At 33.4% G+C, this 72089-nt stretch overlaps 1 protein-coding gene across 3 annotated transcripts; it reads left to right on the top strand.

Annotated features, from left to right (window-relative positions):
• Positions 1-27288: 27288 nt before the first annotated feature.
• On the top strand, positions 27289-63841 carry LOC115722540 (protease Do-like 7). 3 transcript variants are annotated; one of them, XM_030651776.2, is made up of 25 exons: positions 27289-27789; positions 27910-27980; positions 28824-28958; positions 29413-29471; positions 29646-29682; positions 30642-30767; positions 31076-31165; positions 34880-34945; positions 35039-35095; positions 35183-35248; positions 36121-36228; positions 36519-36599; positions 36840-36889; positions 38426-38591; positions 42436-42945; positions 43995-44177; positions 44285-44390; positions 45077-45244; positions 45342-45421; positions 46137-46163; positions 46540-46767; positions 60948-61163; positions 61520-61677; positions 62370-62481; positions 63344-63841. In XM_030651776.2, the coding sequence occupies exons 1-25, from the start codon at positions 27507-27509 to the stop codon at positions 63506-63508; spliced, it is 3348 nt and encodes a 1115-aa protein (XP_030507636.2). In that variant the 5' UTR covers positions 27289-27506; the 3' UTR covers positions 63509-63841. The 3 variants fall into 3 exon arrangements, with proteins under 3 accessions (XP_030507636.2, XP_030507637.2, XP_060959867.1); XM_030651777.2 differs by lacking the exon at positions 46137-46163 and having other exon boundaries at positions 27293-27789; XM_061103884.1 differs by lacking the exons at positions 46137-46163; positions 46540-46767 and having other exon boundaries at positions 27293-27789.
• The last annotated feature ends 8248 nt before the right edge of the window (positions 63842-72089 follow it).

Below are 72089 nucleotides of genomic sequence, written 5' to 3'. Positions count from 1 at the left end.
AATCAGCATTCCAGTAAGTTTTATTATATATATTTGTTGGGTATTGTGCCCTAAATAAAACTCATTTCAATATAATCAGATTTACTTATTAATAAAGATCAGAAATAACATTTTATGTTGCATGGTTCACATGATTTATTTTCATTGTTTTAGAATTCATATTAGGATGTTAATCAAATCTACTTGTTAGTAAATCTAGATCCTGGTAAAATATTTTCAACAATATTTTCTAATTTATATAAATATATCATATTATATATGTATATATATATCCACATAACACAATACATATACATATTTTTTTTTTATGAACAATACATATACATATTCATGAGCATCATTCTCTACTTCAATTCGTGTAAAACAAATAGAATATAAATTGAGATTTTGTTAATTCTTTTTTATGTTAAATTTAAAGTTAATTCTTTTTTGTGTTAAATTTAAAGTTAAGTTTCGGCTTGGTTGGATTTTGGTTTTTTAATTCATGTAAATTTTTTTTCTTATTTTACGAAGAAATCTCATTTTATTTGTTTTGTAATCTAAATTTAAATAAATACACTACTATATTAATATCACATTATTTTATGAATTAACGGTTAAAATTAAAGATTATATTGTGTTTTCTTCGGCAAGAGTGATGTTTTCTCATTTTTGCACCATTTAGCTTTTATGCATATTTACTTATAATTAGCATTTTCAGGTTCTGCAATTGCTCAATTACCCAAGCCAACATACTATATTTTGGTAATTTAATGGCACGAAGCAAAATATCAAGTATTATAGATCCAAAATAACCAATGAAACGACAGTTGATTTTGAACGAACCAACTCCTCCCGCATGCACAACAACAACTCAATCAAATAATGAGGTAAATGGGTAGAACTTCACCAAATATGTTTGAGACTTCCAAAGTCTATATGATATATTATATAGCTTGATTAGTGTTAGTAGAGCTCGAACATAAATGGTCGAGATTACAATCTCGACTACTTTTAGTAGAGCTCGATCAATGTAGTCTCAAAAGTCTTGAAATATTAGTGTATAGCTCGACTATACGGAGTAGAGCTCGACCATTCATGGTCGAGATGTAGTCTCCAAATTCTTGTAATGTTAGTATAAAGCTCAAGTATCTTGAGTTGAGCTCAATCGTTTACGGATAAAGCTTGACTATTATGTTTGTACTCTATTGATATAATATTACATCCTTTTATTTAAATTAGTCAATTGGAAGTTTTGAAGAACAATCAGTGACAAATGGAGAAGAAAAATCAAAATCAAGTTGACAAGAAGAAACATAATCAGATGGAGAAGAACAAATAGAATCGCATGGAGAAGAACAAGTAGAATTAGATGGAGAAGAACAAGCAGAATCTAATGGAGATGAACAAGTAGAATCCAATGGAGAAGAGCAAGAAGAATCTAATGGAGAAGAAAAATTAGAGTCTTCATCAGTGTCACGAGACAAAACACATCCAATATTTTTTGAATTTGTTCACTTTATTTTATTATTATTTTTCTTATGTTATTCAGATAGTAGAAAGATTATGTTTAATTTATTGCAGGTGGAAAAGATTTCTCGATTGGTGCCTATATTAAAGGAAAATGAACATTTTGAGTGCAAAATAAGTATAAAAAGTCGGATGGACGAGATCACAAGGCACATTAATGATGTACTAAAGAATGACCCGACTCACATAAAATTATTCAAAGAATCTCCGTTCGGCCACTTTCTCGATATTTCTTACTACTATAAACATTTTAGCCAAGTGATATGGCTATTACTTGCGTGAAATCGAAGAAAAACTTATTTAATCTAAGCTATTACAACTCTAACCTAGTTCCGAAAATGGTGAGGTGTTCGGTAAAAAAAATAACATAAAGTGTTTTAAACGGTAAAAATGACAATAACAGATATTTTTAGTGATATTTGGGGATATTATTAAGGGTTCAGAATCCACTTAGTGTATATAAAAATATTTATGTTTATATTAATTCTCATAGTCTAATCAGTAATCTAACTAATTATTTTCTTGTAAAAATAGATTTTCCTTCACTTTAAAATTATAACTTCTAAGCATTAAATGTGAAACAATTTAATGTAAATAGAAAAAATCAAAAAATATTTTTTTTAGTAAAATGTAGAACCACACATTAATAATTTCTAAATATAATTAAAGATGAAATAAATTATTTTAAGAAGCGAAAATCATAAGCATATATTGTACTGATAATCAAAATAAAAATAAATACTTAATTAAATACACTAGGTTTCAACGTCCGCCTTAATAATAAGGGGACATAGAAACCCATAAAAAAATTAACTAAGAAAAGCAGTAAACTAACACCGAGCGCTTAGAGCGTTTTCTCTGAATTTTTCTGTCTCAAAATTGTATGTAATTCATAAATCTTAAGCTTTCTATTTATAGGCAGCTATAAGGACTAATGTGCAATTAAATTTATTACAAATTGTATGTGGATAAAAATACAATTACCCAAGAGTTGAAACCGGAGTACCACGTGTCACTATCAGATTGGTTGCATGTGGACACGTGGCAAGCTGAGAAAGGAGAGAAAAATTGATTTTCTTCTCTTTACAGGTAGTCTAGGCGGAGATGAAGCCCACTCCCGGGCTGGGTGGTGAGGAGTAACGAGTGGCCCAGGAAAGCTAGTGCGTGCCACGCGCGCGTGGAGGAAGGAGATGGGGCAAGCCCCTGGTTCGTGGGACCCGCTGGCAGGTGGGTTGTGCGAACGAATCCAGAGGTGCCACGTGCACCTGATGTCGGCAGGGAGAGGGAGTTGGGCCAATTGGGCCTGCTCTTAATGGGCGGAGTTTTGTGTTTCAAAAATGCCAATTTTTATGGATTTGGGCCATAGTTTTGCAATTTTTTTATTTCTTTTCTATTCCTTTCCATAAATGCTATTTTCTTCTTCAAAAACAAATAAGATTAAATCAAAACAAAATATTTTCAACATAAAATATATCACAATAATTTTAATGAAAATATTTATTTAAAATCTAATTAATTTGTATTTCTTATAATAAAAACAATGTATTTTCTTTTAACTTTTTATTTCTTTTTTTCCATTATGTCATAAATACTAATATTATTTATAAACAAAGATAAAATTAAATCTAAATAAAATATTTTTAACATAATAATATATTGCATTAATTTCTTGAAAATATTATAAAGAATTAATTTTATTTTGTATTTTTACAATATAAAATATGTAATATTTTGGCATTTAACACACATACGAGCTTTCCTGAGCCACGCGCTGCTCCTACCGCCCAGCTCGAAAGTGGGCTTCATCTCCGCTTGGACCACCTGCAAAGAGAAGAAAAGCAATTTTTCTCTCCTTTCTCAACTTGCCACATGTCCACATACAACCAATCCAATAGTGACACGTGGTATTCCGGTTTCAACTCTTGGGTAATTGCATTTTTACCTACATGTAATTTATAATAAATTTAATTGCACGTTAGTCCTTATAGCTCCCTACAAATAGAAAGCTTAGGATTTATGAATTGAATACAATTTTGGGACAGAAAAATCCAAAGAAAATACTCTAAACTCTCTGTGTTAGTTTACTGCTTTTCTTAATTAATTTTTTTATGGGTTTCTAAGTCCCCTTATTATTAAGGCAGACGACGAAACCTAGTCTATTTAATTAAGTATTTATTTTTATTTTGATTCTAAGAACAATATATGCCTATGATTTTCGCTTCTTAAAATAATTTCTTTCATCTTTAATATCACTTATTTTTTATATTTAGAAATTATTAATGCTTGGTTCTTCATTTTACTAAAAATAATATTCTTTGATTTTTTATATTTACATTAAATTGTTTCACACTTAATGCTTAAAAGTTATAATTTTAAAGCGAATGAAAATTTATTTTGACTAGAAAATAATTGATTTGATTACTGATTAGACTATGAGAATCAATATAAACATAAATATTTTTATATACACAAAGTGAATTTCGAACCCTTAATAATATCCCCAAATATCACTAAAAATAAATGTTATTGTCATTTCACCGTTTAAAACACTTTATTTTATTTTATTACCAAAAACCTCACTATTTTTGGAACTAGGTTAGAGTTGTAATAGCTTAGATTAAATAAGTATTTTCTTCGATCTCACGCAATTTTCATGGGTTCGACCTCGTTCTTTACAATCTCCATACTACAATAAAAATTCGTGCGCTTGCGAGTTGATAAATGTAAAACATACCGCTTTTAGTACACAACAAGTTTTTGGCATTGTTGTCGAGAAACTACAAGAAGAAGAAACTACTTTAATCCAGATTGGCATAATTCTTCTACTAGTTATATCTTTTATATATATCTATTACATATTATTAACTATTATAGTAATTAGTATATATACATTTACATATAAAAAAGTGTTACTTTTAAGAAAATAAAAAAAAAAAAAGAGAAAATTTTTATAAATAATTATTATTATATTATATTATACATATTACATTACCTAATAATAAAGTAACTTTTATATATATATATAAATTAGTATATCATCATTATTATTACTATCACACCAATATAAAATTACTTTTGTAACTTTAATATATTATAATTATAAATAATTATTATTATTATATTATACATATTACATTATCTAGTCATAAAGTAACCTTTATATATATATAAATTAGTATATCATCATCATTATTATTATTATTATCACAAAAGTTTTTTTTGTAACTTTAATTATTTATACATACTATTATAATTATTATACATATATTATTATATTATTATATATATAAATTATATAATTATTATTATATATAATAAAATTTATATATTGTTAATTGTAATTAATATTAATATTTATATTTTTGTTAAATATTTAAATACCAATTTAAAATTTCTACACCTATAATATGGTAGGCACCGCCTCCTTATTTTATTTATTTATTTATACTTCTGTCTTTAAAATTTTGCACTTATATAAGTACTAGAAGGCAACTACGTGCAAAGCACGTTAGATGTTTTTTTTTTGTTAATTTTTTTAATTTAAAAACTTTGATTTAATAATATGATGTTTAAACAAAAGTCTCATTTATAACTTTTACTACATATTTGATAACATAAGAGGTTTAATCAATTAAAACTATTACACCATAAGATAAGTTTGTTATTTTGTTTTTTAAAATATTAGTTATATGTAATTTATAATTTAAGATGAAGATTTAGCAACTTCCTCTTATTTTGCTTCTTTTAATATAGTACGCATTGAAATTTTTGTACTTTTGAGTCTTCATTTTCTTTTAATCAGTGTAAATTTGTAGTGTCTAGTACTTAGCTTACAATAATTTATTGAAAATATTTTCAATACATTTAGTCTTCTCTTAAAAAATAAATTTTAAAAGTTGATATAGCAAAGAAGGTCGAGCTATACATATTCGTATGATTTAGTCAATCTTATTTTGTTTGCACAAATGCCAGAAGGTGTGAGATTCGATTGAAACCTTATATAGATTAAAGTTATTTGTAGGTTATGTAGACTAAACTCTAGTGATATTGTTTTATAAATCCATGGTTTACTTACTCGGATAGATTTTATGTTACATAATGTAAATACTGTAGTATACTGTACACCGAACAATTGTTGTGTTAAACGCTAAATCTATACAAGTGTGAAGCTATTCTCAAGTAAAATTTTAATGCGGTGTCTCACTATTTAATAATTTTAAAAAAATTGATATAGCAAGAGGAGGATGTAATTCTATTAATTGATTATACTTTAATAAAATCCAACGACATAAATGTTTTCTTACTTGGTGTTATGATGCCATCAACTCTATTTTTGTAGCAAAAGTGCTTGTGCTGTGTATTTTTTGTTGCATGTCAAAGGTGAAAAAATGAAAATAAGAATGGGCATATCTTTAATTCTTTACTCTCTTTAATTGGATTGGCCCAAAGAACTTTCAGCCCAACAAGAGTCAAAGACTCTTTTCTCACAAGATCAGCCCAAGTAGACACAAAAACCCTAATTACTTAACCCTAGATATATATAAGGTAATATTCTAACCCTAACACACAAAAGCTACGGCAGCCACACTACTTCCCTCTCTAAAAATTTAAATCTTTTCAAAACACTTCTTCTTCAACCTAACGGCAGCAGCCACAACATTTAGGCTTAGGGTTTTCTAACAATATTCAATATTTTCTCTTCTACTCTAACAGCAGCACACTAATAGGGATTTCAAGGGTTATTTCAAGTTTCTTCTTTTTATCTTCTAATGGCAGCTAGGGTTCTAAAGGGTTCTTCTAATATTTTCTTTTCTTCTTCTTCTATTCTAAATGGCACAACATCTTGATCATTGCCAGGGGCTGATCAATTTTCGAAATCGTATTGTTTAAGAAACGATTCCAACTGTCCTGAATTATGATTATGAAACATTATTTATACTATTAATTAATGTATTTTTTTGCAACTTTTTGAAGAGTCACAATTTGTTTTATTTATGATTTATGAGTTGTGTGAATGAATTGGTGCTTGTGCAAATGACGAAAGGTTGTCTTGGTCTGTATAATTTTTTGTAAATAAAATTGGTTTACTTATGAATTGAATAGGTGTCTGTTAAAGTTAACTGTTTTTTTGGTATATTCTGTTAGAAATTTTGGTATATTCTGTTAAGTGCACAACAAAAACTGTTAGATAGGCATTTTATATATTAGGTAAGATTAGTATTTATACTTCTGTTATATATATAATTATATATTGCTATATTTATAATTCTGTATTTATTCCTGCATATATATTAATATTAGTATTTATATTTCTGTCAAATATATACATATTATTTATTTTTCTCGCTATATTTTAAATTCAGTCTTTATTTATGCACTTATATGGTAGGCATCGCCTCCTAATTTTTCTGTTATTTTAATTTATGTGATACTTGGTATATAATTCATGGGATATGATTTTGTCCCGTTATTGTACTTTCACGGATTGTAATCCGTGATGTACGGTAGCCGTCAGATGAGGGAGTTATTTGATCTGACGGCTGAGATTGTTTTAGGGGTAATTAGGGTTAAAAAGTAGAAACGTACCCTGACACTCATTTAATGTACCCTGAGACCCATCTAATGTACCACGGAATACATTCCGTGAAAGTACGTCACGGGACAAAATCATATCCCTATAATTCATAATGAACGAAGTTCTAAAAATCGTTTGGTAAAAAGAAAATTATTGTGGGTTAAAATTCAAAGTAAAAATTCTGACATCATGGAACCAAATCAAGTAAATGTGGAAGAGAAAACTTTCATTGATAATTTTTCTCCCATTTCTGCTAATCTTCCATCATGCATTATTTTTCCTGAAACAAATGCTACACATTTTGAGCTGAAGCCTTCTATAATTCAACTTCTGTCATCTTTTTATGGGTTAGGTAAAGAGGATCCATACATGCATGTGAAAGATTTTTTAGAAATTTGTTCTACTTTAGATTTCAAAATTTTTCTAATGAAACTGTTAGGCTTAGACTTTTTCCATTCTCACTAAAAGATAAGTCTAAAACTTGGTTAAATTCACTCCCAGCCCGATCCATTTCTACTTGGGATGAATTAGTTAATAAATTTTTGTCCAAATTTTTTCTCATGTCTAAAATAGATAATATTAGGAGATAAATCTTTGAATTTTGTTATAAAGATCAAGAAGAATTTTATGAATTTTGGGAAAGATTTAAAGATTTATTGCTAAAATGTCCACACAATAGTTTTTAAAAATAGAGATTGGGAAAATACTTTTATGGTGGATTATCTCCTAATATGGTACAATCAATGCACACTAAAAAAATTTTGCAATTTAGAGAGGACGAGGCTTGGGAGTCTCTTGAGAATCTTTTTGTAAATTCTTGACAGTGGAATTGCCAAGATCCTAGATCGAAAGCTTCCAACACACCTAATAGAGGTGGAATTTACGATGTCAAAGATGACGTAGATATCAAAACTTCATTAGCAAATCTAACTAGGAGAATTGAAGCTATGTCATTAATTCAATCCATGAATACTCCTATACATAGGAATGAAATTTGTTCCTTATGCTATAGTACAAGTCATAGTGCCCAGTCCTGTCCATCATTGCCTATATACCAAGAGGCATTCTCTGAAGAAGTAAACGCTCTTCAAACTTATAGGAAATCATCTGATAGCCCATTTTCTCAATCCTACAATCCAAATTGGATAAATCATCCAAATTTTTCATGGAGACAGAACTAGCCTCCAATGAACTAAGGGCACTAGTACAACACGCCCAATCAGAGTCATGCCCAACCTAACATGGCATATCTTCAACAACAAAGAAAACTATCTTTAGAGGATACCCTACAACAGTTCATGCAAACCACCCAACAAGCTTTACACACAAATTCTCAATCCCTGTTAAAGCTTGAAACACAAATGGGTCAGCTTGCTACTACTGTAGCTGAAAGGGAAAAGGGAAAACTTCTTAGTCAACCCATTCCAAATCGATAGAGTCAGTATGAGAGGTAAGTACATCTAGACCTACTAAAGAAGCTAAATCAATTGCTATCCTTAGGTCTGAAAAAACTATTAAAAATCCTATTATGTACCTCAACCTGATATTGAAATGAACAAAGACTCACTGAAAGTAAATGAAAAGAGCAAGCCTAAAAGTTCACATTCCAAAGACTCGGTTGAAGAATCTAGTCAAACTTTGTTGTTCATTCCAAAAGCTCCATTCCCACAAAGATTGATCCCGATTAAAAGAGTTAGTCAGTATGGTGACATCTTAGAGGTATTGAAACAAGTATAAATATCCCTTTCTTAGATGCCATTAAGCAAATACTTGCCTACTCTAAATTCTTGAAAGACTTGTGTACTGCAAAAAGAAACACCAATGTTCCGGAAAAGGCATTTTTAATGAAACAAGTTAGCTCAATAATTCAATATAAAATTCTTGTTAAACACAAAGATCTAGGGTGTCCCACAATTCCATATATTATTGGTGATCATGTGATTAACAAAGCTTTACTTGATTTAGGAGCTAGTGTGAATTTGTTGCCTTATTCCGTGTATAAGCAACTTGGTCTAGGGGAACTGAAACCAACAACTATGATACTTCAGTTAGCTAATCGTTCTGTGAAAATTTCTAAACGTGCCATAGAAGATGTTTTGATAAAGGTAGATAAATTTTATGTTGACCAAAAGTCATTCACTCATTTATTTTGATGATAAACAAATATTTGATTATTTTAACGGAAAGAAAAAGTAAATTGAAACATGTTGAGTTTAGCTCCCCGTTAATGTATGCATATGTTGTTTATACCCTTTTACCTTTGCATATTTATTGTTACCCTTTCTTAACATGACAAAGCTCCCCCTTAATCATATACTCAATAAACTTGTTAATACTTGAAAACATAATATGATTAATGCCAAAATAATCACTTCCAATATTTCTCCCCCTTTTGATTCATCAAAAAGGGTGGCAGAGGAAGCAAGGTCAAGCTAAATATATTTCTCTCCCTTAATCATACAAGATATGACTTGTATCAATGAAGCACAATGGGTAAAGAGAAATTTCAAAATGCATAAAAAGATGAAAGTTCATATAGTCAAAACAAGTTTAAACATTCGATCTACCCAAAAAAATATGTCAAAAACCTTGAAAGTAAGAGATGCAGGTAAATAATGGCATGGTTATGATTTCAAACCTTTTCTCATACCTCAAGTATGATAAAACAAATGTGTTCATGCACTTAAATTAATTAGATGACAAGAGTTGAGACTTTTTGGTAAGTTTTTCAAAAATTTAAGCAAAAACAACATATGTACCAAAAATTAGTTTTATGCATCCTTTTTGAAAAATTCTTTTTCTATCAGCTTAAACATGATTAATATGAAGTGTACAAGCTGGAAAAAATAGAAAAAGCTTCAAAAATGAGAGATTTTGGCAAGTTTTACTCGTTTTGGTCATATACGGTCATTTTAAGCAACTTACTTACTAAAAATTGATTTTATGCAAAATTTTCATGCAAAATCTTTTTTGACAGCTGATATATGATAAAACAAACATGCTCAAACAAGAAAATCAGAAAAAAGTCAAAAATCCTAACTTTTCGGTAAGCTTTTCGATTTGCTTAAAAACTAGAAATCTACCAAAAATGAGTTCTATGCAACTAAATTGAAAAATTCTTTTTCCAGTAGGTCAAAAATATCAAATGTGAGGTGTACAAACTTACGGAATTGAAAAATAATGAAAATTGAGCACGTTTGGAGAAAAACACTCTTTTAGGTCTTAAAAAGTCAAAATTATGCAAGATAGTACCAAAATCAAGATTTGAGCATTATTTTTGAAAAATTCTTTTTGAGACAGTTTATATATGAGTATTTAGAGATGTACAAGCTTTCAAAACAACAATTTTCTCAACAATATGAAATTTTGGCTAATTTCACCCATTATGGCCTTAAAAAGTTGAAAATAAGCAAATGACATACCAAAATTTTGTTTGAAGTATATTTCAATCAAGAAAAACCTTTAGGTGTGCTAAATACACTCATTTGGACATGTTCAAACATATAAACACATATACTAGCCAAATATGTAAAAATTCACATATTCACTAGTTCAAAGGTATGTCCAAAGTTCACCAAAAATTTGCATAATGACCTATAATGTGAATTTTTCACCATGTATAGTTCAAGAATGTCAAAACTAAATTAATCCCCACTAAAATCCAAACTGGATGGAGAGTGTGCATTCACTACAGAAAATTGAATAGCCTCACCAAAAAAGACCATTTCCCATTACCCTTCATTGACTAGATGCTTGAAAGATTAAAAACATAAGTATCTCATCTCTAATAAGATACAAACAATCAAATGGTATAAATTTGATCAAAACATTTAGTCGACTACAAACAATCAAATGGTATAAATTTGCTTTAGTTGTTAAAGTGATTTGCATAGTACACTAGGATTTATAAGTTCAAAAGTTTGGCTCACTAACTTGTGCGACAAGTTATTTCACAAAAAATGATATCTAAATTTTCTAAATTGATTTTTAAAATCACATATCATTTAACTAAGAGAACGCAACTGGAATTTTTGAAATCGGATAAACGAGTAAAAAGTTATGCACGTTTTAGTTCGAAAAAATGAACCTTTTGCATACGAAATGGGTTCCCAACTAGAATTCGGTTGTAACCAATCCGAATTCGGATCATGGTCAGTGGCCTCGAAATATGTGCTAACGGCTATAAACGGCTAGTTTTCATTCCTACACTATATAAACTCGTTTTTCACTCGAAATGCGGAGTTGGTTGAGCTTATTCATCATATAACATCATTCTAAGTGTTCTAAACTAAAGAGTTATCATCTTTTCATAAACACACCAACCACACACACTTGAGCCAAACTTGTTCTTATCTTCTCTAGTGTGCTTGCAATTCTCTCTAGGATTTTACTTTGTTTTCCATCTTATTAGAGAGAGTTTGCTTTGTATTTCAAAATTACATATTCATTGTATTGAGAGGTGAGGTTGGCACCGGTAGAAAAACAACTCGGTTGTAGGTGAAGTTGACACCGATTTTGTAAACAACCCAAGAAAAGTGAGATTGGCACTTCAACAATCTGGTGAGGTTGATAGTCCTTGGAAGAAAACTATTGTGAGAGGTTTGGGAAAAACCTTGGTGAAAAATTCCCCGGTTGTAAGGGTTAGTCAAGCCCGTTAACTTGGCTCGATATTGGAACTCAAAGCTAGGTCCATAGCTTTGAAGACCAAGGACGTAGGTGGCATAGTTCTACCGAACCTTGTAAAAATCGAGAGTTTGCATTTTCTAATCCTTAAACTCTTTACTTTACAAGTTTGATTATTTGTCATAATATATTGCTTGCCATATTACTTGCTTTTATTTGATTAAGTGGCTAATTGCTTAATTTTGTGTTAAAAGTTTTGATTTACCGAAATTAGTATAAATTTCCAATTCACCCCCCTCTTGGAAACATATCTTGGGCTAACATTTTATTCTCCTGTTGTTTTCATTGTTCTTGATACTCATTTTGTTGAAGACATAAGTGCTCAAATTCCTATCATTTCGGGTAGACCTTTTTAGCCACATGAAATGAAATCATCATCTGTCGTAATGGTGTTCTTAAATTATCATTGGAAATATGACTATTAAGTTGAATATTTTTAATGTTGCTAATAAATCTTTTGAATGCGATGATGTATATGAGGTAAATTTTATTGATTCTGTCACACATGATTTCATACTGAACAAAGATAATTCTTTTAAAATTATGTAAGTCATTTTGGTATGAATTTTGAAAGTTCTTTTGATAGTGTAAATTCTTTGTTAGAGTCTACACCATTAATAAACATGGAAGAATAGAACACCAAAGTTGAATCAATTGAACCCTTTCGCCAGTTAGAATCACAGTCACTCCCTAAACTACCAAAGTTAGATCTAAAGGTTTCACCTGAAGATCTAAAATATGCATTCCTAGGAGAGTCAAAATCCTTCCATGTTATCATCGCATCTACGTTAGACAAGAAACAACAAGAGAAATTGGTACAAGTTCTTAAGAGTCACAAAGAAGCCATAGGGTGGGCCATGGCTGACATCAAAGGAATTAGTCCTTTGGTGTGCATGCATCGAATCCATTTAGAAGAAAATGCAAAGCCATCCTGTGAGTGTCAAAGAAGATTAAATCCAAACATGAAAGAGGTAGTGAGAGATGAGATACTTAAATCATTAGATGTGGGTATTATCTATACCCAATTTTTGATAGTTCATGGGTCAGTTTGATCCATGTTGTTCCTACGAAGTCTGGAATTACTGTAGTCAAGAATGCAAATGATAAATTAATCCCCACTAAAATCCAAACTGGATGGAGAGTGTGCATTCACTACAGAAAATTGAATAGCCTCACCAAAAAAGACCATTTCCCATTACCCTTCATTGACTAGATGCTTGAAAGATTAGTTGGTCACGAGTAGTACTATTTTCTCGATGGTTACTCGAGATGCAACTAAACTCTGATTGCACCTGAGGATCAAGAAAAGACCACTTTTACATGTACTTATGGAACTTTTGCTTATCGACGAATTTCTTTTGGCTTATGCAATGCACTTGCGACATTTCAAAGGTGTATGGCTGCAATTTTTTCTAATATGGTTGAACAAATTTTTGAAATTTTTATGGATGATTTTTCTATTTATGGATATTATTTTGATGAATGTTTACACTATCTGTCTCTTGTCTTGATTTGTTGTAAAGAAAAGAATTTAGTGTTGAACTGGGAAAAATGTCATTTGATGGTAAAACATGGAATTGTCTTAGAACATGTGATTTCATCTGAGGGAATCGAAATTGACAAAGCTAAAGTTGATCTTATTTTAAAACTTCCACCACCTAAGACTGTGAAAAAAATTAGATCATTCTTAGGTCACACTGGTTTTTACCGAAGATTTATAAAAGACTTTAGCGAAATTTCACGGCCTCTGTGCCATTTACTTGGAAAAGATAATGCATTTGTTTTCAATCATGATTGTCACATTACTTTTGAGAAATTGAAAACTATGCTAACTTCTGCACCCATTATTCAACCTCCTGATTGGAACCTTCCTTTTGAAATAATATATGATGCTTTTGATGATGCTATAGGAGCTGTCTTAGGGAAAATAATTGATAAAATACCACATGTAATTTTGTAACGCCCTAAATAATTAGGCACGCTACCCAAGATACTTATGAAACCCTAATCTCCTAATCGGGATTACTTTTAAAATTAGCGCAGAAATTAAACTTTAATTATAAACGGAATTAAAATAAAACTTAAAATAATTTAAACTTTACAATCTAAAAGTTACAGAAGTTGGGATCCCAAACACATTTACAAAATATTATTACAAGCTCTTTTCTTTCAGCTGGCCTAAGCGGCAAAACAAAGTCTCAAAAACACAACATAGGTAGACCCCAACCTACTTGGTCTGATATGGCTCGGACATGTACATTCTTCGTCGAGCTCCTACACTCATGGTTGATCAGCAATAGTCTTACCCTTTCCTGCACAGTAGAGCACCCGTGAGCCAAGCCCAGCAAGACAGTATAAAATATATCAATAATATGCTCATCATATAATATAAACAACAATGCCATTCAAATCTATCTGTGTGACACAGACTTGCATGTTGCGCTCACATGCCTATTTATGTTTACGTGGCGTAAACCTACGTGTTGCTCTCACACATATATTTACAATAAGGCCTTAGAATGGTTCTTCTCGGTTCTGATTATCGAGTCCAACCTGATTATGCCTTGTTCGCATAATCCTTAAATCTCAATATAATCATACACTTAGCATGGCATAGCATTTATTCAACTTATATCACTAGGGTAATAACCCTAGGCTATTAACCGCTCATACTAGGGTAATAACCCTAATCCCGATTACAATTACTCACATGTATCAACCTCAATATAAGCGCCACCGCGCATACTCTACGTGCTAACTATTGTCTAACCTGTTGTCCCGCAATAGCAGAGAGTCCAAATCCCCGGGTGCTCCTGACCAGGTGCCGGTAATCCTAGTCACAATACCGAGATTTTACAAATAGGGTTAACCCCTGATTTCACATTCATAAAATATTTACATGGCATTTAAAATTCAGAAAATCACATAGAGCTCGGAAAGAGATTTCCAACGATATAAAGAAATCCCAAAACGGAGTCCCGAGTCAAAAGTTATGGCCAAAACAAAATTCAACATTTTCCTTGATACAGTCCAACCGAAATTCTTGTTGGAACAGCCCTGAACCAACCAGAATTCTGGTTGGAACAGCCCTGAACCAACCAGAATTCTGGTTTTCTGGGCAGCAACAAAACGAAAAAATCTCAATCTTTAAGCCCACATAATTGTTGGAATTTATTTTACCAGGATCTTAGATCTACTCACAAGTATGTTGATTAACACCCTAAATATGAACTTTCTAAAACGATGAAATAAAAATATATAAAGTTTAGGAAACCTTACATTGGGTGCAGCGGAATATAATGACTCCTTCCGTTCAGATATCTAGCCCTTGATTCCTTTCTGTAGCAGAGCATTATCAATATCTGAACCTGGATCTCTTTCTCTGAATCTTTGATGCTGAAACCTCCTTCTTGCTGAAAGTCTTTCTTCACGATCTTCCTCACTATGATTGAGGTATCACTTGCCGTGTGTGGGCACTACTCATACACTAAGGATTTCGAAATCTCAATGAGGAAGAGAGAGAGAGAGAGTGGGTTCGGCCAAAGATAGGGAGAGAGAAGGCTCAGTTTTTTCTGAATGAAAAAGTAGAAAATTTAAGTGTAATTTTCCTGAAGCCTTCACTATCTATTTATAGCATTCCACTAGGGTTAGGTTTGAATTATTTGGCATTAAAATAATGAAAATATCAGTTTAAAAATTCAAACCAAGTGGCCGGCCATGTAAGTTAATGGGCCTTACTTGGATTTTGCAGTTTTCTCAATTCTACATCTGATTTTCTCAAAAACGCCAATTTTCAAATTCAACCATTTAAATGTCAATTCTAACTATTTAATAACTATAAATAATTATTAAATAATATTGTCATTTATCATATTTATTAATTGAACCATACAAAGTATCATAATTAACAAATATGCCCCTATAAACTCTTTCTTTACAATTTCGCCCTTACTTAGTGAAAAATTCACAAATAGACATAGTCTAAATTGAGAATTATAATTGATTAATCAAAACCAATTATATGAGTCTTACAAGCAATATTATCTCAACTAGTGCGGGGACCATGGGTCTATATAACCGAGCTTCCAATAAGTAGATCAAGAATTTATTACTAAAATTCACTAACTTATTAATTCTTCGTTGAATCCACGCATAGAACTTAGAATTGCACTCTCAGTTATATAGAATGCTCTATATGTTCCACCATATAGACGCATCATTAGTTATCCATTGTTATAATCCTAATGTGATCACTGATCCTCTATATGAATGATCTACACTGTAAAGGGATTAAATTACCGTTACACCCTACAATGTATTTATTCCTTAAAATACTTGACCCCGTATAAATGATATTTCAGCTTATGTGAAATGAGTACTCCACCATTTATGTTCGTTTGGTCAAGCTCGAAGGAGATCATCCTTTGCTTACTATTCGCCAGATAGAAACTATAGATTCCATGTTTATGATAGCGCTCCCACTCAATTGCACTACCGTGTTCCCAAAATGTACGTATCACCCTGACCTAAAAGTAGGCTTAACTAACAAATCAAAGAACACGAATAGCCTCTCGAGATTGAGCCTAATCATACCAGGATTAAGATCATTTGATCTAGGATCAACTAGGTGATATTGACTTGAATAGATATTACGGTAAGTTTAATAAATCTAAGTCAAAGTTCAATATCGGTCCCTTCCGATGCATACTCCTGAGCTTTACTTTAACCAATGCTCTGGAAAGAACATAGCACTTCTCCAAATGCAAGTAAACTCTGTTGTAGATTATCATATCAGTAAAACCCTATGTTTGATAAATCTAGGAAACTTTATTCACATAGTCATGTTTACTTTCCAATGTGTTGACGGCACAATAAACAGGATCAAGTATGTGAAAAGGGTTTCAGATGAATTTATACATTATGTACATATAATCATGAAATAAATCATGTGAACCATGCAACATTAAATGTTATTTCTGATCTATATTAATAAGTAAATCTGATTATATTGAAATGCGTTTTATTTAGGGCATAAAACCCAACAATTGAGTGGGAGCGCTAACATAAATATGGAATCTATAGCTTCCATCTGGTGAATAGAAAGTAAAGGATGATTTCCTTCGAGCTTAACCAAACGAACATAAATGGTGGAGTACTCATTTCACTTAGCTGAAATATCATTTATAAAGGGTTAAGTGTTTTAAGGATAAAATACATTGTAGGGTGTTACGGTAATTTAATCCCTTTACAGTGTAAATCATCTATATAGAGGATCATTGATCACATTAGGATTATAACAATGGATAACTAATGACGTGTCTATATCGTGGAACATATAGAGTGTTCTATATACTGAGAGTGCAATTCTAAGTTCTATGCGTGGATTCAACGAAGAATTAATAAGTCAGTGAATTTAAGATATAAATTCTTGATCTGCTTATTGGAAGCTCAGATATATAGACCCATGGTCCCCATACTAGTTGAGACCATACTGCTTGTAAGACTCAGTTAATTGATTTTGATTAATCAATTATAATTCTAAAGTTAGACTATATCTACTTTGTGAATTTTCACTAAGCAAGGGCGAAATTGTAAAGAAAAGAGATTCTAGGTTTATTTATTAATTAAGAGACTTTATATGTCTAATTAATAAATATATTAAATGACAATATTATTTAATAATTAATTTTAGTTATTAAATAATTAGAATTGGCATTTAAATGGTTGAATTTGAAAATTAGCGTTTTTAAGAAAATCAGATGCAGGAATGATAAAACAGCAAAATTGCATAAGTGAGGCCCATTATCCAAGCCCATGGCCGGCCACACTTTATGGGTTTTATCATTTATTTTTTCATTATTTTAATGCCAAATAATTCTAACCTAAACCTAGGTGGTTACCTATAAATAGATAGTGATGGCTCTCATTCACACTTGAACTTCTGTCAGATGAAAATTGAGCCTCTATCTTTTCTCTATAGGCCAAACCTCTTCCCTTCTCTTTTCTTCTCTAAATTTTCGAAATCCTTGAGTGAATGAGTGAGTGCCCACACACATCAAGTGGTATCTCAGTCATAGTGTGTAAGACTGTAGAAAATCATCCAACAAGATGGAGAATTAGCATCAAAGGAAGGAGAGAAAGAGATCCAGGTTCAGATATTGATAATGCTCTGCTACAGAAAGGAATCAAGGGCTAGATATCTGAACGGAAGGAGTCATTATATTCCGCTGCACCCAATGTAAGGTTTCCTAAACTTTATATGTGTTTATTTCATTGTTTTAGAATTCATATTAGGATGTTAATGAAACATACTTGTTAGTAAATCTAGATCCTGGTAAAATAATATCCAACAACCTATTCATGCTTCTCTCCTCCATTAGCAGTAAGTAAATTTCCCTAAGTAAAGTACAAGAATATTGAAATATCTTATTAATAATTTCTCTTATTTGTGTGTGTAAATTTTAGTGTATGAATGTATCCCAGCAGTGGCAAACAAGTATGTAGAGCTTAGAGATCACATTAACAATTCAATGCCGAGAATTTGCCGATGGCGGACAACTTGGAAGTGTAAGAAAAGTCCCTCTTATAGTGGTGTAGTAGAGGCTTTAGGTGATTCAAAGGTTAGAATCTTATTTATTACTGATATTTAGTTTTCCTTTTGTTTACTTTATATTTTTTTATATATATATTAATAATTTTGTGTTCAGGATATAAAAAGTATCATTTCACGTACTAAGCGGGAGAAAAAAATGCCACACATGCAAGGCTTCATTCGTATCTCTAAATCAAAGTCAAACAACTTGAGTGATATATTGATAGCTGTGTTGGAGTTTGGAGGCACAATTAATTGGACCAATGATACTGATAGACATGAGAGTTGTGGTAATGTCGATGTTAGAAATGAAGAACAACACACTGTTACAAATGAAAAACAACCCTCTGGTCAAGCTACAAAAGTTGGTAACACAATTCATGTTCAACCTATGAGTGAAGCCACAAGAGATGATCTTCCAGTGGTTGCCCCAGGTTATTCTCCCATCCATATGTCAACTCTGTCCACAATGTATGGACCAGAAGCGAGACAAAGTAAAAAAGTGGATTGGTGCACTGTCAAGGCTTACATAGATCAACAATTTTCATTAATGAGATCATAAATTTTATTGATGAGATCAGAAATTTCATTGTTACCTTCAAAGATAATTATGTTGCTGCAACAACAGAATATTCATGTTGAAGGGCAACAATCTCCCCATTGTGAAAGGCAACATACTCATGTTGAAGAGGAACATTCTTCCCATTCTGAAAGGCAACACACTCATGTTGAAGAGCAATCTACTCCTTACTATGAAGAGCAACCTCTACAGGATGATGTTGAAGGTGAATCTTATCAAGTTGTGCAAGAAAATCCAAAGAGGGTACTAAAATGTTCACACTACTTAGAGCCACCATATACGGACCGTTTTCATTATACTAAAGCTCATCGAGGTGATCATATCCAATTTGATCCTTTGAGAAATATTGATTCTGGAAAACAAAAGAGGTTTGACGATGCTCTGTTTGGGATTAGAAGGCGAAAACATTTGTATCAAGATGTGATCGCACAAAATGCAATCATTTTAGATGAAAATTTTCCTCAATTGGTGACCATCAACTTAAAATCTAACCTTGACATGATTCATAATGAGTTAAGTCGATACATTTCAGGCGAATCGCCTCATTTACGGGGTGAGAATTGGAAAGACGGAAAAAAATTGTATATAACTTTAAACATATAAGACCATCATTGGGTTATAGTTAAAGCAGACATACAAACACTAGAGTTGATTGTATATGATTGCAGTATTGGAGTGACCACATCAAAAGAATTGGATGATTTGATGTTGCCACTTTAGACGATGATTCCAATTATGCTTCGTGAATCTTTATAATTTCAGGATATAACACAATGCCTTCACAATCCATGGACATATAAATGATTACATGATGTTCCTCAAAATTCAACGTAAGTATATTTATAAGTCTATTCATACATGCTTTCTTAGTCGATATTTATTGCAAACATATATGTATTATTGATTTCAAAAATTTCTTATAAAAGTAGAGATTGTGCGGTGTATGCAATTAAGTTTATTGAGTTTGACATGGCTGGTCTTAGCTTGAAAGCCTATCAGATAATAGAATGACATTCTGAAGAAAGAAGATGGCAGTAGATATTTTTTGTCAACAATGGGACCCTTAGTATTTTGTGTTTAGTTATTTACTAATCTTTTGTTCAATATTTACAAATCTCGACCTATACAGTTGAGCTCTACTTTACAGATGAACGATAACTTAAATTTCATTTAGTATTTACAAATCTCAACCACATACAGTTGGGCTAATGATAATTGAACAATTTACTAATCTTTTGTTAAGTGTTTACAAATCTCGACCATAAACAGTCAGACTTTACTAATGACAATTGAACTCTTTAGAAATCTCGACCATATACAGTCGAGCTCTACTCATACAGTTGAGCTATATAATTTATAATGGTCGAGCTCTACTGTAACGCCCTAATGCTAAGGCACGCTACAGTGCTTTTTTTTTCAATTATTGTGCAAACTTTGCTAATCAAAGTAATTTCTCGAAAAACGTGTCAAATTAAAATTTTTGCTTTAACCATTAAACTTTATAAAATAATATAATATTTACAAATCCCGGGATCCCGATTTCAAACTTTTGAAAATTTACTGTTTAAACTTTACATTCAAAATATACAAGTTCTGGGTCGCACAGCGACTTTCAAAATACAACACCCAGATGTCCCGAGACCGAACACTCCAGTCGCGCCGCTCGACATGTACAATCTCACCCAAGCTCGGTTCACTCCGTTCGGCCTTCGCCTTTCCTTTACCTACACATGGAAGCGTAAACCGTGAGTCACCGTACTCAGCAAGAAATGCATATAACATACCATATAATTTCGACCCGTAAATAGGCGCCCATACACCTATTTACGAGCTTACCGTATGAGCATGAACGTTCAATACCAGGGTACAACCACTATACCACATACACAACGTACCTAGCTGTACGAGTGTTGGTAGGGTTTAACCCGATCAGTGAGTAACACTGAGTGATGTACCACACACCTTAGCATTTTCCTATGCTTGTGTTGGTATCACTGTATCGTACTCAAATCAACAACAATCACTGTACCAATACACTCTATAACTTAATTATACAAGTGTTTGCAGAAGTTTAACATAACTCAAGCATGCATATATAAACACATATACACACATTCGTATAATCACATCATACATTATACACAGCTCTTACCGTTTTCCGAATTCAAGTGTGCCGGCCGACCTGAACGGAATTCACGTGCGAGATGGATGCCCTAATCACAATAATGGTAACACGATGAGTTGACTCGCCAAATCACTTTCCTCGGACTTAAAACTCGAAACTAAAGTTCCCTATCAATAAACCTCATGGCAATACCCTATATAACCCAAAATTGGCCAAAACTAGGGTTCCGGAAAATCCCCCAACAAAGTGTATCGGGATCCAATCCGTATCCTGCTCGGTCACCAACCATTGGCCGACCTATTGGTATAGACCACCCGTAACCGAATTCCGGCTCTATCCGCAAACCCAAAAATTTATCCCCCTTGATTCAAATCAAGCCCAATCTTTACCAAACTCTCCAAAAGATACCTATACAATGCATACACAATGATTTCCAGCAAGAATTCACGTAACAAACCATCACAACCCAAGTTGCCATTAATGAACAAAGCTTGAACTTTAAACCTAAATTTGCATAAAAACTATCTACAGCCATTAAAACCAGTAGCTAGGACTTAGAATCAACTCATCTAAACCCTAAAATTCGAACCTTAAACTTACCTAAACCTAACAGCCACCATATCACAAATTCATTAATTCAAACTATCATAAACTTGAAAATTCACATACACAATGATTCTAGGGTTTACCTTGCTTTGATTCCTCTTGAATCCTTAGCTGAAAACACAACTTAAGCTCCCAAAATTCCTTGCCCCTTGCTGCCTTCGAAGAGAGAAAGAGAGAAGAGAGAGCTTCTCTTGATTTTCTTTGATTTTTCCCTTATTTTCCAAATGAAAAATGAGTTAATTACTTAACTCTTCCAAATTAGATGCTAGGTGTCAACTATATGGGCAGCCACCACACTAACCTTAACCAAAAGACTAAAATGCCCCTAGACTTAAAACTAGGGTATTTCTAAAGCTAGGGGTAAAATGGTCAAAATCCATAACCCCGCTCAATCCCGGTAATTTATTTTCTCTAAAATATTCCCCACTATAAAATAGGGTTCTAAAATTACCCATGTGATTAATCTAGCCATCCATCGCATTTTCCGTTGTCGCCGAATAAAAATTACAAAAATAACATATTACACATATAAGCTAGATAATACCCCGTAGTTTAATAAAATCTCCGAAATTGAGAAATTATAACTCTAATATTTATTTCTAAATATTGGGGTCCACATTAAAATTTAATTCACAAATAATAATAAAATAATAAAAATTAGTGCTAATTGCCTTTTCTAATTCATATTACTAGAGCGGTCATTACATCTACACATTATAGTCGACCTATATGATTAAGTATGGTCGAGCTCTACACATTTCATATTTACTTTAGGCAAAACTATATATTTTATAAATGTTATAATGTCTATTGTCACATTCTCCACTAACAAATAACATTAATAATAATCTCGATGATTTAATTTATTTAAGAAAAAAATTGTGTTTTTAAAATATTATTGTAATTTTTCATATTTACTTTAGATAAAACTATATATTTTATAAATGTTATAATGTATATTGCCACGTTCTCAATAAAATTAATAATAATCTCGATGATTTAATTTATTTAAGAAAAAATTGTATTTTTATAATATTATTGCAACATTTCATATTTACTTTAGACAAAACCATATATTTTATAAATGTTATAATGTCTATTGTCACATTCTCTACTAATAAATAAAATTAATAATAATCTCGATGATTTAATCTATTAAGAAAAAAATTGCATTTCTAGAATGTTATTGTAACATTTCATATTTACTTTAGACAAAACTATATATTTTGATAATGTTATAATTTATATTGCTACATTTTTTACATTTCATAATAATCTTGATAATTTTAATCTATTTACAAAATGGTATTATATCTATTGTCACTTCTAACATTTACAAAATTTGATGAATATAAAAATTAATTTGATTAATAATTATGAATCCCAACTATGATGGTCGAGCTCTACTAATTACAGCTGAGTCATATAATTACAATTTTTATTAATCTTAACCACATATAGTCGAGCTCAACTACTCTCAGTTGAGCCATTTTTTAAAATTTTGATTAATAATTATAAATCTCAGCCATATATAGTCGAGCTCCACGTATTTCAGTCAAGCACTATACTTTTAATCTATACTAATATCAACCGCTTATAGTCGAGCTCAACTAACGTCAGTTGAGCCATTTCCTAATTATAAATCTCAACCATACATTGTCGAGCTCAACTATTGTCAGTAGAGCCCTGTGTTCAAAGCCTAATAAATATATAAAAATTTCAACGACATATGGTCAAGTTAACTAAAACCAATCGAGTTCTAACTAAAGCAAACACATAAAAATATAAAATATTCAAATACATTGATATGAATTAATTAACCATAGTAATTTAAAATAAGCATATCCATAAAAAAAAAATAGAATTTAGAAGTCATGGCTCTTAGGGGGCATGTCTTTTTGGAGTGACTAGACTTTCCATATAAACCTTTTAATTCATTTTTTGTCATTTCCAACTGATGAGATTCTATTTGTTTTTCGTCTACCATGCTTGATTGGGACATTTGGAGGAAAAATCTTCAAAAGTAATTCAACTTCATCGATATCCCTATCTTCTCATTGAGGCACTAGATAAATTGTATCAACATAAGCCAACGCCCAAGTTTCCAACTTATAATAATTGGAGCACAAATCATATACTTCTATTCTAGCTTGCTCATATGCTGCTAATGCATGCACTCAAGGAAGTTTATCAAGGTCAAAAACACGACAAGAGCATTGTCTTTGACCAAAATCAACTATGACATCGTTGCCTTTACTAGTAACCTCGTGCTCAAATCGATTAAGCTGCTTGACATTCATTTCCAATGCTTTGTTGAATCTTTTCCGAATGATATTCTCTGTAATTGGAGTTAAAGGTGTACATGATGTATTGATAGATGCCATAACATTGTGACGGTTGTTGAACCATTCAGAGACTTTTGCTTGCATAGCCTCCAACAATGCAATTATAGGATACTCTCTTGGCTCCTTCATTACTGCATTAATAGATTCAGCACCGTTCGTAGTCATAATATTGTAGCGACATCTTGTAAAGTGAGATCTTGCCCACTTGCTAAGTGGTACATTTGACTCTTCAAGATAATTCACAGCTCTATGATATTTATTCTTCAATTAATCATAAAGTTGGTTGAACTTGGAAATTTTAAAGGCAATAGCAGTTTCTTCGAATAATTTTACGACACCTTTAACTCTAACACATGCTTTAATATTTTGAGATAAATGCCACCTACAGTTCCCATGTTGTGACTTCTTATAAATATTTGACAACCCATTGATGATGCTTTTGATGCCTATCTGAAATGAAGACCAATTCACTCTCATTCGGTATAATGTCAGTAACTTTGTGAGAAACCATGACCACGAAGCATCATTCTCTGAATCAACCATGCCCCAAGCAATAGGATATTGATGAAAATTATCATCTTGTGCCGTTACAATGAGCATTACACCTTTGTACCTACTCTTTAACCAAGTTCCATCCACCGCAATAACTTTTCTCATACAACGAAATCCTTTAATGCATGTCGCATATGCTATAAAAATATATTTGAATTTAGAGTCTTCATCCACCTCTAAATGTGATCGTGCCTGGGTTCATCTTTCGAACCATGTACAAGTAAGCTGGAAGATTTGGAAAACTTAATTCAAGTGAACCTCTAAGAATGTTATTTGTAATCTTTTTCCCTTTCCAAGCTTTCTAATATGTTATCGGCATGTGCTTGTTTTGCATAATTGTCATTATTGCTTTAGGTTTCAATGTCTCTTTCTGACTGTCAAAACTTGACCTCACGACATTAGCAACTACTTCTGTACTTGCTTGACGATGCTTTCTCTTTCAACTGATAAGGGAGCAAGTGTGCATGTACAATAAGTTCGTATTGAGAAACACTCTGAGTTGCTAACTTTTGCTACACGCACTGCCCATTTGCATGACTTGTCAATGCATTTTGTCACATATAATGACTTGGTAGATTTTGCAATTTTCATCTCAAAGCAAGCCTTCATCGTAATATCTTTCAACGTAAACTTCACCTCATCTTTATTCTTGAATTCTTGACCAATCGCCAAATTCGACCCATTTGTGAAACTAAATGTATCTTCACTTATGAGTTGATTTTGTTGGTCTGAGTGCTCCAACAGATAGTCAAATGGGTTGATGTAATTTTCAGTCATCAATTCTTCCTGTGAATGGTTTGGAGTTGGATATGATCCTGTTGTGCTTTTGTTAAGATGATCCAAAAATTCACAATCGAGATTAACACCACTTTCACTTGGTGTAGAAGCAATATCATAAACATTTTATTCAAAGTAGAATTCACGATCAAAGTAGTTATCTACTAAGGGTTGCTCAATTTCTTTTGTGCAACTTTCAACATCATTTTCACCTATGTCTTTCTTTATAAGCTCCACATGTAGTGCACTTCTGCGATTGTTCTCTCCATAGTCCAAAAGATAAGCTGCAAGACATTCATCCCCTCGTAAAGTAAGTGGCGGCATATTTTCTCCAAGTGTTATGGGTAAGTAACTTATTTTTAATTTGATGTCGTTTTGATTGGCTCCAATCTTCTTATACAATTTATCCAAGAACATCTCAAATGTAGTGCTCGAATCATCGACAATTATAGATATAACTTCCTTATTTTTTGGCGATCACTTATATGACCCCTGTTCATCCTTCCACTCCCCATCGTATTGAACATAGATTACTATTCGAGTCATTCTTGTATGAAAAATAAATGGTTGATATTAAAAAAATAGTTAAAATATATTGATGTTGAATTTTGAATTAACAAGTTCAATTTTCAACTAAATTCAATTATGGTGGCGTTTGGTTGGGAAGAATGAAAACATAAGAATGGAAATGAGAGTGGGAATGAGAATAAGAATGTAATAGAATAAAATTTAAAATGCATAAAAAAAATTAATAAAAAAATTATTAAATTTTTTCTCATCATGCATTGGAATGGTCTTTCCTTCCATTTTAAAATGGAATTGTCATTCCACCAAAATGGTGGAAAGGTCATTCCATTGGAATGACATTCTAACACTATAATATGCAACCAAACAAAGGAATGGAATGGAGATTGTTTCCTTTCCTTTCCATTATATTTTATTACCTCAAGTGTTATCATTGTGTCCTTCAAAGAGTTTAACAACAATTGAGTATTAACACTATCTTGACCATGTTTGGTCGAGCTAGTGGAGCTCTATTAGAATTATCATATCTATTGAATATCACTCTTGTAGCAAACATCTATGAAAAAAGTTTAACAATTAAAAATATAAATCAGGATCAAATCTAGTTGAGCTCTACTGTTACGTCTGTCATCTCGACTGATAACAGTCGAGCTCTACTAAAATTGTAATCTCAACTAACATAGTCGAGCTCTACTAAAATCACCATCTCAACTGACATAGTCGGGCTCAACCACTAATAGTCGAGCCCCTTGCGATTTATCTTCAACCTCGGGTTCACTTCGCAAAAATGAGATTTTCAACTCAAAAACTACAAAATAGTAATAATATGGCTAGTATGATATTTTTATTGTTGTTTCTATCACATATATGTATATGAAAAAAAAATAAGAATCAAGCTAAACAAATACAATTTTTATTATTTTTTTACATTCAAAATAAAAAATTAAAAAATTAGGGTTCATTCACTTACCTTGAATGTAATCGCTCTCTTGACAACAATATTAATCTTATTTATATGTAAGTGTAATATAAATTAGTTTTCTATAAATTTGAAGAGATTTCGTAAAATTTTGGGAGATTTTTAAAAAAATAGAAGAAGAGCATGAAATTGAAAACACCAATTAAGGGGAGAGGGTTATTTATTTATTTTTTTAATGACATGGGTTTTTTTTTAATTAAAAATAAATATAAAATAATAAAATGTATTATTTTTTTTTTTGAAACGAAATTCATTCATTCAAACAAACATTATATAGGATTCGGCGAGTCAAGCTATAAAATAATAAAATGTATTATTGAGATATAAAAGTTTCGTTAAAACAAAATATTTTTTAAAAAACTTTTTTAATGTTATTTAGCTAAATATCCCAAAAATAAAAAAAGTTAAAAAAGACTTTTGAGTCCTAGACTAGTCATACGAAATAGATCACTTTTGTTTATTATTAAACGAGAAGAAAACCAGAATCTCCCATAAATCAACCAAATAACACTATAACCTAGACTTTTCTTCCTTCCATTTCCCTCACTTTCCCGAGAAAATCCTATTCTCACAGTGTCACTCGGGAAATTAATCTGATTGACTCATAAATAGATAAGAGGGTGGCGAGTGACGGAGTGAGTGAGCTTAATCTTTCTTAATGGGGGATCATCTACAGAGTCTGGGGTCGGAGGCCGAAGGACTCGAATCCAACGTCAAGGACGAGCTTTGCATGGATATCGATCCTCCGTTTAGTGAAAACTCCGCCACCGCCGACGATTGGAGGAAGGCACTCAGCAAAGTTGTTCCTGCCGTGGTCGTCCTCCGGACAACGGCATGCCGCGCCTTCGACACTGAGGCTGCTGGTGCCAGCTACGCTACCGGCTTCGTCGTTGACAAGCTTCGCGGGATTATCCTCACCAATCGCCATGTCGTCAAATCTGGTATCCTCTCAAATATTTTGATTGTTGATCAAGAACATTATTTAAACTCAATAATCTATTCCTTCACTAAATTCTTGCCCAAGTCTTAACTATGCACTTTTGTTATGCTCTCATCTGTAGGTCCTGTAGTTGCAGAAGCTATGTTTGTCAACCGTGAAGAAATTCCAGTGTATCCTATATACAGGGATCCAGTGAGTCTACTCTCTGTTTTTAACTTTTAGCCCTCATATATGTTTGGTGAGAGTTTATTTATTTTTTGTGCGAGTATGTGGTAACTGTAGAGCTCTTGGAAAACATTCATATATTTCAGGAAGGCTTGCAAAAGCTTGGTAGTAGAATTTAAGGAGATGAAAATTTTCTGTTGCGAAATGATTTATCTTATGATCATTGGATGTGTCTTGTATAGACTTGATGCATACGTTGGAGGAATTAATATAAAAAATGCCACTTCGTATTGTCCAAGAAGGGGCACTATAAGAGATGACGGATCCTCTTTTTACTTGTTCGAGTTTATGGGTTTTATCCTCGAAGTATGTTATTTAAATTACTCTGAAATGAATTCTTACAAAAGTCTCAGTCTTGGAATGTTGAATAATAGAGACCTTATGGTCTAACCTTTGGTTTTATATGAACGCTTTTCTTCAAAAAAAAAAAAAAAAGATAAAAAAGAAATGGCTGAATGAGAGAGGGAGCGGGTTCTCCTTGGTGCTGATGGTGAATTTTGCTTTGTCTTATCCTTATAATACAAGGCCATAGTTCTACCCTCTAAATCTTATACAGTGTATTAATATTATTCTTCACTACATTTGTTGTTTTGTGTCTTCTTGATCCCTTTTTGCATTGCAATAATGGTTCATGAACTGATTTTTTTTTTAAAAAAGGTAAAGAAGGATAATCATTTATGCAAAATTTTATTTAGACCAAGCCTCATTGCTGTTTGTATTAAACAATGGGATGAGGCTAAGGTCGCATGCACACATTTTCCTGTGAAATAAGTCAGGCTTCCTAATTTATGTTCATGTTTCTTATGTTAGGTCCACGATTTTGGTTTCTTTCGTTATGATCCAGCTGCAATACAATTTCATGTCTATGAGGAGATTCCTCTTGCGCCTGAATCTGCTTGTGTTGGACTGGAAATTAGGGTTGTTGGTAATGATAGTGGTGAGAAGGTATATATAACACATGCATTTATGGTTTGTTTCCATATGTTTCTTATTGTTAATTAGTCGCTGCTTTGCTTCATTATCACACACAGTTCTAAGTAACAAGGCAATAACGTGTCAACAATAAGCCAGTGGTAGCTTAGGCATACAAAATAGGCTGCTTTAAGATAATAACAGATATATCCTTTCAGTTTGTAAAATAAGATAGTAATAGATATGTATCCATTGGTCCACACATATATTATACATGTATCTGAGGTTGAATATATTAGTGGAAATTCATTAGTGGCATGTTCAATAGAAAGCTTTGTCTCAGTCCTGTCAGTGTCACCCTTGGAACTTTGCCATGTTTCCAATTTGTCTAGCAATTATTTTATTTTGGGACTGTATTCTAGCTTTCTTATTTATTTATTTATGTTTGTTTCATTATTGGTTCTTACTGACTAATGTCTGGTTGCAGGTATCTATATTGGCTGGTACCCTTGCTCGGTTAGATAGGGATGCTCCTCACTACAAAAAGTATGTAGACATATACTTGCCAAAATTATCTTTTGTTCTTTGTACTATGAGTGTGGCTGCCTTGGGATAACTGATTAGGTGGAACTTGTTGTTCTCAAACTTTGAAGCCATAGTGATAATTTAATAAATATATTTTCCATCATGCTATTTTACAAATATTGTTATATGATGCAGGGATGGTTACAACGACTTTAATACTTTTTATATGCAAGTAAGTGCCTCTTCATGTTGATATCAACAGTAAGACTAAGTTATTATTGTAATCTGCCTCTTTCATGTCGTTATACGGTTTTTCTTTTGATTTAGCCTGGTAATTGCGTAGCTCTGCATTTTTTTTTTCTGTAGTATACTTATAGTTTGGGTATCTCAGATATATCTTTATATTTCATTTAGTTGTAATGAAAGATTTGTTAGGTGAAGATTGTAACATACTATATAGCAAAAAAAGAGAGATTTATTTCAAGAAATGATTGATAAGAAAGGAATGACTAAGATAACACAAAAAAGCTTGGTAAATAAAAATAAATGAAATTAACAACAGAAGAAAACAATTTCTTGAGAATTTAGAATTTTTGATGCATAGAAGTGTTGCACATTGCATGCAATAGATACAATTTATGTTCAAAGAAAATTATCATTGTTGATTATGCTTCAATATATCTGTTCATGCATTGTTATGTGATATTTGCCAATACCGTAGAACCTCTATTTAAGAATACTCTATTCAAGAATAACCTCTAATTTGTTATAAAAAAATCAAGTCCCAATTTGGGCCAGTTATAAATAAGAATAAATATACATTTTTTAAGTCCCGTATTACCAAAGTATACCTCTATATAAGAATAATTACATCTTAATAAAATATATACATGTATTTTGTAAATTTATTTATGTAAAATTAATAATTTTATTTTAAATTATAATACATGTATGAATATTATATTTACTCTAAAATATTTCTATTATGATATAGTATTAATGATTATTTATTGTTATTTTTGTTACGTTGATATCTTTTGGTTTTTTAATTATTTTTTCTAGTTTAACTCTATTTAGTTATAATCTCTCAATTAGAATATAATTTACTTGGTCCCAAGTGTATTCTTGGATAGAAGTTCTACTGTATAACAATTTGTTGCAGCTTGAGCCTTACTTTACATTTTACTGTAGGCTGCATCTGGGACTAAAGGTGGTTCAAGTGGTTCCCCTGTCATTGATTGGCAAGGGAGGGCAGTGGCTTTAAATGCTGGTAGCAAGTCATCAAGTGCATCAGCATTTTTTCTACCACTGGAACGGGTGGGGACATTTTTATTCGATCACTGACCGTATTATTATTATTATTATTATTATTATTATTATTATTATTATTATTATTATTATTATTATTATTATTATTATTATTATTTAAGATGATGATGATGATGATGATGATGTTATTTTTGTACCATATGTATGCTGTATTTTATACTGGATGTTTAGGATGTAACGCAGATGATTTTGATATTCTTTATCTATGCATCTCTGTTTCTTATAAACAATGTACTATTAATTTTAGAAATTCACTAATTCAGTTTTTACTTACAACTATGGTAATTAATTTGCAGGTTGTAAGGGCGTTGAAGTTTCTTCAGAACAGCAGAGATCTTTCTTGTAATAAATGGGAAGCAGTTTCCATACCTCGTGGAACGCTTCAGGTTTCTCATTCTCTGAGTTCATCTAGACTATTATTATAAACCTGCAAGTTCTATTTTTACTATATTTTGAAAAAGAGAAAGAGACCACTTGTCTTAGATTGGCCCCTCCCCGTTATGTATTGGAAGCCCTCACTTGTGGCGGAGGATAACCATGGTTACATAAGTTTTAGCGAAAATTATACTAAAATACAGCAACCAAAAGAAATACACACAAAACCAAAATTACTGAAACGTTTTCCTTCTCTACAGCAGTGGTTTCCACTCCCTAATCAGCTCTAAAAGGGATAATTCCTCAAAAGTGTTTGGTTTTATAAACCCAAGTGGCTGTCCAAAACTTAATTTTATCCCAAAGAACCACTCTGAACTTTAAGAATCTTCAAAAACCCTCGAACTTCTTTCCAGCCAAACAGCCCAAAATGTTGCCAAAATCGCCATTCTCCAAAGGAAATTGCTGGGTAGCTCTGCATAATGAATCCAACCCCAGACGACATAGAGACCCAATTTATTCTTAACCTTGCAGATTGTATGAAGTGGAGAATTGCTCCTATTTAAATATCCATCCCCTCGTTTTTATTTTATATTTTACAATCCATCCTTAGTGTTGAAAGTTTATGTAGTCATCCAATATTTTGCTCTAACCCAACTAGCACATATTTCTGCTACCATATCAATGGAGGTTCCACTATATCTCTGCAATCAATTGGCCCTAAGGATAACATAATACCCCACATTGCACACTGTCCTTCCTGAAAGCTCCCAAATTTGCATTTCTACCTTCTACTCAAGCCCAAAATATTGATTATATACCCAGCTGTCTTGATTCCCCATACTACCAAACTATCTTATAAGCTTTCCACCTGTGTCCTCTCTAAGAAAGCTCCTAATAACCAGCCAACAATCCAGTCTTATCAATGAGGTTCCAATGGTTCCTGTCTGTAAGTAACTCTAGAAATCATGGAAGTGTCACATTCATTTGTAAAAAACTCATATTTACTTTAATAACCTTATACCACAAAGTTTCTGCTCCATTAGAAATCTCTACAGCCATTTCATCAATAAAGCTATGTTGCAATTCAAAGGATGATGTTAGAGCTCAACCTTCTGAAGTCTTTAGGGTTGCAAATAGACCCCTATGAAACCAGATCTCCCCAGCATCACTAATTTCCCAGTGGAAAAATATCGTTTGGTATGCAGGATTGGACTGGACAAGATTGGATTATGCTGAAAGTAATTCTGTGACTATTTTATTTATTTCCTTTTAGAAAAAAAACTTATATTAAAATAAAAATATATAATAATAAATTAAAATTAAAATATATATTAATAAATAAATAAAAATAAATAATTTGCAGCAAAAAAATAAAAATAAAATAAAAATTAATTAAATTATAGAATAAAATTAAATAAAATATCCTATATAATCAAGTATATATCATAAATATATAATAAAATAATTTATCATATTTTTTATTTAATAAATAATTAAGATAGTAAAATAAAAATACTTTGAATAATATAAAATTGTTTATGTTAAACACTAATTTAATATTAATATTAATTTTTAAAAATATTTATATAAATTTTCTAGTAATTTAAAAATAATATATAATTTTAATGTCATATTGTTTCTCTTAGAATCAATTTAAGTAATTATTGTTTAATTAATAATATTTTGAAATTTGAAAACTTATATATGATAATTCAAAATTTTACATTTTCATTAATTTTAATGAATAAGTTTTTGATAAAAAAAAAGTTTATAAATAAATGTGTGATAATTATTTCATCTAAATTTTTATTAAATTTAAAATATATTAATAAAATCAAAATTAATAAAAAACGATAAAAAAAATCTCACCTGCATGGGATTATTTATCCCATCCTACTCGATGGGATAAATAATTCCAAACAGATGAGATTAGTTGGATTAGTTGTCCAGACATCTAACATGCTCAAACACTGGGTTGGACAAATTAACCTGTCGAATCCAATCTAGTCCTGCGTACCAAATGGGCTCTAAGAGTAAGAAGGGCGAGAATAAGTCGGAAGGGTTGACAATACCAAATATATCTCCTATTCAAAGGTTTTTTTTTCTGGCTGGCTGTTAACTTAGAATTCTCCTATTTTTGTTAATCGCATAAATGGGAAAATCTGATTCTAGGTCTTTAGGGAGAAAAGAGAAAAATGAGATCTTAGAATATTTTGTGATTGGTCAGATTTACAATTTCTTTTAAATATAGAAGTAACCTTATTTTAATTCTGTATTGTTTCTACAAAAGATATGTTTGTGTATCTATTTATCTAATGCATATTGATTGTTACAACCTTCTCACCTCTTTCACTCTATTCACTTTTCATGTTCCTCATTCACTCTCAACTATTTGACTCTACCCCTCATCATTTTTTTAACGTCTCTCTCCTCTCTTCTTAATACTATCCCTATTTTTTTTTTAATAAGTTAGGTCTCAAACCAAGCCTTGTAGAATAACATGCATGCAAGGAAGAAAAATATCAATATCGGTGGAATTATCGATGCTATAATTTTATGGAAATATTGAAGATATTTTCACTATCGATGCAAATTTAAGAAAATTTGAAAATATCACATATATAACACATTTATCTAAAACTACGAATTTTAATGTCAAAACTTGTAGAAAGCGAATATAATATCATAACTATAACAATACATACAATTTTTTTTTTTTTAAAAAAATACGTGCAATTTATAATAATAAAAAGGCTAATTAGTAATTTTTCCCCCCAAACTTTGACATGTACTAAATCGTGCCCCCTGAACTTTTTTGGCCGTTAGAAATTCCCCTCGAACTATTGAGATTGTTAAGTTTAAGGACTTTTGTCTAATTTCATTCAATTTTACTGTTCAGTGATTGTTTATGTACTAAACCATGCTCCCCAGACTTTGATATCTATCAAATCACGCCCCTCAAACTTTGATATGTACTAAATCACGCCCCATGAACTTTCATCCATGTTACAATTTTTTTACTAAAATTAGATAAAAGTCCTTAAATTTAACAATCTCAATAGTTCGAGGGGAATTTTTAACGACCAAAAAAGTTCAGGGGGCACGATTTAGTACATGTCAAAGTTCGGGGGGAAAAATTACTAATTAGCCTAATAAAAAAAAGTCTTAATTAATTATACTGTATATACATCAAAATTAATAGTTATACATATAAATGATTCTATATGCATTCACTTGTGCCATCACTGATTATTCATGTGATAGTGATACTCATTTTGTTTATTCAATTTAGTTACGTATGATATTAATTTCAAAAGGAAAAAAAAACTAAGTTGCATTTGATGACCAATTGGTTGTCTGACCCATTTTTTTTTGAATGATTTATCCCAAAATATCGGAATTTGACGAAAGTCAGGCCCAATATGTATATACAAATTGATAATACAACTAACTATGTATTTTCGTTCAATATATCGCTGAAACATTGAAGATATTTGTCCAGATTTTTTATTAGACTTCTACAATTATCGAGACTATCAATTTTCCGATATATTTCTGAAATCGACCGACTTTGTCGATTTTTTCTTCATTGCATGTATGGAAGAATAACACTCTGATTTATATGTTATGTGTTATTCTTAACACATGTTTTGAGAGAAAATGTAAGAAAGGCTTTAATTTGATTTATATATTATATGTGGTATTCTTACATACATTTGAAACAGGTGACATTTCTTCATAAAGGATTTGACGAGACACGGCGACTTGGTCTCCAAAGTGAAACTGAGCAGGTTAATCATTTCATTCCTTTACTACCCTTGTTTATTAATAATTTTTTTTCAATATTTCAGTTTCCTTTATAACTTGTTTGCTTGGTATGTTAGATGGTTCGACATGCATCACCACCTGGTGAAACTGGAATGCTTGTTGTTGACTCTGTTGTGAGTAATTTTGTGATTCTAATTTTATTATAAGACTAGTGACATATTTATTTCAAGAACTTTTTATATTTCTGGAGTTTCTTCCAGGTGCCTGGGGGCCCAGCTTATAACTGTTTGGAGCCTGGAGATGTTCTTGTTCGTATGAATGGTAAAGTAAGTCACTTTGTTACTCTCATAGGAATTGAATTGTTAACAGAAGTGCATGTGTGTCATAGGACCCAAACCCAGAGAAACATCAAGCAGAGAAAATATTATTGCTGAAAAGGAAAACACAGAAAATACCAGGTTCTTGAGGGACCTGAAAATCTCTAAGAACTTAAAGCTCACCACATTTCACTCACACTTTTCATGGCCCTTCTCTCATCCCCACCCTCTCACTTATATAATAGTCTAACCACGTAATTACCCTTACAAACGAACCAAGTTATTCCCATCCATGACAGCTGTCCTACCTCAACCATTCTAACAGTGTCCTAGTGGGACTAACACGAAAAGTGATTTGTGGGGTGGAAAGAGGGTGCCTGCGTGTTTTTTTTTTTTTTTTTTTTTTTGAGAGAGTGATTTGAATCATACTATGACAATCGTCGACGCAGAGGAACTTCCCGTCAACAAGCTAATTGTCTAGCCAAAGATAGACAAAAGTTCTTTAATAAAGCTTTAGCCAGTTAATAATGTTAAGATTGGCCTCCTTTTCTTTTAAAAGTTCTTCCATGATTTGGATAGTGTGATTTTATACTTTTTTTGAATCTCACAAAAGTTCTTTTATTTTATTTCTTGGGAAAATACTTGTAAGTTGTATCAATATGGGAATAATACAAGAGATCTAATAAAAAGAAGTCTGGCTAAGATAATTATATCATGAAACTCAATATCTACCTAAATGAACAAGACGAAAACCCTTTTCAACTCTTTCACATTAAATGTTTTTGCTTTTCTAAGATTTAAGGAACTATAGTACTTTGGAGTATTAGCTTGTACATGCATATCTAATACTTGATTGTTGAAATTATAATTGTTTAACGCAGGTAATCACCCAATTCCTAAAAATGGAGACCTTACTTGATGAGAGTGTTAACCAGAAGGTTGAGTTACAAATTGAAAGGGGTGGTACGTCACTGAATGTAGACTTAACGGTGAGAGTTGCTCTTGTTTTGTGTTGCTATTCCATTTTTGTTGATTATTTAATTATAGTATTCTTTTGGAGAATACTTTTTATATTTATTAGAATTAGAAGGGTATGCTCAAGTGTGGTATTAAATTGCATGCTGTTTAAGAATTTTACTGTCACTTACTGGTCCACTGGAGTCCGGACTTGATCATCATTAGATGAATTTGTTTTGTTCCCTTCATAAAGTTTTTCTGTAGTGTAGTTGGGTTGATCAATTAAGTTGCCTTATTAAAAATTCTTCTTTTTCTATCTCAGGTTCAGGATTTACATTCAATAACCCCTGATTATTTCTTAGAAGTTAGTGGCGCAGTAATTCATCCTCTTTCGTATCAACAGGTTGGTTAGTTGGATTTTGAACACTATTAAAATTACGATGTACAGCTTTTTCTCCTCCCCTCCAGATATTTTTTTTTTCAGTATGACTGACTGAATTTTTATTTCCCATGCTCTGCTGGTTGCAACATTTGTATATAATATTAAAATTTAGTTTATTTTGACATACATATTTATTAGAAAATTCATTGTCTCGAGCCAATCAACTTTATTCTCATTTGTTGTTCTTTTCCTTTACTGCAGGCTAGAAATTTCCGTTTTAATTGTGGCCTTGTATATGTTACAGAACCAGGGTACGCATTCTATTTCTATTTTGATCTTCTCAAGCTGATTTTCAGTAGTTTTACTTGGTTGCATGTATATGTTGACTTGACTAAGATGGAAAGTTACCTTCTAGGGTGCTCTTCGATTTTTTTTTTGCTGGGAAGGGGGGGGGGGGGGGGCGTCCCACATTATTGCTATATGATTTTTTTTGCAAAATCAGAAAATGCAAAATGAAGGGAACTTTTTTCTACACATGTTTGTGGTTTGTATAATTAATTTTATGGAATTAGTTATGAGGACTGTCTGGTACGATAGGAGCAGCTCTTTCCCTCCCTTCAAAACATTTATATATAAGTCAAAAGCAGAGTTGCACTAAAAGATTCCTAGACCATCTTCCTTGATTCTTACATTCCTAATGTTTCTATAGGTTGCATTAACCCTTGATGTTTTTTGCTATGAAGATTTCTGAAAAGTTTCATTTTCCAGTCCACTCGAAAACCAAAAGTTTGATACAATCTTAGCGACACAAGATTTCTTTTTTCAGCATATTCTTGCTAAGGCAGCGGATGAATTCATCAAAGGCTCCTTCAAACCTAACCCATACATCTTTCAAGAATGGAATGTGATTTCCATTTTCACCTTCAAAGAAGTAATTTGAATGAACCCCTTACCTCATACAAAGTGAATATCCCCGTTCATGGGCATCTGCATGTCTATCTTCACATGGTTTTTGTATCACGCCCATTCTTATGAAGACTTTACTTTTAATGGCTCTGCCCCTTCATGAACCCTGTTAAGAAACAATCCTTAGTTTACGATTACCAATACCTTTCCCTTCTTTTTGGTTCTACAAACCAAATTCCATGCCACAAGATGATCACCCCTTTTCAAATCTCCACCATCAGAAAAGAAATTCCTAATTAATCTCCCCAAAACCTCTGTTACTTTACCTGTGCTCTAAAAAGGGATAAATAGGAAATTGGGAGAGATGACAGTTAAATTACAAAGTATTAGTCTGTAACCGCTTAGAGACCTTCTTGATATTTGGTTCCCAAAACCTCAACTTCCTTAGATTATCTCCCAATAGTGATGCAAATAATTACTTCCTAGCTTTCACGACAGTAGATGTTTATTTCCTTATGTAATGTAATGTATGAGAGACTAAAGCTAAGATTAAGTTTGATGAAATTATGAGTGCTACATGAATTGTTGTGAAAATAAACTATAGAATAGCTTAGAAGAATGTCTTTAGTCTGCCTTGGGAAATGGTGCAAATATCACTTGCTGTAAGCGTTGCTTTGTATCTGTCAGCACTACCATTGTCTTTGTACTTCATAGTATTCACATTGCAACAACTATTACTCTCTTTTGGTATGTTAACGATCTCCTTAGTGCTATTGTTCTTGAGCATTCATTTCTATGTTTAAATCTTTTGGATTATTACAATTTTTTTCCCAACCAATTGATTCTGAAAGTCAATTTCGGGAGTTAACTTGGGACATGGCTTTCTTTCATCTTCACATATTTTTTCATGTGTACTTAAGCTTTTATTCAAACTATTGTAGATACATGCTCTTTAGAGCTGGCGTCCCACGTCATGCCATTATTAAGAAATTTGCTGGTGAAGAAATATCACAACTTGAGGAGCTAATTTCAATTCTATCAAAGCTTTCTAGGGGTGCTCGGGTGCCGTTGGAGTATGTTAGCTACACAGATCGTCACCGTCGAAAGGTATATTATGATTTCCAGGTCCATCTTATTATATTTATAACAAGGGAATATATGAGGTTTTATCTAGATTGTTAGATTCCTCAATCAAGTATGAGTTGATGTTAATGTTCAAAATTCAAAATTGTTTGTACTGTCCTTGTCGTCCTTGTTATCTTTATAATGTCTAGTGGAAGATAAATATCAATGATGAGGTGGTTAATGTTACAAGAATTTTTTTTTAAAGTAAGGTTGGTCCCTATGACACTTGGATAAATCGAATTCAGCCCACTTAATGACTACAACCAAGTAATTTATCAAATGCATGGCCACATATTCTATAGTTGTCTTTTAGGGGAATCCCCTAAGTCCATAGTTTTCGGTGCTCGTGATTGGGAAAGTGACTGTGAGACTTGACCAGTGGAAGATAGGTTTCTTTTCTTCCAAAAACTTAACATTAATTGAATGATAAATGAATGTTAATCTCATGATGTTTTTATACCATGAAACAATCTCATGGTGCTTTTATACCATGAAATTCTTTTCTTCGGTAACTTGACAAGTGGAAGATAGGTTTTTCTGAAATTATTTCTTTCAACATGTCTCATAATCTCATGGATAGGCTTTAGATCACCTTGTAAAGACTAGTTACCAAGCTCATTGGTCTAAAGCCTTCTCCCTTACATGAATTTGCCTTTTTTGAAACTAGACAAATGTAAGTATCACTAATATTCTGACTTACCACCCTGTTCTCTTCAAATTCAGAGGAAACCTTTGCAAAATCTTCTTTCATTACTTCCTAATTCTTCTTGAAGAAAGCCATTGTAAATCCATTTGGTCCAGGTGCCTTATCACTGTCTCACTCGAAAATGGCGCTTCATATTTCATCCTAATTAAAGGGCCTCTCCTGTCCAATCTATCAACCACCAGTTGGGGAAGTCTGTCCCGTTCCAAAAGGATTCAGGAAACAAATCCTTATCCACACTATGCAAACATCTCTTCTTCACAATCAAGTAAAAAAAAAAAAACCAATCAACATTAAAAAGATTAGATAATTAAATAAATAATCTTAACTATTACGTGAGGGTCTTATAGTCGAGGGTGGTCAATAGCGCGCCAAAGTTAGATGTTGCACTTTTATTTAAAAGTGACAAATATGGTACCCAATTTTAAAACAACAATTACAACCTTTAAAGTGATAATGCAAAAATACTTGAACAACATTCATTGCATAATATTTTTGGCACGCTACTTTACACATAACATTCATTGATACACACACATCACTGCTTGACCTCAACTAACTATCTTACACATATGGCTCTACCTGTTAGTGCCTGCATATAATAAATAAAAGAGCTTCTAAATCCAACAAGGAAATACTAGCATAGAAAATTACATGTTTCACATAATTCACAAGAAATGCACATTTTCCACATATTTCCATATCATACGTTTGTCTATGTAAAACTACATCACATGGGCGTAAATGTGAAATCCTACATGTAAAATATTTGACTATAATAAAGGCAAGCTTAACTACTATATCATGCATATCTATACATTTTAATGCACTAGTGACTTATAAACATATTTAAACTAACAACATGCATCAGGTAAGTCTTAATAATGTTTTCTAAATAACGTAACAAGTAGAAGGGAGACAGATTTCAGAATTTGTCTTGGTAGCTAACGAGGTCGTTGAAGATTGCAGAAGTGGAGGCACAAGTGGAATGGTCTTTAAAATTGATTTCAAAAAAACATATGATCGGGTATAATGGGATTTCTTGGACTTGGTCATGAGCAAGAAGGGTTTCGGGGAGACTTGTAGGAAATAGACTAGAAGATGTCTATCTTCAACATCATTCTCTATATTCATTAATGGTAGACCAATAGATAAATTCAAAGACTCTAGGGTACCTAGACAAGGCGATCCACTTTCGCTTGTCCTATTTACATTGGTGGCGGATGTACTAGGGAGGATAGTAGATAAAGCAATTGTCTCCGATAAATTGTAAACTATCAGACTTCACGATGGGAAAAGACAAGGTTCAAGTCAACCTTTTACAGTTTGCAGATGACACTATTCTTTGTCAATTACAAAAAATCACTTCAGATGCTTATAAGGATAGTTGAAGTCTTCTGCGCTATATCCGGCTTAAAAGTTAACTTGAGCAAGCGTCAATTGTTTGGATTATGTGGATGAGAGGGTGGTGTTACATTGTGCTTCCTCAGTTGAAAGTGGGTAGCTGGCTGATGAAGTATCTCAGAATGCCAAGGGTGGGGGGCTTTGAGAGCCAATTATTGACAAGTGTGCTAAGAGGCTTGACAGATGGAAATGCACCCTTTTGTCAATTGGGGTAGCTAATACTTATACAATCAATCCTCTCTTCCCTTCCTACGTATTATGTTTCTCTTTTCAAAGCTCCTAAGAAAGTAATCCAAATGGTAGGGAGATCTTTCAGATGGCGATCATTTGGTAGCTTGGGAGGAGGTTTGTAGACTGAGATTTGAGAGGAGGGGGGGGGGGGGGGGGAGGGAGGGGGGATTTGGGTATAGGAAGAATGGATACGAGAAATAAAGGTTTGCTCATGAGGTGGTTATGTAGGTTTCCTCTTGAGGCCAATTCACTTTGGAACAAAGTGATCAAGAGCTGCTATGGAAAGGCAGATAACCTATGGGATACGTTGGTGTGTATGTTGTAAGGCATGTGGGTATCTCATCGAACATTTGTTTGTGGAATGTAATTTCACTTTCAGATTATGGTCTTATTTGTGTATGAAATTTGAGATGTCATGGATATTGCCTCGTTGGGCTTCCTAAATGATTGAGAGTAGCTGGATGGGTGCAAACGTAGTATTAAATTATGGAAGACAGCAATATTAGCTATTCTGTGGGTAGTATGGATTGAGAGAAACACCAGAACCTTTGAAGGAAAGGAAAGCTCTTCAAAGGACTAGTGGGAGAAAATAAAATTCTGGACAGCTTCATGGGTCTTTAAAATTTTTATTCATGTAGCTGTAGGGAATGGAAAACTTTTTATTCACTTTCAGATTATGGTTTTTATTTATATGTTTATTATTTTTGGAAATCGTGATTAGATGTTTATTAAGCAATGCATAGATTTCTGTTTTATTGATAATTTTAGCTCCAAATCATTAAATCCAGTTCTCTCTCTCTCTCTCTTCTCTTTTGAGGAAACTTAAGTGAAAGCATATTCTCTATACCGTCACTCCTGATTTTGTTTTATTCACCGGCAAACATTGGTAGTGGACCTAGTGTGGACCTATGACCAATCAGTGAAAGATAACATGATTTTTTTTTTCTAATACAATAGAGGAAAGAAAACGAATAAACAACCAAAGTTAGAAGTTTCTTTCGATAAAGCACGACTTGCCAAAGTGCAAAGTATGTCGAAGCAAAATAGTTAGTAGTAGATAAATGCGAGAGACTAGGTATAAATGAATAACAAATGTTAAATTTTATAATGATATAATGAGTAAGACCCTGTCAAGCTATTTTGTTTGTACGTTATGTGTAGAAGTTGTAAGGAGCATATCAATGGCCTATTTATTTACTGTAGTTTTGTTCAGAATTTATGGTGGTGTTTTAATTATGTTGGGCGATTTCAAGAACTTGTGCATGTATTGAATGGTTATTTATTTTGATGGGAGAATGAATGGGATTTTGTTTGGATTCTCTTTTCCTTGCGATGATGGATAAATAATGATGAAAATATGTTATTATTATTGTTTGTAGCAGTCTGTCTTGTTCCTTATTCATCTCCATCCCTCTATCATCAATATACTTTTTTGGTTTTTATGGATTTGCATGGGAATTTACTATCTTTTTCTACTCTTATGATCAGTCAGTCTTGGTGACAGTAGATCGCCATGAGTGGTATGCTCCCCCTCAAATTTATAAGCGTGATGATAGCACTGGTCTTTGGAATGGCAAGCCTGCTTTTCAACCTGTCTCTATGCTACCATCTTCTGTGAATGGCCTTGGAGTTCTCTCTGGCCAGGAAGTACCATTAAGCACTGAGGGCACTTGTATTGAACACATGAATCCAGACAACCTTGAATTGACTGATGGTCATGGTGTTGCAAGTATGGAAACCAACTGTGAACTTGTCTTAGATGAAACAAATTCTCGGGTTGAAGTTGATCTCGAAGTGAAGAAACGACGTGTGCATGAGCTGTCTGTGGATGGAAATCTTGCTGCTGAATATACGGTGCCTGGAACAAGAAATGCTAAGCTGGAGGATCCAATTACAATGGAGAATGCTATGGTGAGGGAATATCAAGGTGCAACTCCTGTTGCTGCTAATGCTTCATTTCCTGAACGAATGATAGAACCCACTTTGGTTATGTTTGAGGTAATAACCTAGAGACTTTATACTATATTTTAATCCGAGTACCTGAACGGCCTGTGTTGCCAGCTTCTGTTGTTGCTTCCTCCGAAACTTTTGATGCATCTATTAACTGAGCTTCGTGGGGGGCCAGTCTAAGACAAGTGGCCTCTTTCTCTTTTTCTAAAATAATCTATTAACCTAGCTATGTCTGATTCAATCTGTTGTTACTTAACTCGTTTATGTAGCTAATCTTTTGAATTGTGTTTCCTGCTGCTTATGTTGTTGAAAGAAATACTGTATATTTTTGTTTTGGAAGCATGTACTGCTAGATATAAAACTAAATACTAAATTGTCCTTTCAAAACTGCAGAACTTACATTATACATTTTATCTGTATGCAAAAGATATTTATAAGGTGAAGACATAATGTCTTTTGGAAAAGATTTGGTTCTGTATGGGTGGCTTTTGGCTGCCTAATGGATAGTTCAATTCTCTAGTGTATCAAGAGCCTGGAATATTGTTTCTTAATTTTGTTTTATCTGTATCACTTTTTTGTTTCTGTGATACCTGTGGAATTTCCTCATCCTTGTATTTTTCTGAAAATTAATGTACAAGGGGTATTTTGTGTTAAAATATGTTTATATGTATATATAATACTAGTATGAATACACATGCCTAATGCACGTGCTTGTGTATTTTGTGTTAAAATATGTTAATATGTATATATACTAGTATGAATACACATGCCTAATGCATGTGCTTGTGCATGGGTAATAAATGTTAAAAAAGATTGATATGTTATATGTAACACAATAGTATGTTTTACAGTATCTAATTCTAGAAGAGTTGATTTTTTTTTTTATTATTATTTATAATTATATTTCTGATCAGAAATAAGATTCTAAAAGAGTTGATTTTGCAATCGCTACACCGTGTGGACTGATTTAATTTAGATTTGTTTTTTGAGACTTTTGATTCTTCATTTTTGAATAATTTATTGCATAGAGATATGTTGTATGTCTAATATTTGACTCCTCAAACCAATCTAAACTACATAATCTTATAAGCTTGCAGGTTTATGTGCCTCCGTCATGTATGCTTGATGGCGTCCATTCACAACATTTTTTTGGTACTGGTGTAGTAATATATCACTCAGGGAACATGGGATTAGCTGCGGTAGACAAGAACACAGTTGCAATATCAGCATCAGATGTGATGCTGTCATTCGCAGCATTTCCCATTGAAATTCCAGGAGAGGTGAATCTATTAATATTGAAAATGTAATCACCAGCGGTTAATGGCCTGCCTAAGTTCTTTTATCATTCTCTTTTTCTTTCTTTTTCTGAAATTTGCTTCATTTTTAGGTAGTTTTTCTCCATCCTGCTCACAACTATGCTCTTATTTCATACGATCCCTCTGCTCTTGGACCTGTTGGTGCCTCAGCTGTTCGTGCCGCTGAGTTACTTCCTGGTTGGTTTTTCTCTTTGCTGTACATTGTCAATTTCGTGCTTTCGATGTAAAACTAGTATGTAGATTTCAGTTTTCTGTAGCTCTATACTCTTTCTTGCAAAAGCATAATACATTTCCTTCATCTAAATCTTGTCATGAATAAACAACTTTGGTGGTTCGGTTGATTCTAGGTTTAGTGTGTGGAAATATCTGTACAAGAAACTTTACAGGTTACCGTGTTTAATATTTTGTTTCCCTCGACCCTTCTTGCATTTTCAATTACATTAAGTTTTTAAAATGCTTAATTATGGTCTAAAATCCTAATCTAGATGACAATGTATCTTAAAAAAAATTATATTTAGCATCCAGAAAGAAAAGTATTCATGTTGGAAAAAATTATCTCCCATATACATATTTCAGCAGGAGATCTGACCACTATCTTTCATAATTGGTATTTTGTTAATTTATATATATATCTACTCTAGCATAGGGTTGTATAAAGTCTATTACTATTTTAGGTATGAAAAATATCGAAGCAGCCTAAATGATCTGATTAAGTCACCTGGTTAACTGAATATTAATATTGCTTTTGTGTTATATTTTCAGTTATATTATGTGCAAATGATGTGTGTTCTGTAACTATTTTTATGCACAAAAAATGATTTTTGCAAGCTATATTGACTTCAAAACATTACGCTTTGAAACAGAGCCATTACGCCGTGGAGACTCAGTATATCTCGTGGGTTTAAGTAGAAGCCTGCAAGCAACATCCCGGAAATCCATTGTTACGAACCCATGTGCTGCATTAAATATTGGCTCAGCTGATTGCCCACGGTACAGAGCAACCAATATGGAAGTAATTGAACTTGATACTGGTAATTGTGGTTTCAATACTCTAAATCAAAACTGGACCTGAAAAATGACACTTTCGATTTGGGTTCATTCTGGATTTACTTTTGTTGCTCCTTTCAGATTTTGGTAGTTCATTTTCGGGTGTCCTGACTGATGAGCAGGGAAGGGTCCAAGCTATATGGGGAAGCTTCTCAACTCAGGTCTCCTTTTTAAATTCTTTTCATGTATCCTCTTATTATCATAGTCAAGGTTGTCAAATGAAATATTCATATTGTTTAGTTTCATTTCATGAACTTGAATTAATTCTATTCTCTTAGTTATCAAGTCCTTTTTATTTTCGGCATGTCTGAAGTACATGGCTTTCCTGCCCTAAAATGATAAAATAGATATAAGATTCTTTTAAATAGTAATTATTTATGAATATCTATACGTGATAATAGTTTCTCATAAATACTGCTGGTTATTGGGTTTCTAAACTCCCTGAGTCCTGACTTCTAGATAAGACTTTCTTGATTTTCTGCATGATACTCTGCTGGTTATTGAATTTCTAAACTCCCTGAGTCCTGACTTCTAGATAAGACTTTCTTAATTTTCTGCATGATACTCTTGGATCAATTTGCATAATATAGAAACTCTGTTGTCCTTTTTCGGTCAGGATCTTTGGATTTGTGCACGTATTCTAGATGAGGATATTTTTTTCCTCCTTATCTTTTTAAAACACACATTGTTGCCTCTTTTCTAAAGTTAAGCATTGTTGCTTTTTTTTTTCTTACCAAATTGAAATCCATATTAAATTACTGTACACAATCCTCCTCATCTTGGATCTTCATATGCCCCTATTTTTCTTTTGGGATTCCCAATTTCCACGCAGCACGTATATTGACGTGTCTGATCCTCCATTCTTTACTGATGCAGAAAAGAAAACGCTTAAGGAAACAAATGGTGAATTCACAACCCCAAGGAGCCATCCTTAAACTTGTCGAACCCAAGCCGTGCCGCATTCTTTTCTTATCTTCCTTCATCCTTTTTAATTTATTTAGGTTAATAAGAGATGGGCAAGAGAAAGAGAGAGGGAGGGAGATGGGGACACTTTTGGGTTTTCTGTGGAAGTTGGTAGATTTGGTGTGATTATTAAAGCAGTATTGAGATGTTTCATGCATTACACCATGCCAGATTGCAGCATTCTTTTGTTTCTATATTTCCAATTAAAACCTGTTTAATAGTTTCATTGATTTTAATTGTGGAATCAGTATTCTGAAGTAAATCTCTTTTGTAACTACATTCTTATATGTTCTTATGCTTTTATTCTCATTTCCAGCTGAAGTTTGGGTCGACCACTTCAGAAGATCATCAATTTGTTCGAGGCATCCCAATTTCCACAATCAGCCAAGTTCTTGACAAAATTATAACTGGTGGAAGTGGGCCTCCTCTTCTCATAAATAGTGTTAAAAGGCCAATGCCTCTTGTAAGAATTTTAGAGGTTGAGCTATATCCGACATTGCTATCAAAAGCCAGGAGTTATGGGCTAAGCGATGATTGGGTTCAGGTTTGCTTTTTTCTTCTTGTAAATTATTTTCTTCTCTCTGCATATTCCATGTATACACTAGTCACTCTCTTGTTGCTCTTTAAAAGATCTTTTAAGAATTTTGTCTTCAGGGTCATGTTGACTCATTGAATGCAACTAAGAAAGAAACAGCTTGTATCAATTTGAGAAATGATACAGAAGTAGAGTGAGCTAAACACCCGCAACAACAAACAAAAAAACAATTACAGAAAATATTGCCATTCCTGACCTAAATAAGGAACTGAAATTCCTTTAAACTCTCTTACATCACATAGTCATTTATTTATATTTGATGAGTGAGAATCAAAGATGTTGGAGAAAAGATGGTATATCTCATCTGAGTTACAACCTAAAATGCCAGTATAACATACTTTCACCTCACCCCATATCAACAAGACTTAACACATACATAATAACACAACCATGATTTTTACAGCCACAGCTGCGAATCACACTGAAGCATAGGAATGAATAAATTCTTGAATTCTCTACTCTTGATTATCCAAAACACATAGCCATATTGCTTACCTAATCAATAATTAACTTTGTTCCAAGCCTCAGTTGAAGATTTATGGGAAAAAGTCAGATTTTGGACAGCTATTTGGGTTTACAAAACTGAGAGATTTGAGCAGTTTTCGTTCTTAGATTTGAATAGAGATTGGAGATTGTTATGTAATGTTGTTTAAGACTAGATGGCTGGAAATGCTCCTTTTTATCTCGCGGGGGTAGGTTGACTCTTATTCAGTCAGTTCTATCCTCCCTTCCCATCTATTTTCTCTTTTTAAAGCATCGAAATCTGTAACTAAAGCCTTGGAGAAGATGATGAGGGGCTTCTTTTGGGAAGGCAGTGAATCGTCTGGCGGGGATCATTTAGTGGCTTGGAACGAGGTCTGCAGGCCTCGTGAAGAGGGTGGTTTGGGAATTGGGAATTTGGATTTGAGAAATAAAGGTCTGCTTATGAAATGGTTGTGGAGATTCCCCTTAGAACCAAACTCATTGTGGCACAAGGTGGTGTTGAGTCGTTATGGTAAGGCGGACAACTTCTTGGACACAAAAAAAGGAAGTCGCCTCTCTCCTAAAGGCCCTTGGAGGGATATCTCAGATTTGTATGACGAATACCTTGGATTAGTACAATTCAAAGTTGGCAATGGAGGCAACATCCGATTTTGGGAAGACGTTTGGCTTGGTGACTCCTCCCTATCAAGCTCCTTTCCTGACCTAGCAGTGATTTCCAAGGCAAGAAATGTGTCGATCAAAGACCTGATTGTCGATGAAGGTCTGCCTGGGGGGTGGGTATAAAGTTGGGATTTCAAATTTAGGAGGAATTTATTGGAGCGGGAAATCCCAAGTCTCACCTTGCTACTGCAAAAGGTGGAACATGTTAGAGTGCTGAATATTTCGAATGATAGCCGCCTATGGAAACCGAACCCGTCTAAGATTTTTTCTTGTAAATCAGCCCTATCCTGGTTTACATCTAACCCAAATGGTAGTGGAGTTTACTGGACAAAGCCTCTATGGAAAAGTTGTGTTCCTTCAAAAGTCAAAGTTTTTGGTTGGCTCATGTCTCTAGATAAAGTGAACGTTCACGATAAGATGCAAAAGATGATGCCTTACCTATCCATCTCCCCTGGATGGTGTGTTTGCTGCAAAGCTAGCAGGGAAGACGTTGGGCAATTGTTCTTAGGATGCAGTTTCACCCCGCAATTATGGGCCAGATTGATAAAGGAATTTAAGTTGTCGTGGGTTATGCCAAGATTTGTACCACAACTGATAGTTAGAAAATTAAATGGCAGCAAACGTAAAACAAAGATTTGGAGAACAGCCATACTAGCAACAATTTGGGCTGTGTGGTTGGAAAGGAATGCTAGAATTTTTGAAGGGGTTGGGAATTCGGTAGAGGACGTGTGGGAGAAAGTTAAATTTTGGACAGCTACTTGGCTTTTTAAAATCAAGTTTTTTGAGGACTTGTCTTTCTTAGATTTATGTAGAGATTGGAACTCATTGTTGTAGGGAAGTTATTCAATATCTCTATTGTTTTTTCAGCACCTTTGGTGTGCTAATTTTCCTAAATGTTTCTCTGTAATATGGTTTTCCTCCGCCATAAGCGAGGCTTCTTAATATAATTCTGGAAGGGTCCTGCCTATGACTTATGGACCCTTTCTCTTTTAAAAAAAAATGTTGTTTAAGAGTACCTGATTTGTTTATGCCTTGTTGGATTGGTTTTGTTTTAAATTTTTTTTAAATAGTAATTGTAATCACGGTATTCCTCTGCACAAGTGAGGTTATCTTTATATAATGGGAAGGGGTCAGTCAAAGACAAAAGCCTCTTTCTCTTTTTCAAAAAAAAAAAAAAAATTACTCATTTTTGTCAGATCCTTCAAATGTTCTCTTTCAACCCATACACCTGTGTCGCCACACTAATAGGAGTAGCTCAAATGATTAGGCATGTGATTTTCTCTTACGTGGTTTGAGGTTTGAGTCCCTTTTGGATACTTAAAGGCAATTGCTATAGTTTCATTATCCCCAAATATTGTAGGGGTTAGATGGAGAGATCTAGATTACAAAAAAATACTAGTCCAACTCTTCCATGGCTTCCACCAACCACATAAGTTGTCTAGCAAAACCAGCCAAAGCATCAAAAGGCAATAAATCTGTACAGCACTGTGGCATACACCATTGCAATTTGCAATATGAATTCACTATACGAAGAGAACTTGCAATGCAGAAATAAATGGTTGATAGAACCTCATATTGTTTACATTAATACAGAAACCCTGGAGACGTGTCTTGATAAGGTCATCAAGTTCGTAAAATTTCATGTAGATTGCCATAGGTAGTGTTGAAGAACTAGATAATTTTATTTTGGCTTATAGGAAGTGAAGGTAGCATGGGCAGGCAATTGCTTATTAGCAAATTTCTAACTGTAAGATAGTAGGAGCATTAATTTGCATCAAATAATAAAGAAATAGAATTAGTGCTTGATTACAGAAAGAAATATAGAATGAGCTAGAACTAGATTTTCAATCAAGAAAAAGGATGGCTGATTTCTTTCCTTATTTTCTGCTGTATTTATGTGTAAGCTTAGGATGGTGATTACTATTTTTTGAAAAAGAGAAAGAGGCCAAAGTCTAAACTTGACCCCTCCCCCGACATATATAGAAAGCCTCACTTGTGGCGGAGGAATACCATGGTTACAAAGTTCTATCACAAACATATAAGACATTTAAACAAATCATGTACTGTTATACCACATTACACAACAATCTCCAGTCGCTACTCAAATCTAAGAACGAAAACTGCTCAAAACTTTTAGTTTTATAAACCCAAACAGCTGTCCAAAATCTAACTTTTTCCCACAAGTCTTCAACTGAGGCTTCAATCCCTTCAAAAATTCTGTTATTTCTTTCGAGCCAAATAACCCACATAATTGCTAGAACAGCTGTCCTCCATAGGTATGATCTACCCTTTCTACCCCCCACCTTGCTCACCATCATTAATGAAACTGATTGGGGAAATACCCATTGTATTCCAAAGTCATTCAGGAGCTTTATCCAAAGTTTTTGAGCAAGACAACACCCCAAGAACAAGTGAGCCACTTCTTCACTACTTTTCTTACAACAAACACACCACCCCGGGGACAAGCAAATAAAAGGTCGCCTCTTTTGCATCATAGAATGCACATTGATTTTTCCTAATGCGACCAACCATCCAAAAACTTTCACTTTAAAGGGACACCTACTTTTCCATAAGGTCTTCGTCCAAAATAGATCACCAAGATCCTGATCTGAAGTAAACCAGTTGAAAGCTGACTTACAAGAGAAAATTCCACTAGGATCTGGTTTCCATACTCTAATATCCTCTGATATGTTGAGCAGCCTAATATGTTCCAGTAGTTGCAGTAATACAATAAGATTAGGCATTTCTCTCTCCATCAAATTCCTTCTAAACTTAAAATTCCAACTTGCAACACAGTTTCCTACCTCTCCTTCAATGGCAACAAGATCTTTTATAGTCGAGTTTTTCACTTTTGATAACACTGCCAGATCCGGAAACCGACTCTTTAGTGTTGTATCTCCAATCCATATATCTCCCCAAAACCGAATAGTTGTGCCATTACCCACTTTGAACTTTACCAACTCCAAAAATTCACCATAAAGTGCTGAAATATCTTTCCAAGGACCTCTTTGGGGAGAGCCTATACCCAGATTTAGTATCCCAACAATTTTCTGCTCTCACATACCGGCTTTTGATTACTTTATGCCAAAGTGAATTTGATTCTAACGGAAATCGCCACAGCCACTTCATAAGGAACCCTTTATTTCTCATGTCTAACCTTCCAATAGCAAGACCTCCCTCATGCTTAGGTCTACACACCTCCTCCCACGCCACCAAATGATCCCCACCCATTGAATCTCCTCCTTCCCAAAGAAAATCTCTCATCATTTTTTCTAACGAGAGTAAAACCACTTTTGGAGCTTTAAAGAGGGAGAGATAATAAATGGGAAGAGATGAAAGAACTGATTGAACCAAGGTAAGTCTACCACCCCTAGATAAAAATGAAGATTTCCATCCATCAAGCCTTTTAGCACATTTTTCCAAAATCGGTGCCCAAAACAACTTTTTCCTGGGCGAGCCACCTAAAGGCATTCCAAGATATGACATAGGCCAATTCCCTACTTCACATCCAATCTGATTAGCACACAAGGCCACCACACTTTCTTGCATAGCGATCCCCAACACTTGGCTTTTACTCATATTTACTTTTAATCCAGAAATAGCACAAAAAGCCTCTACAATTCTTACTAGTGTATGGAGTGATGCCTCATCATCTGCAAAAAGAAGTGTATCGTCCGCAAATTGCAAATGACTTACTTGAATCTTATCCTTGCCCACTAAAAATCCCGAGAATTTTCTTGAAATTACAGCTTGGTCAATCATCCTTCCAAGGACATCTACCACTAATGTAAAGAGAAAAGGTGATAGTGGGTCACCTTGTCTAAGGCCACGAGATCCTTTGAATTTTCCCCTTGTTCTTCCATTCACAAATAAGGAAAACGATGTTGACGAGATACATCCCCTAATCCACTTCCTCCAAGTTTCCCCAAACCCCTTCCTTGACATAACCATATCTAAGAAATCCCATTCCACTCGATCATAAGCTTTCTCGAAATCAATCTTGAGTACCAACCCACTCTTTCCGCGGCACCGGTAATCTTCCACTGCCTCATTAGCCACTAAAACAGAGTCCAAAATTTGCCGCCCTTCTACAAATGCCGATTGTGTTACCGAAATCGTTTCCCCCATTATACCTCGAAGCCTAGCGGACAAAACTTTAGCTATGATCTTGTACACACTTGTTGTAAGACTGATAGGCCTGAAGTCTTTTACCAAACAACTATTAAGTTTTTTTGGTATAAGACAAATGAAAGTCTCATTAACACTTCCCTCAATTCTGCCCTCTCTTTCAAATGCCTTGAAAACTTCCAACAGCTCATTCTTGATAAGTTCCCAATTTGACTGAAAAAAAGCCAAACTAAATCCATCCGGCCCAGGTGCTTTGTTACCATCACAACTAAAAATGGCTTCTTTTATTTCATCTTCTTCAAAGGGTCTTTCTAGATCTGTAGCTAATGATTCTGATAACTGTTTCCATTCAATACCTTCAACTCCCCAACCCGGTCTCCTCTCGGATGTATATAATTTGGAGAAGAATTCTACTAGTTCAGTTACTATTTCATCCTCCTTATCAATTATCGAACCATCCATTCTTTCAATTCTTGAGATAGTATTCCTTGCCTTCCTTGCATTTAATAAATTATGGAACATTCTTGTGTTTGCATCCCCTTCTTTTGCCCATTTACATTTCAATTTCAGCCATAAACTCCTTTCTTCTTCAACTATATATTGTTGCCACTCCCTTTTAAGCTTTCTCCTCTCCTCTGCAAGAGATTGATTCCACACAATACTCCCCTCTTTTTTATCCAGTTCCACTATTCTCCTTTCTACAGCATTCTTGGCCATCTTGTTATTTCCATAAACCCCTTTACTCCATTCCTTTATATTTTTTTGCACTTTCTTCAGCTTGCACATAATTTTCGTTCCTGGCCAGCCGTCACCACTAGCATTTCTCCACCAACCTTCAAGTAACTTAAGAAAAGATTTGTGTTCCAGCCAAAGATTGTCAAACCGAAACGGTCCAGGCCCCCATTTAGGCGGATTCGAGTCAATAACAATAGGATTATGATCTGAAACTAATCTCACCAACATTTCTTGACGCACAAATGGAAACAATCCATTCCATTTGCAAGTATAAAGAAATCTATCCAACCTACTGCAGATTGGTGTAGCTCTAAAATTAGACCATGTGAACCGCCCATTACTTAAATTAGGATCAATCAATCTCATTTCCCGAATCAACTCATCGAAAATCTTCATACTCTTAGTACAAGAGTTGCTATTCAACTTCTCCCCCACTCTTCGCACAACATTAAAATCCCCCCCCAAACACCATGAATCTCCACAAATAGAATAAAGGCCAGCCAACTCATCCCAAAATTCTGACCTTAAATTGTATGAACAAGGTCCATATAATCCCGAAAACCACCATGGATCTAATCCCTCAGCTTGGATCAAGATTGAAATAGAAAAATTACCAATCAATGAATCCAAAACCTTAATATTCCTCGTATCCCATATTAGCAATGTTCCTCCAGATCTTCCGATGGATGGGCTCAAAATCCATGCCTTAAACCGTGACCTCCAAACACTACCAATAAACCTTCTATCTACAACTTCCTTCTTCACCTCTTGTAAAATCACCACATCCGGACTAGCCTTACATATTGTCGCTTTAATTGCCCTTCTCTTCTCCTTATCCCCACTCCCTCTTATATTCCATGAAAGGATCTTCATTGAGCTTTCTTGACCACCCCTGATTTTTTGCAGCTTCTATCATAATTGACATTAAATGTCAAATTATTCAATTCTCTGCTTAACTTTCTCATTGACTTCCTTTCTCCTTTGATCACATTGCTGTCCTCATTATTCTGCATGATCTCCATTCCCATCTCCGCCATGGATTGAACGATGTTAGACCATGAGTGATCCTCATGATAGTGTTGTCTTGTATTCTGTCCCATCCCGAGGTACTCAGTAGTTGACTGCTTTTCCTGTTCATTCTGTCTCCACAGTTCCTTGATATCACCAATAATATCTTCTAGCTCTTCACTATCCTCGGCCTCAGAATCTATTTCTTCCCCCTCCGAACACTCACTCTCTGAACTTAGTCCCAATATTTCTTCTTCAAATGACCCTATATCAGCCTCCTCCTCCTCAAAATAAAATTCTTCTTCTGCTGACACTGCTGTTTCAATTCTGGTATGTCCCATAGACTTTCTTTTTCTGATATAGACCTTCCCAAACGGAACAAACCCCTTTTCCTCTTCTTGTTCTACCTCTGCCATTTTTTCCAGAATAGGAGACTTTACTGATTTTTTTATTATTTCAAAATCTGCCCAAAACCATATAGTTGCAGCTCTGAATTCTTCTCGAGACTTTGGTTTGAGTGATTTTAATCTCCCTTCAAAAAATTCATTGATAATCTGCTCTGGATTCTTTTTTACACAAATAGCCCTCTTTCCTTTTCCTTTGCTAGCCCACGGGTCCACTCCTTTACACTTGGGGTTATAAGATAACTTTATTTCAGACCTTGTCTCAACTCTTTTCTGGGCCAAAAAAATACTAAAAGGCCCATTATGATAATAAATCAAAGGCCTCAACTCCCTATTGTCCCCAGCCAAGGCCATGCATTTATCATCCAACCCCTTTCGGCCCAAACTAATTCTAGGGCCCACCACAGATAAATTACTGACCTGGCCCATTTTATTAAAAATCTCCTTTTCATATGTCTGCCACATATACCTTAAATTGATACAATCAATAGGCATTAAAGAGAACCTCACACGTGGCCCTTCTAGATCCCTCAGCAATCTTCTAAATACGGTATGGATAGTTGTCATTCCCCTGGATTCCTGCGATTTCTTTTTGGAAATCCCAATCGCCTCCACAACATTAAACCGCGCAGGAAATTCAGTCTCGATAACCCCAAAATCTTCTCTGACCTTTGAGTTCTTCCCTGACTGAGCACCATTCACCATAGCCACCGGAGCTGCTGATCTCCCCGACTCCGACTCCTCTGTTTCCTCTACAAAAATCGTTTCATCTTCTCTGTTAATTTCATTCTCATCCGTTACCCAATTTTCAACCTCGTGGTGAACAGCAAGCTCGATTCCGTCGTGCTTCTCAACGCTGACAGCCATCCTTACTGATCCATCTTCGTCCCTACCATCTCCGGCCTTCACCCTTTCCCTTCCGACCGCCTCGGCTATCCCCCTGCCTTCTGCACCATAACCCTCATCGGCCCCAGTGTCTACCTCATCGCCAGCCACCTTGTTGTGGTCGAAATCTTGGTACCAACAGGTGTTAAAGTACCCATGGAACCTATAACTCAAGTCATTCAGCTTGAACAACCTCAGTTCAACCTTGCTGTCTTCGTATTCCATGATCAATGACTCCGGTATGAATCCGTTTTCGTCTCCCACCAACTGAAGTCTCACGTGAGAAAGTAAGGAAGCTTCAGCAGACTCCTTGTCCACATCCAGAAGTCCACCACAACACTCACCTATTTTCCTGAAGGTCTTCATGTTCCATAGGCTCAAAGGCAGTCCGTATATACCAATCCAAGAGTCTCTACATTCGACTTTAATGCTTTCCTTTTGAGCTTCCCAGCTCCATTGAGAGAGAGAGACAACCGTCTGTGCACCTGGAACTCTCAATCGTTGAATAAGGATTAAAGCATCTCTTTCCTTCTCATCTTTGCACCATACAATGCATCTGTCATCAAATAGCTGGCTGACCACCAATTTCCTTCCTAACTCCCTGGATAAATTATAAAAGATAACACTCCATGATACGTAGCTGTTATCTCGGGTGAGAATGATGGCCAACTTCCAATTCCTCTTTTGTGCTTTTGATCTCATGTATTCATAGAGCTTTGGTTGCTGGAATCTCTTTTCTGGGTATGGATTCTTTGGTTTAAAGCTAGGATTGATGGCTGGATATAGGTCCAGCCAATCAATATCACTCTTTCTTCGGCCTGGCAGTTTCGAAGTAGCATTCCTCAATAAGTCGGGTTGTTTGACCATCGGCTTCCTTGTTTCCTTGACAACATTAACCCACGATCGTTGGTTCAGAGGTCCTTTACTTTGCATCTCTCCTATCTTCTGGACAGATTTCCCATGGACACTTGCTTGTTCTCTTTTCATAGTTCTGTTTAGGCAATGTATGAGTTCAGACCATCCTTCCTCGTTCTCTTCTTCTGGTATGATAACTGATTTCAGTTTGTTGTTCCTTAGTGCTGAAAGTTTCAAAAAGCTTCCTTTTCTGTTTGAGAAACACTCCAGTAACCAACTGCCAGAACTATTTCGAAATGATCTCTTGAAGCTAACTCTTTGTCTTTCCTCCTTCTGATGGACTTCCTTCACGGTCTCGATTAACCAATCCACAGCATCAATTGTTATAGTGATTTCATACCCAAAGTGTCTGGTTCTCTCACATATTCGAACTGATCCACCATCATAAGTCAAAGTAATCATGAACACCTTGTATTTAGTGTGAAAACTCCAATATTTTCGTAGTTTTTGATCAATTAGAGGATCACACTGATTTTGCCAGTCAAAACCAGTGGGGTAATGACCTTTTTTCTTCCCAAAACCAGTGGGGTTTTGGTGTTTTCCATAGCCAGAAGGGCCATGGACAGCCCTAGTGTGCATGACAATGTTCCTCAGAAAGAGGAGAGAGAAGAGAGAAAAAAAATATCTAACTTAATTTTTATTTTGAATATTAATCATATGCCACACATCTTATACCATTTTTATCGACACTTTTAACTGCAGAACTCTGAGACAATAAGTAAGGTAAGTCCATTTACTGAAAAAAAGATAAAGAAAAAAAAAAAGAATCTAGGGTTAGATGACAGCTAGTAACTCAACTTAGACATTTTTTAATAAATATGTGATGTTTGTTGAATCAAATGTAATAAAAGTATTTAAGGGCATCCTCAGATTTTCCTTTTTCTTTTTTTGAAACAAATTTGCCGTGTTTTAATTTCTAAGAAGATTACAAGGGAGTGAAAAAGCCACTGGACAACGTAAACATGGCGATACAGAAACACTTGCATACAAGACAATAAAGAAAAACATAACATATATTACATAATGACATTCTAAACTCTCAATAAAACAGAGAAGGGAATCTCTTTCAACCCCTACCCACAACCTTATTTTTCCCATAAGCTGTCCAAATCGCTGCTTTGTTCTTAAAAGGTCATCTTCTTCCTCTCCAGCCATATAGCCCACAGAATAGCTGACATGGCAGTGACTCATAGAACTTGTCTTTCCTTGCATCCTCTAATCGAGAACATCAACATTTCCTGAACAACCAGCGGGGGTTCCCCAAAGCATCCCAAACTCATTTAATAGTTTGTACCACAATCTCAAAGAGATGTCACAATGAATGAATAGATGTTTACTGTTCTCATTATCTTTTCTGCATAGTACACACGAACTAGGGGAAATGACCATAGAAGACTCTTTTGAAGAACTTCATGCACATTCAATCTATCACACACCATCATTCTTCAAAAGAAAAAAAAAGGTCTATCAGATATCATGAGCTATAAGTAAATTCTTACTTTGGGAGGCAATTGTAATTTCCAAAGAACATCCACCCAATTTAGAGACAAGAAGGGACTCATCCTCTCTTAGCAAGTCAAAAGCTGACTTACAAGAGATTTTTTTTTTATTATTTCCCTTCCAATTTCCGCAATCTTCCAACAAATCACAAACTTGGATGCCATCCATTCTTTGGAGAAAGTGAGTTGACTCCAGAATGTCATTTTCTCTCAAGTTCCCCAAGAGATGCAAATTCCATGTTACTGAATGCATATTGTTAACTATAAAATCTGAAATGACATGCGCTTTTTACAACTTTGTCTTGCCAAATCTGGAAACGATTCCTTTAAGGTGGATCCGATTGTAATTTCCCAATGGAGTCCTAAGAGACCATCTAGAGCTGATTTTTGTGTCCCATCCATTTTCTTGCAATCCATAATTTTAGTTTTTTTTTTTATTTACAAAAAAAGAGTAAGAGGCCGTTGTCTTAGACTAGTCCTCAAGGCTAAACACAAAATAAAACAAAACAAATTTGGCTTTAGAACCTATTACATCAGTGTTTTCCACTCCCTACACAAGTCTTGGAATGAGAAATTCTCAAAATGTTTAGCCTTAAAGACCCACATAATTGTCCAAAATCTAATTCTCTCCCATAGATCCTCCCTAAGCTTTCAATTCCTTCAAATATTCTGCTATCTTTTTCACCCCACACTGCCCAAATCATGGCCAATATTGCAGTCCTCCAAAGTATAGCTCTTCTTTTTCCACCCTCCAGCTTACTCATCATGACTTGGGATATAAAACGAGGCAGGGTCCAAGCCAACTCTAATTCCTTATATAAGGAAGACCTGATTTTGAGTGTAAGAACAGTCCAAGAATAGATGTTCAGTTTGTGAAACAACTGGACTAGACTTGCAACAAGCACACCAACTAGGGGACAAAGACATATATTGTCTCTATCTTTTTGCATAATATCATGTACATTTGCTTTCTTCAAAGCCACCAATCAGCCGAACACTTTTACTTTTATTGGAACCTTGCTCTTCCATAATACTGTAGTCTATTCGAACCCTCTTACATTCTAATTAGCGGTAGACCATTGAAAGGCTGATTTGCATGAGAATAGACCCCCATGATCTTACCACTCTTACTAGATTTACATGCTAATTGATTTAGCAACCTAACCTCCCTCTCCATCAAATTCCTCTTGAAGCTAAAATCTCATCTAGCAACCTAGTAACCTCCTTCCTCAACTGCAACCACATCGCTTATACAAACATTCTTTGATTTGGCTAATACTGCTAAATTCGAATAGGATTCCAAAAGGGTAACTTCACCTATCCACACATTCCCAAAAGCGAATTCTATCCTTTCCTTGCTTTAAAGCAAACCAGAGAAATCCTATCACCTTTTTTAGTATCCCACAAATTTTGTGCTTTACCATAACAACTCTCAATCACCTTGAGCCATAATGAATTTGGCTCTAAAGGAAATCTCCATAGCCAATTCATGAGCAGCCCTTTATTTCTCATATCCAATCTTCCTATACCCAACCCTCCCTCATCTATTGGTTTGCAAACCTCCTCCCAAGCAACCAAATGATTTCCTCTCGCTATGTCACTGCCTTCCCATAATAAGTCTCTCACCAATTTTTTCAAAGATTTAATTATAGTCTTTGGAGCTTTAAATAGAGAAAGAAAGTAGATGGGAAGAGAGGAGAGGATTAATTGAACAAGTGTCAATCTACCCCCTCTTGATAAGAAGGAGCACATCCATCAAGTCTCTTTGCACATTTTTCCATTACCGGATCCCCAAATGCCCTTTTCCTAGGCGATCCTCCCAATGGCATCCCTGGTACTTCAACGACCAACTACCCACTTCACAACCAGTAAAAGAAGCACATTGTGTCACTACACTATCTTGCAAGCATAAACCCAACAATGGACTCTTATTCAAGTTCACTTTTAAACTTGAGATGGCACCGAAGTCTTCAACTAGCCTAACAAGCTTTTGAAGGGAGTCCTCATTGTTTATGAAAAATAGTGTGTATCATCAGCAAATTGTAAGTGACTTACTTGAAGAATCCTCTCTTTTCCAATCCTAAATCCTGAAAATGTGCTTGAATCCACCGCTTTATCTGCCATTTTCCCAAGAACATCTGCCACCAAAGTAAGGAGAAAAAGCAAAAGAGGATCGCCATGTCTAAGTCCCGGAGATCCTTTGAATTTTCCTCTTGGCCTTCCATTAATGAAAATAGAGAATGAAGTATTCAAAATACATCCTCTAATCCATTTCCTCAAAGTTTCACCAGATCCTTTTTTTGTCATGACCAAATCCAGGAAATCCCATTCCACTTCTCAAAATCGATCTTGAACACCAAGCCACTCTTGCCTCTACTTCTGTAGTCTTCTACCGCCTTTTTATAACCATTTTCTTGTTAGGCTAGTTGAAGCCTTTTGTGCCATCTCAGGTTTGGCTTAGATTCTGCTTTTAATAAATTATACATTGTAAATTTTAAGTCTTATTTGGCTTAGATTTTGCTTTATTGTTTCTATTCTTGTTACCATGCTCCTCTGTCATAGGTGAGGATCACTAATATAGTTGGGAAGAGTCAATGTAAGACAATTTTTCGAAAAAAGAAAGAAAGAAAGTAATCTTTTTAAGAACTCAACATAATAAACCTTATTCTGGAGGAAAGCTCCACAACCAATTCATTAGTAGTGATTTATTTCTTTAGCAAAGATTCCCAAGGCTTAATCCCCCTTTATTTTTTAGCTTGGCATCTCCATAGAGACAAGGTGTTCGCTTCCTAACTCTCCTCCTTCACAAGCATTCTTCCATCCTTCAAGCCTCACATAAACCTAATAAAGCAATTTCCTAGGTTTATCATCCAAAGGAAGACGAAGATGTTTTAAAGGCCAAACTCCCACACATGACACAACAATTTGCATTAGCGTACGAACAAAGTGAAGAATCATCCACGTTGAGCAAGCTACTCTTGTTCAAATTAACTTTTAGCCCCGAGTGTATCATATACAAATTGCAGATGAGTAACCTAAAATCATGCAACATATCTACATTTGTCTTCTCCACAAATCTACCTAAGATGTCCACCTCTAAACTAAAGAGAACAGTGGATTAGGGATCACCTTGTCTCAACCCCTATATCCCTTGACCTACCCATCCGGCCTCCCATTGATGAATATTGAATGGACTGATTCCAAACATCCCACGATCTAGTACCTCCATTTCAGCCCAAAGTTCTTTTTAAGAACAAAATCTATGAATTTCCACTCTATCATTCATATTCCTTTTCAAAGTCTAATTTTGAAGGCAACAACTTTCTTCTTCAAAATGGCTACATCCGTAATTTGCCTCCCACCCTCCGCTTTGTTATCTTTGTTGCTAAACCTAGGTAAAATTTTTTTGCAGGCTCTAGTTAAGAAAGATCCAGTCAGACGACAAGTTTTACGTGTTAAAGGGTGTTTTGCTGGATCAAAAGCTGAAAATCAATTAGAACAAGGAGACATGGTGTTGGCTATCAACAAGGAGCCAGTTACATGCTTCCAAGACATTGAGGATGCATGTCATGCCTTGGACAAGTATGATAACAATGAAGGGAAACTTAACATTACCATTTTCAGACAGGTGAGCTACTATTTTCTCATATTTTTCTTGCTGTATGTTTTTTTTGTTTCCTTGGGTGAGAGATGTTTTTCTCTCCCTTTTTCCTGTGTAGTTTCTCCCATAATGATTATACTAGTTTTGTTTCTTATTTAAATTTAATAAAGAAATTATAAATCTGCTATATACAACATAAATTGTTTTGATAATTTTCTTGTTTGGGGAGAAGTAAATGGGTGATTAGCTAAGAGAAGTACGATCCTGTATCAGCTACCTTGTGGTGTACATTACTTGTTACTTGGTACTGGTTTTCTGGATTTCTTTGGCCTATGACCAGTAGTTGTGTTAAACTGTTTATAATTCCACCTGCATGCTTTCAGGGACGTGAAATTGATCTTCAAGTGGGAACTGATGTTAGAGATGGAAGTGGCACCACTCGTGTAATAAATTGGTGTGGTTGTATTGTTCAGGATCCTCATCCTGCAGTTCGTGCTCTTGGATTTCTTCCAGAAGAAGGTCATGGAGTTTATGTGGCAAGGTAAGACTTCTCTTCACTTGCAGATAATAAGCAGAATGAAAAATAAGATGTGGTTTTTTGAAAATTCTTTATGAAGATGCTATCATACCAGCAGCAGGTTTAATAGGGGCAATAATGATGACTCTTGGGTGTTTGCCCTCAAACATGAAAAGTGACATTATAGGAAATAAATGCTGTGTTCCGTTGAGACTGGGTTAATAATGGGTAGCTAACTACACTTAAACTGGCCATGCGTGTCATTAGTATATTTCTTCTGTTAATCTTTTTTAATTTCTATTTTTACTAGATACACCTATGTTCAGACCACAGTTTTTCTCGTAAGTTTTAATAAAGATTTTGAGGCTACTTGCATCTTCTTAGTTTTCTTCTGTAAGAATGCATTTCGTAAGCCACTCTATATTCTATTTCATTTGTACAAAATGATGATAGATGTTAAGTTCATGCTTTGTTTTCATCTTTTCAACAGACTGATTGTCTAAGATCAGTTGTAATTTTAGAAACCTTGTTTTTGTCTTTTATTGGGAGTCCCAAGTTTTTGTAACTATGGTGTTCCTCTTCCTTTGTGTGAGGGTTCTAATAGCAATCTTTGGTGGTCAGGCAAATGTCAGTCAAAGACAGTTGACCTCTGTCCTTTTTTCGAAAAAAATTAAAAATAAATAAATAACGGTGATAACAAGTTGAGAAATTATCAGGTGGTGTCATGGCAGTCCAGTGCATAGATATGGCCTATATGCTCTTCAGTGGATTGTTGAAGTTAATGGAAAGCCAACTCCAAATTTAGATGCTTTTGCAGATGTGACAAAGGTACTCTCTGTCTTGTGTATATTATATTTGTAATACATGAGTAAGATAAGTCAACCTGGTTGATATTAGAGCTGTTTTACTTAATTAGGATGTGATGAAAAAAATAGGGTGGAGTTCCTAATAAAATTCCACCTCATAGGAAAAACCCGCCAAAAATGGGGAAACTTTACAGGCTACTGCTTGAGAGCACGGAATGGATTCTTGAACTTACTAAGGCCAATAACCAACCCAGATCACCTTGATTAGATATTTATATTTTAATATATTAATATATGTATGCGTATAAATACTCTATTTGCCTCTAGACGCTGACCACGCTAATCTGCTAATCTGCCTAGCCCTTTATATTCTCATCGACAAGAACATCACATTACAAAAATGAATCTTAGAAAATCCTATAACTTTTTAACTGAGGTAGAAAGTTTATTGTTCTTGTTATTAATTATGGCGTACTTTTTTTTTTTTTTTTTTTTTTCTGTAATTGAGTCTTGTCATCTTGTCCTTGTCCTGTGATACGAATAGAGTAATTCAAGCTAAAGAAAACAATAAAACAGTATCCCAAACGGTAAAAAATTGCTGTTACAACAGAGAGACAAGGTTACAACTAGGGGAGCCCTAAGGCCCCAGTGATGCAAATAGAGAAACACTCAATTCATTGCCTTACACGCCTATTTAATTATAGTACCAATTCCTCACTCAAGACTAACCTCCCATACGAAGACTCATAGCCTTTTTATTAACCATATTTTAGCACACCATACTAGGGCCTAACATCATGTTTAGTAGATTCATTAATTAAAGAACATGCTTATATAAATTTGTATATATATATTTATATCTTTTCTTTGTGAAATGGGACCAGGGTCTAGAACATGGAGAGTTTGTTCGTATAAGGACAGTGCATCTGAATGGGAAGCCTAGAGTACTAACACTGAAGCAGGACTTGCATTACTGGCCTACCTGGGAGTTGAGGTTTGATGCGGATACTGCAACATGGCGTCGAACCGTAATAAAAACACTAGGATGAAGTATCACGAGTGCCAAAATGAGACTTTGCTTGCAAAGTTCCTTCGAAATACTTCTCACTTCATGCTACCTTGGAGGTTCAGAGTAATGAACTCAATCTAGTACATTTTGGAAGAGCTTGAAAACTGAAGATCATAATGTCATTTTGATTTTTGGATGGGAATATAGCATATTCCTATCATAAATTCTTGTAAGAACTTCATTTTATGTGAAGAGTATTTTAGATGTGGAATCTTATTTCATAAAAGATGCCTTAAGTCATTTTACTAGGACAACAAATATATATTATATTGTATTATTATACTAGGCTCATATTTGATTTTTCTATTACCCATCCCAATGTTTTATTTCTGTAGTGATTTAACTCTTTTTGTATCTTTATATGTTTGTATATTCATAGTTTTCCAGCTAGGACAACAAATATATGTTTGTAGCTTTATTTTGTTGTTGAAAATTCATCTCTGTAGTGTATGTGAAACAGGATTGGGATTTCTTAATCTACTAAAAATTGTTTCTCCTTTGCGTACGTTGACATAATATCCTCTACAATGTGTATTTGGGATGATTGTTTTGTAAAAAAAAACTTTTATTAGTAAAATGACTTTACAACTAAAATAATTTTATATAATTGCAGAAACGACTATGAATTATACTGTGCGGCTATAAACAATTATTTTGATTGTAACACGATTATAGATTTATATTGTGATGATTGCATAGAGTAAATTAAGTTATGTTATTTTGCTAATGAAAATTGAACAGAATCCATTGGTAAATTCTGACCCGCACTAAAGGCCTAATGATTTGGACAGTCTCGGAGAGAGGGTTGGTGTAATAGATAATGTCTGTGAAAAGTAGGAATAGAGGATTTCTGATGGATATCTAACATAAAGCTGTACAGAGTTATTTATCTAAACTTCATTACGAAATAGTTCTTTCCTACTTGGTCTGGAATGTAAGCACTTAACAGAGTTAGGGAAATTCATCACTCGGTAATGTTCTCTTTTGTATTTTTCTTTTGAAACAACAAATTAGAATAAGGTCATTTCCCCGAAGACACCAATATGAACCCCAAGAAAGGCCAGAGGTCCTATTTCAACTCTCAAAGATGCAATTCAACAAGTTCAATTCATGTATAATGCTAACAGTAGAATGGGATTTTTTTTAGTTTTTACTATTTTATGGAATTTTTAAATAAAACTTATGTGGTATTTTTCTATATTAGGCTTTTAATTATTGTACTATGTTGTTAAGCTAAGAAACTCTTTATTTATTTGAAATGTTTGTGTTTTCTAAGTTACATGAAAAATCTTATCATTATTATATTATAAAAGTTATTGTTAGTCATATAAATATTGTTTTTTTTTTTTATAACATATAAATATTATTATGAAAGCCAATTTTAATATCTAAAAATGCACGTGGGGAAAATTGTAAAGAAAACTGCAATTTTCCCCTAGCAATGCGTCATTTTATAGCCGCAAAAAGTAAAAAAAAAAATGTGTAAAATTATGTGTCAAGTTGTAACCGACGCAATAATCTAATTAGTTTCGATTACAATTTGAAGCTAAATTTTTTGCTTCATTCAAGAACTGACGCTAATAGAGCATACTTTTTGCTTCAGTTCTCAACCGAAGCATAATAAAGTTTGCGTCGGTTTAGAAATAAAGCAAATAACTTGACTATTTGCGTCTGCTGTATTACGTCAATTTATACAACGGACACAAAATTTTTTTGTGTCATTTTACAAGTGAAGCAAAAAGTCAATTTTGTAGTAGTGTAAGAAATTGAACAGACATAAGACACCTAAAAAATAGTTTCATGCAAATAAACATATAAAACTATGAGAAAATAAATTGAAAAAGAAAATGAATATACTTCAAAAAGAAACAACAATGTACCTAAGATGAATACTTAAAATTTGGATCAATTTACTTTTCTTTTTGATATGGAGGAAGTTTTTCCTCGGAGTCAGTACTTATAATCTTTAGCAACATCTTCCATTGCATTTTTAGTGGAGGAAGTAGGTTCCATCCAAACAAAACGACAAAAAATAAATCGATACCAGTTTCATCATACAACAACAATGAACAATGTGAAACCAAATAAAAATTAGTTTCGTTACACAACAACAATGGAGATTATGAAACAAAACATAAATGATATATAATGAAAATAACTTAAACTAGTTTATATCGAACCTATAAAACCAGTTTTGTTATGATTTTTTATGAGTTCACAAGTATTGTTATGATCAGATCTTGACGCCAATAGGTATATATCGAGCAACCTTGTGGCCACCACCTGCAACCCAAAATAGAGAGGGAAAGTGAGAGTGAATGAGAGATAGAAATGGAGGAAAGGGAGAGTTGTGAGAGAAAGATAGGCCAACCTAAGCAAGAAAGAATTTGACAATCACTTTGAAGCCATCATCCAATGCGTCGACGCTTCAAGAGAAGGGAAATGATGCATTTTTCCGTTGATCGTACGAAGAGGAAGAGAGAGTGAGGTGTAAACAGTGGTGGAGCTTTGTTCGATCTACATTGGAAGTGGCGGCTAGCTAGGGTTGAGCCGATTGGAGAGGTGAACAGAGAAGGAGAAAGGACCCTCCTTCCTTCGTTTCATTTTTTTGATAAAACAAAGAAAAAATTTAAATATGTTATTTGGAAATAATTATAACAACAATATGGCATAATAAATATCATAAAAAGTAATAAAAAAATGCCTAATCCCACAAAAAGGTGCTATTTGTAATAAAGTTTTAAAAATTTATATTTAATGTAATTTTTACTTGAAACAACTTCGGAATCATGCTTAAGCTTTTGTAGCAGCTCTAAAATCCAGCCTCACATACCATCATTCTAGTGCAAAAGATAGATTACTTCTTAAGATCTAAGTCCAATATTATTGTAAAACTATTGTATGAGAAACCTTTAATAATTTATGAATCTATTGACATCACCTAATTTTGATATATTATATATATTGTTGGAAATTATTTTACCAGAATCTTAGATCTACTCACAAGTATGTTGATTAATACCCTAAATATGAACTTTCTAAAACGATGAAATAAACACATATAAAGTTTAGGAAACCTTACATTGGGTGCAGCGGAATTAAATGACTCCTTCCATTCAGATATCTAGCCCTTGATTCCTTTCTGTAGCAGAGCATTATCAATATCTGAACCTGGATCTCTTTCTCTGAATCTTTGATGCTGAAACCTCCTTCTTGCTGAAAGTCTTTCTTCACGATCTTCCTCACTATGATTGAGGTATCACTTGCTGTGTGTGGGCACTACTCTCACACTAAGATTTTCGAAATTGAAGGAAGAAGAAAGAGAAAGTGGGTTCGGCCAAAGATAGGGAGAGAGAGAGGCTCAGTTTTTTCTGAATCAGAAGTGTAGAAATTTAAGTGTAAATTTCCTGAAGCCTTCACTATCTATTTATAGCATTCCACTAGGGTTAGGTTTGAATTATTTGGCATTAAAATAATGAAAATATCAGTTTAAATTTCCTACAAAAGTGGCTGGCCCTGTACTAGTGGATTTGGGCCTCACTTTTTGTAATTTTGCAGTTTTACCTTTTCTGCATCTGATTTTCTCAAAAATGTCAATTTTCTAATTCAACCATTTAAATGCCAATTCTAACTATTTAATAACTATAAATAATTATTAAATAATATTGTCATTTATAATATTTATTAATTGAACCATACAAAGTATCATAATTAACAAATATGCCCCTATAAACTCTTTCTTTACAATTTCGCCCTTACTTAGTGAAAAATTCACAAATAGACATAATCTAATTTGAGAATTATAATTGATTAATCAAAACTAATTATATGAGTCTTACAAGCAATATTATCTCAACTAGTGCGGGGACCATGGGTCTATATAACCGAGCTTCCAATAAGTAGATCAAGAATTTAGCACTAAAATTCACTAACTTATTAATTCTTCGTTGAATCCACGCATAGAACTTAGAATTGCACTCTCAGTATATAGAATGATCTATATGTTCCACCATATAGATGCATCATTAATTATCCATTGTTATAATCCTAATGTGATCAATGATCCTCTATATGAATGATCTACACTGTAAAGGGATTAAATTACCGTTACACCCTACAATGTATTTATTCCTTAAAACACTTGACCCCGTATAAATGATATTTCAGCTTATGTGAAATGAGTACTCCACCATTTATGTTCGTTTGGTCAAGCTCGAAGGAGATCATCCTTTGCTTACTATTCGCCAGATAGAAGCTATAGATTCCATGTTTATGATAGCGCTCCCACTCAATTGCACTACCGTGTTCCCAAAATGTACGTATCACCCTGACCTAAAAGTAGGCTTAACTAACAAATCAAAGAACACGAATAGCCTTTCAAGATTGAGCCTAATCATAACAGGATTAAGAACATTTGATCTAGGATCAACTAGGCGACATTGACTTGAATAGATATTACGGTAAGTTTAATAAATCTAAGTCAAAGTTCAATATCGGTCCCTTCCGATGCATACTCCATGCATCCAACCTGAGCTTTACTTTAACCAATGCTCTGGAAAGAACATAGCACTTCTCCAAATGCAAGTAAACTCTGTTGTAGATTATCATATCAGTAAAACCCTATGTCTGATAAATCTAGGAAACTTTATTCACATAGTCATGTTTACTTTCCAATGTGTTGACGGCACAATAAACATGATCAAGTATGTGAAAAGGGTTTGAGATGAATTTATACATTATGTACATATAATCATGAAATAAATCATGTGAACCATGCAACATTAAATGTTATTTCTGATCTATATTAATAAGTAAATCTGATTATATTGAAATGAGTTTTATTTAGGGCATAAAACCCAACAAACTCCCACTTGCACTAATATAAAACAAAAAGTACGTTTCAAATAATCTCAACACCTTGATATACAAATCAAGTGTAGTAGTAGTAAACTCCTCGTAATAGGATCTGAAAGGTTGAATTAAACACAACCTTTTCTCCACCATTACTCTTCCTTTAATCACAAAATCATTGATAATGTGAAATTCCTCTCTATATGTCTACTCTCTTGGGATACTGGATTCTATACCTTTGGCAACTACTTTTGGTTAATCAGGAAATTAACACTAGTAGTTTAAGGCAATTTGGAATGGTGCCAAAGATGTATAGAACTTTCCTTAGACTGAATAAGTACCTTTCCTGCAGCTTTAACATTCAGTCCCTTTCTGGTAGATCTAGAGACTTCAGATAGGTTTTTACACTTCTCTAAAATCACTATTCCACCCCCAGAGTAACCACCATCTTATCAGAAAGATTTACTAGCACAAAGGCAAATTTCAAAATCTGATATGGTGTAGTCTAAGAGTTTTAAACACACCCTTATAGACTAACATATAGTTCCTCTTCTTAATCTTAAGATTTACTTGATTATCTTCCAATGTTCCTCTCCTGGATTAATCTGATACCTACTCATTACTCCCACTCAAAAGTAGGTGTCTGGTCTAAGGCATACTAAAGCATATCTAAGACCTCTCACTGTTGATTTAAGAAATTCTTTCATGGCTTTATCTTTTCTGGAATAGTTGAGACTTTTCCTTAGATAAATAAAATCTATGTCTAAGAAGTTGTGAAGCTTCTATAGATTGCCATTAGAAAGAAAATGCTTCAGCATCTTACTAAAGTAAGTTGCTTGCATTAGAGTAAGTAATTACCAGGTATACCACAAGCCATAGGTTTAGATAAACTCAAACCTATAATACTAGGAACAGGAAGTTTGTTAAGTCCATTGAATAGACTTATAAACGAAAATTTCCTTTTATGTCCTTGTAATAGAAAACTTTAGGTTACTCCATGTGAATGGATTAAACAATAGTTCTATTGGCTTTTCTTCTTAGTTTCTTCTCTTGACAATCCATTACTTGTTTAAACTCACAATGGATTTTAATCACTAGTGTCTCCCAAGTCATAAGAAGGTGAGTTCCTAGAAACTTTCCCACTACAACAAGGTACCGTGAATTATGTCGAAGAAAACTAAATGGTATTGATCTCTTCGGTTGTGACAAGACAACAGAGGCAGTGGGATCATCATATGTAAGATGATAGAACACTTTTGGAATCAAGAATTATATCTCCTTTATTTGCTACTTGTGTTCAGACTTAGTCATTTTTTTAGATCACGTGTTTTGTATATTATGTTTGTTTGTATGTACAGAGTAAATACCACTTTGGATCACGTGTTTTGTAAAAGTTACCAATTGGATCATTTGTTTTGTTAAATCACAAAATAGACCCTATATTTTTTAAAATAGTAAAAATAGAACTCTGAGCTTAATTTTTGACAATTTTTTTAATATAACCAACTTGAAGATAATTCTTAATACGAACAAATACAAAAAAAAATGTAAATAGTTTTGTCATAGCACTTTTTATTTTTGTGGTAATTTTAATATTTAATTACAAATTATGAATAATGTTAATTAATTAATTTATTTAAAAACTAATTAATTAAATGATTGTATGTCCACTGTTAAAAAAGTTAAGTAGTAATTGATATTAATATAATTGTAATTTATTATTGAAAGTTTAAATAAAGTTATATATATATTTATTAATTGATTAGTGAAAATAATATTATGTGTATTATTTGTGTCTATTAATTTCTTTTTAAAAAGTACTGATTATCAATTTTTAAGAAAAAAAAAATCTCTCAATAATTTTTTTCAAAAGATATTTAATAAATTAATTGTTAATAATTAAAAAAAATAAATTTATATATTTAAGACTGATAAGATGGATTATATTTTTTTAAGGGGAATTACCCCATATATTATTTTTTTTAACTTTTTTTTTTTCAAATTTACGGTTTGGGTTTCTAAAGTGGTTGCAGCGCTAGTTGCAATAGAGGTTTCTGTACGATTTTCTGTTGCAATTTAGGTTGCAGTGCTAGTTGCAATATGGATTTCTATGTAGAATTCCGTAAAAATGCCAAAAAAAAAAAAAAACTGGTTTAAAGTGTAAAAATTAATGAAAAAGTCCCTTTTATTAATGCATTTTATTATTTTTTTTTTTGAAAACTTCAATTTTTTTTTTATAATCTAAGTAAAAATCTCACATTTAGAAAATATTATTATTTTTTGATATGTAAATGGTAATAAAGTTTTCATTTATTCAACAATTAATTAGTATTTTATTAATCTAACATTTTTTAAAAACGTAAACTTTTTTTTACGTAGATAGTTTAAGATTTTTTAACACCGCGCAACACGCGACTTTTGTTTCCTAGTTAAGTAATAGTAGGATATATGTACACACATAGTATGGTAAGAATGTTAAGGGTTTTGATGAAGATAAAAAGTCTCATGAATAAATTTATTCAAAGAATACAAATAGTTTATTATTATTATTATTATTATTATTATTATTATTATTATTATTATTATTATTATTAATGGAAGAATACAAATAGTTTGACTATCTATATATTTATATAATTGTGTTGTTAAGGTAGGTGACATGGCATCTTGTATGAGCTTTGTTTCATTTTTTCTATTTTTTCTATTTTTCTTATTTATTTAGAGTTTCTAAGAAAAAAAAGTTGTCTATTAATTATAATTTATTATTTTTCAGTTTTAAGTTATAAAACTAATGAGTGTATATTGTTTTATTTTTAGTTTTTATGGCATTAATAATGACAATAAATTAATCAGTTACAACTTTTGGTTTTTCTATGGCATTTCACTTATCATTCTATTTCCATATGTCTATATATATACGTACATATATTTGTTGGAGTGTGTAGTAATATTTTGATTTGTGTTTTGGTATATTTTTTTTATTAATTAATGTGTAATGGCCAAATGGGTTATATATATATACACATATGAGGAGTTTGTAAATACTCCAAGTTTTGTTCTAGCAATTTTTTATTTGCTTTCAATTATAATTTGTATATGAAATTGAGTTCTCTAGAAAATTGAAGGAGGAAGATTTCCTTAGTAATAAGGTTCTTTTAATATTTTTTTATCTATCAACATTGTATAATTTTATGTGATTAAGTTATTAAATCTATTTTTTTTTTCAATTTGCTAACACTCTTGTATTTGTTGGATTACTATTTTATTCATATACTCCTCATGATATATATAAATATATATAAAAATTTGATGTATGTTTATTATTGTAGGGATAACCAACAAAAGGTGAATAGAAGTGAGAGAGCAACGGACCCATTTTATTATTTTGTGAGCTCAAAGCAAGTGAGGTTATAATAAATTTTACTATTTGATTTAAATTCTCATTTTTTTTCTTTCTTTCAATTTTTCATTTAGTTATATATTTATATAATTGTGTTGTTAAGGTAGGTGACATGGCATCTTGTATGAGCTTTGTTTCATTTTTTCTATTTTTTCTATTTTTCTTATTTATTTAGAGTTTCTAAGAAAAAAAAAGTTGTCTATTAATTATAATTTATTATTTTTCACTTTTAAGTTATAAAACTAATGAGTGTATATTGTTTTATTTTTAGTTTTTATGGCATTAATAATGACAATAAATTAATCAGTTA

Source organism: Cannabis sativa, chromosome 9 (assembly GCF_029168945.1).
Source record: "Cannabis sativa cultivar Pink pepper isolate KNU-18-1 chromosome 9, ASM2916894v1, whole genome shotgun sequence".
Lineage (NCBI taxonomy): Eukaryota > Viridiplantae > Streptophyta > Magnoliopsida > Rosales > Cannabaceae > Cannabis > Cannabis sativa.
The sequence above is the reverse complement of the archived record's forward strand: the minus strand, read 5'-3'. Positions and strand labels throughout refer to the sequence as shown.

Bases quoted from the DNA above. Each gene is read 5' to 3' on its own strand.
- LOC115722540 (XM_030651776.2), top strand. From the start codon at position 27,507: ATGGGGGATCATCTACAGAGTCTGGGGTCGGAGGCCGAAGGACTCGAA. The intron at 36,600-36,839 runs GTTGGTTAGTTG...CCTTTACTGCAG, and splicing joins ATCCTCTTTCGTATCAACAG to GCTAGAAATTTCCGTTTTAA. The intron at 36,890-38,425 runs GTACGCATTCTA...AAACTATTGTAG, and splicing joins GTATATGTTACAGAACCAGG to ATACATGCTCTTTAGAGCTG.